Source organism: Aulonocara sp. 'chitande type north' Nkhata Bay, linkage group LG15 (genome assembly GCF_057382095.1).
Source record: "Aulonocara sp. 'chitande type north' Nkhata Bay isolate Kocher_YH1m ecotype deep benthic linkage group LG15, A_spYH_male_GT1.1, whole genome shotgun sequence".
Lineage (NCBI taxonomy): Eukaryota > Metazoa > Chordata > Actinopteri > Cichliformes > Cichlidae > Aulonocara > Aulonocara sp. 'chitande type north' Nkhata Bay.
In genome coordinates, this window is record NC_141358.1 from 9,778,997 (window position 1) to 9,850,419 (window position 71,423).

A 71,423-nucleotide genomic window follows, 5' to 3' on the forward strand; every position below is an offset into this window, starting at 1 on the left:
CTGCGGGAAGAAATGGTAAAAACTGTGTTTTATAAGGAAAACACTCGAAAGCACTCTCTGACTGTGAGCAAAAACCAAAACCCCCACCCTTTCCTATTGGTCGAAAAATGTACCATGTCGACCAATCCAAAAAATGATATGGCAACATGACATTTAGTTGTTTAGAAAGGGGGGAATTTTTAGGAGTGACAGAGATTTGCAACGTTTAGCGCAAATCTTGTGTAGTTAGTGTGTAGTGTAGTCAGTAGTTTTATTGTGTGTGTCAGAACAATGAGGCGACTGCTAAATGTTACAGGTGTTACAGGAGTGATACATCTCCTGTTGTCAGGCCTGCAGGTATCAGGCTGTTGTTCTCCTTTATCTCATAGTGGACAGAAATAATTTTTTGGAGTGGCACAAATAATTTGTGTGCCATCAAATTTGACGCAGAACAGCTGATTGTTCTGTAAATAGTTTGAAGTTTATTTTAAAAACCGCCTTGGCTGCATTTTTAGGTAAACAGCTGCAAAAAACTTTGTTGTTTGCAAAGCTCAGTTACTTTTTTGAAGAAGTAACTATATAATTAATTGCCCAACATTGGTTATTATTTACTGTATTTTGCAGACAGAGATTTACATGACTCTCTCCCAGATCACAGACTCATACTCATAATACAAGTCAGAGCTTTATTTTAAAAAAGAAGAAAAAAAAAGAAAGTTGTATTTTCAAAATTGGAGTTCAAGTTATTTTTACTTCCAATAGTGTTAACATACTACACAGGTCATGAACAAGATTTTTTTTTAATTTCATTGTAAGTGGGCTAAAGCAGTTAATTAAAAGTAGTCTAACATAAATTTGATTATTTTAATAAACCATGTGACTTGGATGGATTCGATGCTGGCGTGACCACAGTGCACACGTCTGCTGTTGCTCACAGTGGTCCAAGGGACCGCTCAGGGAGTTTGTGTGTTCGCTCAGACACATGAAAAATTAGAGGGAACATTGCTGATGACCATCCAGGTCATCTGAGAGGTGTTGTGATTGAGGCATGGTTCACCCCAGCTTCAGTCACCCAGCGCTTTCAAACCCTTTCCTTTAATTGGAACATTTTACTAACAAGTTTACTTTTTCCAGCATCAACTTAAAGTGATTACTCTAAATGCTGAACAAAGACAAAAAGACATCGCATACGATAGACAGATGTATGCTTTTTGTCCCTATTCGGTTGCCTTGATTTGATTTGTCACGTGATTCTACGTCACATTTGTCCCTGGTGTTTAGCGGTGCAGCTGGAAAAACAGTTGCCTCTTTTAGAACTAATTCGCTTGACTCAAGCAACAATAATGGAAATCGGTACAGAAATTAGTAAGAAAATAAGGGTGAGTAACAGTGCGGGTTGAAGCTGAGTGGTCTGCGTGATTAATGTTTGCGTAACAAAGGAGCTACAAGCTAACACTGACTCGCTAGCTTAAATGTGTCAGCCTAGCCTAACTTATTGTTTTATTTTCAAGGCCGAGGGATTGGTACCTCACTCCGGCAGGCATCGTCATAGACTCAATAATTTCTTTTTGATTTGAACAGTTTCCACAGCATAAACTCAGTGCTACGTTAAGTTAATCCTTGGGTTGTTGAATGATAACAGCGCAGCTAGCTACGCTACCTAGAATTTGTTGAAATAACATCTTCCGGTTGTACTTTTAATCTCTTCCAGGCTGCTATCAAAGGAAAGCTTCAGGAGCTTGGTGCATATATTGGTACGTGAATGATATTCAGTGATTACCTCTGAGACAGCAGTTACCTGGTTGTGTAGTCTTACCATACACGATGTGCGTGTTTCTTTTTCTTCACAGATGAAGAACTCCCAGATTATATTATGGTGATGGTGGCAAACAAGAAAACCTCCCAACAGATGGCCGACGACCTCTCGCTCTTCCTCGGAAACAACACGATGAAATTCACAAGCTGGTGCGATTATATTGTTTATTTGTGGACTGGTTCTTATATGGCGCTTTTCTACTCTCCTGGAGTATTCAGAGCGCTCTGAATATGTAAAATATGAAAGAAAGTTGTACCTTTTTGCCTTAACTTTGTTTTCGTTTCTTCATTTTTAGGCTTCATGGTGTTCTGGAGAAATTAAGATCTGTTGCAGCAGGTAAGCCCGGCTGCGTTGAATACATCTCTGCACTTTTTAACCAGCAATGGGAAGTTTGTCTTTTTTATGAACATGTGAGGCTCAGGAGTTTAGCATTGCTCATGTTTCTGTTTTTCTCAGAGCCCGCATCCCTCAAGCAGCTGCAGTCAGACGGCGCTACTGTGAGCGGGAAGAGCCGATCGTCTGTAGGTGAAAACGGCCGAGCGGAGGAATTAAGAGGAGATAGGACAGAAGCCCGTGTATCCAGCTCTGCACATGAGAGCAGGTACCTGACGCAGTAGTTTCTCAGGTTGCCCCCTAATTTCCAAATTATGCTTCAGCAGGAAAATCTATGTAGTAACTTAAAGCAAATTGTGAATTGATTGCTCATTGTTTGGGATAATTTTGCTCATGCTGAGGTCTCCAACCACTATTTTTCCAAGTTTAACTGTGGTAATATCCATTTCCTCTTTGGAAGGTCTCATAAATGGTGGCTCAGTTCTTCTGTGTGTTTGTATTATTTGTACTGTTTAAGGTTTTTATTATACTTTTTTATGATGTAAGTCAGTGATAATTCACACAAAACACAAAAGCATGTCCGGATTTCCCCCAGAAAGTATTATGATGTTAAAAATGACTATTTACTGGAACAAAGAAGTACTCATCAACAAAGAAAGTCTTTGGTCAGAGCAGACCAAGAAGTGTGTTTGAGTGTGGTTACATTTTTCTTGTATTTTGTTTGTTTGTTTGTTATCAGGAGGGGGACCTTGGAAAAGGGTTCCTCACAGCTCTCCTCCAGTGTTAGGCCCCTGGTGGAGCCGCTCCCATCGGAGGCAGTTCTTGACATCAAACCAGAGATGGACGACGACCTCATCGCTGACGAGCCTTTAGAAATCAGCACCAACCACAGTCGTACACACAGAGCAGCTAGCAGACACAGCGCTGATATCTATAGACCCGGTCAGGGCCAGTTCACATCAGTAAGCTCTGCGGAAGCGTCCTTTCATGCTAGACAGCAGGGCAGCAGAACCAGCAGAACCTCTAGAACTGGATCCAACAAGGTATTATCAGAGTGCTTATTTTGCTCACTTTCTGGTGACGGTGTGTTAGGTAGTTGGATATAGTAATAATGCCTTGCTTTCACCGTTCAGCAAGAAGAGTTTTCAAGGAAGCGGAAGGCACCGGTAGTGAGTTCTGTCGTAAGAGTGAACCGAGATGCAGACGAGGACAGCGACGATGTGGACGAGGACGAAAGCAGCTACAGTGGCAGAGGCCTCTCCAGTAGAGTGTCCCTCCCCTCCAAACCAGAACGGAAGTCAGTATGAACACTTGATGTCATATTAACCTCAGGGTTGGGTTTATACTGTGGAAAGAAAACGGTTAAGTAAGGTAATGTTTATCTGCCTCGTGGATGCTTTTATTTATGGGACTTTTGTAGGTCGTGTGTACCCAAACCACATGTGTGTTTTCTTGCAGTAAAGCTTAAGAAGTGAGTCACAGATGATCAATTTTGCGCTTTGCTGAGCTCTAACAGTTTTGAGGTTTGTATTGTTTCAGACCTACTCTCCCACCAGCCAAGCAAGCCAACAGAAATCTGATACTGAAAGCCATCTCTGAGGCACAGGACTCAATCACCAAAACGACTACCTACCCAACAAGTGCGTTCCCACTGTCGTACATTTAACCACAAACATCCTGTAAGTTAAGCTGATTTTCCATTCTTGTTTGTGTCATTCTCTTACGTTGACCTTTCCCCGCAGTACCACAGAAACAGACTGTTCCTGTGGCGCCTCGTACTCGTCTCGCCAGCAATGAGGAGATGAGTGCAGCCATCCAGCTAGTCCAGGAGCACCTCCACAGCCTGGCGCCCCGGGTGCAGACCTACACCGCCACAGATCTACCTCCCTCCAGAACATCTGGTATATATAATAGAGTTTCATGCGCACAGATGATCACATAGTCTCATTAGCTCACAAGTATATGTCTGTTTGCAACCTATGTCTGATGTTTTGTAGCTGAAGGAGCAGATGACCATAATTATTTATGTCTATATATATATTTTATGTATGTCACAAGCCCGGATGGTTTTTATTTGGATGATTAGTGTATAGCAGAACTATGGATCATCATAACTGAACAGCATAGTAATGAAATAGTTGTATAATTAGATGTGTGTTGACTTCGGCAGGCAAGTAACAATTTTAAAAAAGTTTGTGAGGTTCTCAAAGTGCTGTTTTGTTTGTTTTATTTATTTATTTATTTAATACATTTTATTCCAGCTCCAACAAGATCGTTAGCATCGCGGCTTCAGTTGGAGAGCAGCGGTAGAGGAGAACCAAATGAATATGGTGAGTTTTAGTTTTAGACAAGCGATTTCCGAATGATATTCCATGCAACTTTAGAAAGTTTCAAAACTATTGAGAAGTAATGAGTCTTCCCAAAAACACTTGATAGCTCCCAAAATTCTATTTACATATTTTTTTCAATCTGTCATGCCTCTAGGGGTGGAGGTCACTGCAGGCGGTGAAGTGAAGACATTTGATACGCGTTCTTTCATAATGAGTCGACCACAAGTGGGAGAATCTCCAGTTGGAAATCAGCAGCAAGTCCTGTCTGCTGTACCACGCACCGTCCAGACCAGGTTTGTATGTTTGTATTTTTACTGAGGTGGCATACACAAGGTGTCTTTCCATTATGAGTGGAATGGACTGAGTAGTGGCACAAAGTTGGTTGTCAATGCAATGAGTTCTCATAAAACAGGTGCTGTTGACATCTGATCAATCGTTGTGTCCTGGCAGCAGAGCGACTGATTTTATAAATGATGATAAATCTATAACATTACAAAAATATGAAGATCTGAAACATACATTGCAGACAAAGCAGCAGCGTGTGTGTGTGTGCACGAGAGGAAAAGCACTTATAGAAGTGTGGTACTATCCATACTGTATAGATGTGTGAAGCAGGAAAGAAAAGCAGCAAAAATTCAAAAAAAATCATTAAGTTACAGGAGAATTTGGTGGATTATAATCAAGTATCTCATTGAATTAATGTTTAAAGGGCAGTTTTATTTTCTGTTCTTTCACCTGCAGTCTTGGTGGTGTTTAATGGTCTGAGAGTAATGAATGATAAATGAAAACAGAATTCAAATGTAGGCTCATGTAAGTGCGATGTAAGGTGAGCAGGAAGTGCAAATAAGTTTACTATTTAAGGATCACTTATTACAGTGTTATTTAATGGTGATGCTATTGATTGGCCAGTAGGTGGTGCCATTGTTTCTGTTGACGATGTTACGAGGATGTACCTCGAAAAGAAGTGAACCACCTTTGTAGTACAGAAAACCCAGAGTTAACCACGAAGATAAGACCATATCCTGTTTCATAGTACAGGCCTGTGTCTTTGTATAAATAAAGAGACATTTGTGCTATTACTGGATTGTCATTTCATCTGTTCTGCTTTTCTGACTTACCCTAGCAAGGAGAGAGGCGACTCTGCCAGCCCGAAGTTCATAGTGACATTAGATGGGGTACCGAGCCCGCTTGGTAACCTTGCAGACTGTGAAACTGACCTGGAAGATGTGAGACCACCTGCGAACGTACCTGACGCAGCGAGCCATGCCCACAGAGAGCCCAAAGTCAGCGTCCTTCAGAGGTTACAGGGAGGCATCACATCAGAAGGTGTGTGTGTGTGCTCTCAGCGGAGTTATTAAAGTGATATGATAATCAGCTATTTTATTTTTGTTTTGCATTTTAAAGCCAAGTTTTAGCCTCTTTAGTCCTGTCCTTTTACCTGTTGACAGATGAGATGATGGACATTGACATGGCAGAGGAGAATGCGGTCCCTTTGAAAAAACAAAAGGTCATGGAGCGATGCAAGTTCTGGCCGGTGTGCAAAAGTGGGGATGAGTGTCTGTATCATCACCCAACAACACAGTGCAAGTAAGTAGCTATGTTAAATGCAATAAGAATGATTGTTTAGGGTATTTTTTTTCACTTTCAGTCATAAGTCCTGATTACATGTGTTTTGCTTTTTTCCTTAAGGACTTTTCCAAACTGCAAATTTGGGGATAAATGCCTTTTTGTGCATCCAAATTGTAAATATGACGCCAGGTGTACAAAGCCAGACTGTCCCTTCACTCATGTGAGCCGCAGGAGCACGGCTGCACCTCCTCCACCCAGACCAGGTACTCTCTCGCCAGCTTGACCTATGCTGGGTTTTCTTCTAGCCTCCTGTTCACTGATGGGATTCTGGCTAAATTCTGTGAGAGCGATTAGTAGTTTAAACATTTTCAGCTATTGTGGATCCACTAAAAGTTTCCCTAAATTACCTCAAGCAAGTTCACATACGGTTACTTGATGAAAAACAAAACACAAAAAACTGGTGGTGTGCAGATAGAAAGTGAAGCTAATCTGTTTAAAGTTAGCAGAGGAAGAATGCGTTCCTACTATTACCTTTTACTCATGTAAAACACTTGAATCTTCAGCCAGTTTTGTTGCATCATTCTGAATAAAGTAGACCTAACCTAAATGATACAGATCTGAAGTCTTTGCCGGGCTAATCTACACCTGTGATATAGATTATCTATTCATCAGGTCAGTCTGTTGGTAAGGTTTAAAATAATCACGCAGAGTAGATCTTTGTCAAGTGCATTGACCCGACTCTCTATCAGGCATCTTGTGCTTGCGTCTGTGGAAACCCCCAGTGCTTTTATAAAAAAAAAAAATCTGATTAGAGAAGATAAGACAGGACCTTGCTGTTCCCTTTTAGACTAAAGGTGAAAGCGTGTGTTGGGCTTAGAAAGAGGGCAGAGAATTTAAATGCTCCTCCCTGTGGGAGGACGGCCCTGAGAACTGGGTGACAGTACATTCACTTCTGTTGTCCTTGGTGTTGAGCTGACTTGGCATCTGCTGAAGTTGTATTCCCGTGTGAATTTAAAACTGTCTCACAAAAACTGAACAGTGGCCCACGTCAGTATTCGAATGAATCATTGTTGATTTCCTCCCCAAAAAATTGTTTTTAATGATGTCAGTGTTACAACAAAGAAGTCCTTATTGTTTTCCCTCAAAGACATTTAATGTGACACTGTTTTTACGTATCCATAGCACTTCCATGTTTCTAAACTATCATAATCATCCTGATAGCTTATCCTTGACCCTTATGTTTGCAGCAGTGCAGCAGACCCAGCCTACCAGCATCTGTCGCTTCTTCCCAGAGTGCAAGAAGATGGACTGTCCATTTTATCATCCCAAGGTAAAAACGCTGCACAAGAGCTGTTTTTGTACAACGCAGACAGATCGCTTTCAGATTCACAGCGAATCTGATTTTTTTTTCTTTTCTCTCCTTCTTAACTACAGCCGTGTCGCTTTGCTGCGATGTGTAAACGAGCCGGGTGTACCTTCTACCACCCGACCACAACCGTGCCTCCAAGGCACGCCCTGAAGTGGACAAAAGCACAGAGCAGGTGAACAGATAATGCAACTCAGATAAAGACCATCATTTAATATTTAATTCAGCATTATGTGTTTAATTTGATGATGCACCTAATAAATACGGTCTTTCTCCCCTCGCAGCTAAAGTACAGAGACTACGGCAGAAGCCCGACGGTCAGCGTTTGAAGCTGTGGAAAGTCCTTGTGTCTGTGGGCTGTCAATATTTCATTTACCGAATGTTTCAGTTTATTTTAATGTATTGTTTGGAGTGATTTTAAAGGAAATAGTTTTTTAAGTTGAGGAGTCAAGTTTTTTTGTGGGTCATGCTGTCAAAATAATAAATACAGTTATATAAAAATCTGTTTCACATCATCATTTTGCTCATGCTATTCGTGTACTTTGGTGGGACACCGACCTTGATCGGTTTAACTGAAGGTAAGTAACATACACTGAAAAAGCATAAAACGCGAACATGTTTGACCTTTTTTTGCTTATCAAAATTCTGCTGGAGTGACTTTATAAAGTCTGCAGTTGTTTTTATTAAATACACACGGATCCAACCAGACTGTAAAATCTATACATGCAGTCAGTGAGCTAAAGACGCCTTCAGCACTGCAGCTGTGTGCAATAACACCTGCATCCTTCTAAAGTGTGAAAGCCACTTATTACCAATCATTTAAATATAGAAATAGTCCCAAACCTGCTCTCATTCACCTGGTGACTATAGACCAATGATTGTGTCTTTTGGCCTGTGTTATAGCAGGATGGTGGAGGATATCCTGTGCAATTGGTTTATTTCTAAAGTTAAGTGTGTTTCTAGAGTTCTTTCCAAAACTTGCATTACAGGTGCCACTGAGCAATCTTAGTTGTGCACATTCATATGCAGATACAATTACTAACAGATTACCCTGTTAGTAATTGTGCTTTGGGTGTTTCTTAAGGTTTAAACTAAATTTGGCAATGTCTCAAATTCAAAACGTCTGTATAGATGTACTGGTTGATTTATGATTGTGGAAAACAAGCTGACTAACCAGTAATAATGAGACATAATTTTTGTGACTCTGAAAAGTATAAACATCAATGTTTTTGATCATGATTCTCGATCAGAGATGTGGCACTCATGTGAATGACTTGTTGAATTATAATCTGTGAAACATACATCAAACATATCAATAAGGAATAATATGGCGTCACATTGAGCCTAAGACAACATTCCTTGCAGAAGGTATAACCTGGAATCAGTTTTTGGCTTTTGTGGCTTTGTTTCCTTTATTTATCAGCTAGAATGTGTCGTTGACATTAATGGGCAGCTGAAGTTGCATTAAAGTGACCAAAAAAGCGCTGGATTGAGTATAATGTAGGTTCCGTAACACAGTCATAAAGGAACTTGCAGAACAGGGATTTCTTCATTTTATGTGCAATCCCTTTATAAATACTATTGAATACAGTATAGTGACAATATAAACAAAGACATTCCACATATACATCTCTCTCTCTATATATAGAGAGAGAGAGAGATGAAAGAGACAGAGAGACACCGGAAATCACTTTATGGCAGACGATCACGTTTTGGTACAACACCGGCTCTGTCGCGGCTTCGTGATGACGTCACATGACTCACAGTTAAAAGCTCAGTGAGCGTGCGTATTTCTCGCCGGGTGCGGTGGCGCGTGCCTGTAATCCAAGCTACCGGGAGGCTGAGGTTGGAGGATCGTTTGAGGTCAGGAGCTCTGAGCTGCAGCGGACTAGGCCGATCGGGTGTCCACACTAAGTTTGGCATCGATATGGTGATCCTGGGGGAGCCCGGGACCACCAGGTCGTCTAAAGAGGGGTGCACCGGCCCAGGTCGGAGACGGAGCAGGTCAAAGCCCCCGTGTCGCTCAGTAGTGGGATGGTGCCTGTGAATAGACGCTGCAGTTCAGCCTGAGCAATACAGCGAGACCCAATCTTTATACACATCATTATACCTGTCTCTACCTCACACAGCAGCCTCATCAGCACTTCTTTGTCTTTTTCATTTACGTCAAAAACATTCACAAACCTGCTGCTCTGCTCGTCCTATACCACCTCCACCTGCAGCACAGCGGCAACTACAGCCTCCACCCTAAATACTCCTGCTGGCCCACAGGTGGAGACAAACTCAAAGTAGAAAATTTATTCTCACAACTTTTTGTCTGGAACATCTGTTCAATTGAGGAAACATAAAATGGGTCCGCTAGAAATGAAATTACTTGTACACAATTCTGCGATTTGCAGCCTTTAATCACAAGTTCAAAAGAAAGTCTTGAAATCAGGTGTAAAACCTAAGAAAGATCTCAGATGCTTGAGTTACCAAATCACAATCAAACAGTCGCATCAAAGCACTTGCTACTGTAAGGTGTAGATCCCACCTTATTGTGGAGAAAAAGCCAAATAATTTTTAAATGACCTTTTAGCAAGGACTTGGCGACAGTGGGAAGGAAAAACTTTCTTTGAACAGGAAGAAACCTCCAGCAGAACCCGGGTCAGGGACCCACAGCCATCTGTTGTGACCAGCTGGAGGGTGAGAGGAAAGAGCAAAGAAAGCATAGAGAGACAGACTAAATCAGAGAGAAGACAAAACTTTAAGTCCTGCAGTAGCATGAGCCTACAGCAGCATAAGTAATGGATGATTCAGGATCACTTGAAAAGTTCTTAGATGACACCTTACAGTTGTTCTTAGCTGGGCTTGGTGACTTCCCTCATAAACTACCAGATAACATTAGTGCTGAGTCTCATCAGTGCTCTGGGGTCATTATTAATTAAGCAATCATTTTCTATAAACGCCTTCATTGTGTTTTATTCTGTTTCTGTCAGCGCACAAACATTTTTTTTTTTCAGAACAAAAAACCCTCACTGTCTGGTGAACTGCACTTTACTTACCCTTTAGGGTTTAACCCACTCATTGAACATTCAACATTTCAACTCCACTAAATAACAGTTACTTATAAATAACATTTAAACACCACTGACAGAGAAGATTTGGCATAATCTTCATGGGCACAACCCACATACCTTGGCATAACACACACATACACGCACGCAAGTAAGTTCCCTGACTTTTACCTGACCAGAAATCTTCCCATGAGGGACAAACAGCTTGTTTGACATTTATGTCAACTTCCAGTTGTGCTCGTTTGTTAGGAGAGGGACACTTTAAACCTTTAACACATCAAAAGCCCAGCGAGCCTCTGAAATCTCCTATGCGGGCGCGGTGTGGCCTTTGAGCTTCATTTTAAATATTTCGTTTTCAGCTGTATTTGTTGTATTTGAATAAAACATGGACTCTCAATGAGATCAGCACACAAACAAATTAATGACTTGGATGTTGCGACTGTTTTACCCTTTTGTTTTTTCTTCTCTGCGGGGTGCCGATGACATCACACAAGCAGCGTCAGCCTGAGCAAGATAGCAAAACCCGGTCTTTTTAAACCACTCACACGACAAAAACCATCATTACACATCATTTTCCATCATTCATGAGTTTCATCAGCCTTTCTTTTATCTCACAAACAAGCTGCTCTGCCTGTCCTACACCACCTCCACCTGGAGGTTAGCCGCAAATATCAGTACTGCAACAAATCCATGTGAGACGATTCCAGTTAAAGAACTGTTCAACAAATTAAGTTAATTAAAAATAACGATGAGTGACAGTGATGGAAATAGAAGAACAAATTGTTATTTTTTTCTTCTTCTTTTTTTAATACCTACCTTAACTGACAGTATTGTTGTCCACACGTCTTTCATTTAAAACAACAGCGACTGACAGTCCTTGGTGTCAGTTCCCAGCAGGAGGAAGTGATCGCCTCATTTTATGATTTCACTTGTATTGCACAGTAGTTATGACAGATGGAAAATTACAATATTTGGGCATCAACTTTTAGGCAGTTCTTGATTTATAAGACTGACTCATGTCTCGAATGACCTAAAACAACTGCCCTACCCTTCCACCCCTTCAAAAAAATACAATATTACATAGTTCAGTCTTTTCGAAACAAAGAACAGCCTCAAGTATATGCAGTATTATCGCCATGTTTTTTTTATTTTTTCATGGCAAACAGGTGGAATATGTTTGAAACTCAAATCCTTGTAACATAACAGAAATCCAGTACAAAACTCACTTGTTTTTAGCCCTTTACTTTTCAAATGTCGAAAAAGTTACTAAGTAAGTAAACAACGAGTGGCTGATACAATTCACGCCTGCATAACAGTAAAACTCAGAAAGAGTGGGCCAAAGAACAAGAAAATAAGAGCAATATTTCTCTCAAACTGGACTTGACACATTCACTGAAATGACTCATAATCGGCCTTTATTCTGAATTAAATATTTAACCGTTATTTGTCACGTTTGTTGTTTGCCTAATTATCCCTTACATGTATTTCGTGATTATTAGAAACCTCCCACGGTCATTTCCAAGGAAGGTAGACCACAAATGAGGGTATCGCAGTTTGCATTTGAAATAAATGGCCTGTCTGGGGTTTTTCCAAGTAAGGGAGTCCCGATGAAGAGGAGGGAGTATTGTTTAGAGCAGTAATTAAAATTCATCAAAACTGTCCTTACGAGCTGTCACTTTTCTTTCTTTCTTTTTCTTTTTTACGAACTCTTACTCACACTGGATGTTATGTGATCAAGTGCAAAGCTTGAGTTTAATACAGGCGCCATCAAGCCTTCTGCTACTTCTGTGAGCCTCACCGAGCAGCAGAATTAGTGCAAGACATACAAACAACAGTTATAAAGATATTTCAAAAGCTTTTACACATTTTTTAAATCATTCACTCAATGTTTAAAAATTGATACGGCGGGATTTGGGGGTGGTTCTGAGCATCCCTACACTCCCAGCAACAGTGGGTCTTTGAGGGTTCGGGCTGTGAAAAACGATCTTTAAACTAATATGTGTTCACCCTGGTTTAAGCCTAATTTGACAAAGCAGCTTTCCTCCTTTCTCTCTTTCTCTCTCTCTCTTTTGCAGCCTCAACTCTTTTGGACAGCGTTAAATGCCAAGTATTAGAAATGTCTGCCCTTGCCCAAGCTCTTCAAAATTCCTGTGATGGTGGAACATGTTTTTGTGTGGGAGGACTGTTCTGCCAAGCAAAGCTGTTTTAGTCCTGATTCTCTTTTTTTTCCTCCTTTTTTTTTTTCCTTCTTCTCACAAGAAAATCTTGTTCTTGCACGACCAAATGCTGTCTCGTGATGGGGGCAAACAAGAAAAGGACTAACGAGTAAAGGGCACCGCATGCCTTAAATGAGCCAAAAGCTCAGTTTTAAATGGATTGCGTTGGACACTTAAACAAAAGCGTGTGTGATTTTTTTTTCTTTTCTATTACAGTAATAGTGTGAGTAAAAAAACATTACTTCCAGTATGTTCCCCCTCCTCAAATTGTACATTTTCTCAAAGATCCCCCACTCTTTGCACATAAACATCTTGGTTTAGAGTAAAAGGCTGTGAGAGAATTCTGAGTGGGGCATTGGGGAGCCCCTTGGGCATTTCTCATTGCCAGTACACTTGACATCACCTTACCTATTTCGCAGCTGGTGAGCCGCAAGCCAGCAAGTGCTGCACAGTTCTGGAAATTACCATGAAGCATGTGTAAATACTCACAGCCCAGTCATCCATGTGGAGTTTTGGGATGCAGTCTCTTGAGGACTAAGTCGAAACTTCATATCTGTGACAGCTAAACAAAAAGAAATAAGAAGAAAAAAGAAAGAAAAAAAGAGGAAGCCCATAATGCCAGCTTAACACACATGTGCGCCCCCCCCCCCCCCTCACACACACACACACACACACACACACACACACACACACACACACACACACACACACACACACACATCCCCACTACCCAGACATAATCACACTTGTGTAAAGATTAATGTGTTATTTTTGTGATAACCTGACAATTGTGCTGCTTCCAAACAAACAAGTTTTTAGTTCTGTCAAACTGGGTAATTCATTTGTGAGGCTGTGAGCATCCACTGATAATGTATTCAAGGAGTGAGTTAAGCTCTGGTTGTGTTATTTTTTTGGACTTTACACAATTGCCTTGCTCGCCTTAACTTTCCAACAGACATGTGACTTCCAGTCTAGTGCAACTTACCAGAAACTACATCAGTACGTCTAATTAGGTAGACAGCTAGTATCAGAGAGAGAGAGAGAGAGAGAGAGAGAGTAAGAGAGTAAGAGAGTAAGAGAGAGAGAGAGAAAGAGAGAGCGAGGGAGGAGGGACAGAGAAGAAAAGAAAAGAGGGAAGAAAGCGACTCAGTGCTCGTGGTAAGCCAAGTTCTTCTTAGCGCTCGTACGGCTACAAAGGCTCTCACTCTCTCGTTCTGTCTCTCTCTCTTTCACACACACACAGACAGACACACACTTCACCAGATCACACACACTCAAAAACACAAAGCAGAAGTGGACAAAGACACAAAGTTTCAGTCGCTACAGTCGGCTATGGCGCAGGGCTCTGACAGCAATGACACAAGTTACAAGTCCCCATCACCTGGAAGCAGACAGGTAAGTGTGCATGGTTCGTTTACTTTTACGAGGATGTGCCCGGTTTTGTCGGAGCGATTTTAGTTTAACATCTCTGGATGTACTCGTGTGGGTATGTTTTAAACACGCACCTTTGATTGGCTGCATTCTTTCATGCATATTTTTGTGGGCAGCAACCAAGGCCACCACTAGAGACACCCATCCTGTCTCTGCTGGCTCTTTTCACAGTTTCTCAGAGTGTCTCACATGCACACATGGGCTGGAAGCATGACTCGCTGCAAGTGTAGGCTTTTGTGAATTGCAAAAAAAAGAAAAAAACTCAGCACCACTTTGCCCAAGTAGTGGGACTCCATTGTTTTTGCAAGTCCTCAAACTGCGAATGAGAGCTGAGAGCTGTTGGGAACAGACATCGTGTTAAATACAGTATGTACTGTGCATTTCTGTGCATGGGAGAAGCTGTCCATTACCCTCGGTGCTGGCTGGTTTCACATGTGTCAGTCTCTAGTGTTCACTATTGCTCAAACCTGTTCTGGAAATAGAGCGCTCAAGCGACGTATTAACGCTACAAGGCATGGAAATAACTTTGATCATCTAAATTCAGTTATTTCTGTGAGCAACGCTGGTTGTCTGGGGGATTTTCAGAGAGGTGCTAACAGACGTTCAGACGAGGTTAGATACTACATTTCTTATCTCTTTGATGTCCAACCGACTCAGCATTTTGAAATTGATTAGTTATTATGATACCAAGAAAATCGAGTGTTCAGGACATGAAACAGGGTGTGCGTTATAGCTAACCGATGACTCAGCCACTCCCCGACCCTGCCCTTGCACATTAGGTGTGATGTTAGGCAAGTCTTCCCTGAACTATCATTTTCACACCCCGGCTAGAGCGTCCAGCACAAACTATTCACCGAGCTTCTCGCAGATTCACTCTTTCAGGCTCAGGAGACGTCTGGTGGCCTCTGTGTCATTTGCACAAACACACTAACTGAGGGCCTGCTGTTTTGTTTCAGAGCTCAGACGACCCAAAGAAGGTGATGCGCCGCGAGAAGAATCGAATCGCTGCCCAGAAGAGCAGGTTGAGGCAAACTCAAAAAGCTGACAGCCTTCACTTGGTAAGGACACCTTCCACCACACTTAACACCCTCAAAGCAACACAACGCGAACAGATGTCTCAGCAGGACATGCTGAAAACAAGTCTGCCATGCTGGTTTCAAATCAATAACTGCAGATTGACTGGATAAACTTAACACTCCTTGTATGTCAGAGCTGCTAATTCAGCCTATCTCTGTGAATAATGATGAAAGCATCAGGGGTGTTTTTTGCTATGCAATGCCCTGCCAACTGTTCAACCTCCAGTGTAACTCCATAGCACAAATGGAAAGAAATTTTGAGTACTGCAACAGACTGCAGCGCTTTCTAAGTGTCCGTGCAGCTCTTTGAAGCCTCTGGGAGTGGATTTGTACTATATTTACAAAATGCTACCTGACCATGTGGCGATGTGTCATGGCTTCTGTTGGGCTGCACACTTGGACGCTGTTCGGTGTGTTTTCAGAAGCTTAAGGAATAAATTAGCACGTGTGGGCAATCACTCCCTTTTCACAGCAGAAACGAGCATCAGAGACTGCAGCACAGTGTATGACGACAGGAGTGCGTTCACGCTCGACTCCTTTTGTTCACCGCTTTATTTGTTTGATCTTTTATAGTTCTTTTTCTTTTTAACGTTAGAGTGGGTAGTCAGCACATTTCTGCTGGATGCGCAGCTGGATGCTCTGTTATGTTAAAAGCAACCAGTGACCCATTGAACACTTCCACTAGCTCAACAAGGTGTCATTTCTTACATCAACCTATATTTCAAAACACTGATCACGTAACCACTCGCCATGTGACTTCCTCGTTCAAGAAAAGAAGATGCGTGCGGCACTGAGCTCTTTCACAGTAATGTGTCAAGAGCAGCTGTTTCAGTGAACTTTATCAGACGAGCAGAAGAGATTTTTGACCTTCAAAAAAAGCCACACCGTAGGCTGTAGTAGATCCAGTGTAGCTGATTTGAATATGTGAGAATCCTTCCTGTGAAGTACGGTACACATTATCAATCTCTTTAAACCCGTCAGTCACACAGAATATAGCCTGTGGTTTTACTTTCATCGTCTCGCTAGATAAACAGGAAGGTGAATTTTCCCTCTCTTTGACACTGTGGCTTATTTCCTGTTTCTTCAGTAGTATTTTTTTCTTCTTTGTAAATGAGCTCGAGTGCTACATGTCGTGGGCAGGAGGGGAGAAAAAGGCAGTCACTTCTTGTAAAACACTGATAGCAGTGGGCCGTATTTGGCTAAGTGACGCAAGTACAGGGGTTTGCCCAAGGGTTCTGTGACAGTAAGGACTCACAGCTCAGCTTTGTGATCTTTTGGCCATGGTGAGATGACCTTTTAATTAACCAAGTGGAAGATTTCTCTCCTACAATTCCCACACAAAGGTGAAAAAAAAGAACGAATGAAAAGAAAGAGAGAAAAAAGTATCAAGCAGTGACGTACCTTTTGCTCTACTTGCTAAAAACTGATCATCGGTTAGAAAGACACCTTCTTTCCACTTGTTTTGGAAAATGTGGCACCCAAAAATGTCAGAAATGTACCTTTTCACACTGTGGTGCAAGTTGCACACAGTTTCAATCAATAGTTGCAGGGCAATGTAACAGGGTAATGTGTAGTTTTGTCTATTTTCCTTCTCCTTTTTGCAGTGTTGCCACCAATATTTCTACTTTTAGAACAAAGCAATGTAGATGTTGTAGATATTTCATGTTTTACTAACTCCTAAGTAACCAAAGCTATTCATTTCAGTACTGAAACAGAGACAACTTTATCTCAAGTGGCAACAACATGCTTTTACTTTTACACTTTTACTGACTGGCCCATTACAAATGATCACTGAAACAGGCAGGGATGCCACAGTTTTAGCATTTTTTATAATATAAAATTGTTTTCCTACTTGAACTGTGGACTCGTTGCTTCACTGTGCTCGCAGTCTTTGTGTTGAAAGGTTGAAATAGTTTAATGATTCAACTACTCACCATATTTAATCCAGGCATCATTTCTTAACATAAAAGTTGATCATAAAGAAAAGAATTAAACAAATTCCAACTCTGACCTGATGATGGCATAAGGCATCACTGTGATCTTAACCCTCTCTGTTAGTGGGAAGACATTTAACTACACATTTAATCCCTGAGATATCTTAAATATAGATAAAGAAGTGTAATTTTAACAGCACACTATGTGATAAATGTGTAAAGTTACAGAAATAGTTCTGGGCTCACTGCCCAGACTATCCAATATTTATATTTGTGTTTGTGACTGGATTTTCAAAAACATTTTTTTAAGAACTGTAATTTCTACAATAAACAGTGACAAACAGGAACTTTTCTACCATTTATTTATTTATTATTTAACTACTTTGGTGTAATTTGAGTCGCAGTGGGGAGGTCTTTGTAAGCAGAAAAAGGTGTAAAACCTATTAAAAAAAGGATTAAAAGTTTAAAAATGTATGCCCTCCTTAACATTTTCCAAAGCTGTCCAGTGGGCCGGATTGCAGTCTTTGCTGGGCCGATTCTGGCCCTTGGGCCTTGGGTTTGACACCCTTGGCCTAAGGGAATCAATAAGCTTATTCAATTTCCCTAAACTGAGCATGTATGAAAGTATGTCAGTTTAATGACAATCTAATCGTGGCTTAGATTTAAAGTCAGGCCATCCACTGTGGACAATGATTCTGCAAAGCTGTTGCGCTCTTCTGTTCTACATCGAATGGTAGACAAACCATCCAGCACATTCATACATGGACTATTAAAAATGGCCTGCATTATCCTTTTGAAATGTTTGGGGTTAAAATATACCGTGCACTAAAACATGCAAAAACACCAGCGCGGAAGCAGGATATGTGGTTGTGGCTTTTTCATGAACAAGTAGTAAAGACCATCACCTTTATGCTGTCCAACTTAACCTCACACAAAAAGCACGCACTTTTATAGTAAATAAAGCAGCTCTGCTCTAACATCCCCTCCCTTCGTGTTTCCAGGAGAGTGAGAACCTGGAGAAGGAAAATGCCGCCCTGAGGAAGGAGGTGAAGCAGCTGACAGAGGAGGCCAAGTATCTGTCGTCTGTGCTGAGCAGCCACGAACCTCTGTGCACCGGCCTGGCTCCTCAGACCCCGGACCTCCTCTATCCTCCTCATCACAGCAGCTACAGCACCAGCCAAAAGTTTGGGGTGTATCCAAACTTTTGACTGGCACTGCACCACCGCCAGCAAATCGCTGTACCACACTACCAGCGCTAACCCCCTCCCCCTCCCAACTGACTACTGAAGATGTACTGCGAAACAGACGACTGACCTCAATGGAGAGAGACTGACTGGAGATATTTCAATCAGTGTTAAAAACCTGATCACAGAGTAACATGACAGACCAACGTGTCTGCCACACACGGCAGCCAAACTGTAATTATTTATTTCGCTTCTGCTCGTCTCTCTGCTTTTCTGATTTATTATCAGTAATCTATCTGTGAACTTAAATGGCTCATTGAGTAGAATTATCAGCCAGTCCATGTTTACACAGAGTGAAGAACCAACCTAGTATATAAATGTTGAAGTGACTCAGGCGATATTTTTGTAAATTGCATACTTTTAGTGTGAAGGAGAGCCACCTTTATCATCTCACCCACCTTGTTTTGTTTTTGTTTTTTCGTTTTGTTTTTTGTGTTGTTCACTGTTTTAGTGTGTTACTGTTGATTGCTAATTCTCAGGACCTTTTGACAGATTTGATTGTGGACAAAGAGAATGTAAAGTCAAGATCCTAAGAAAAGAGGTTTTTCAGACTGTGTACCAAAAAAAAGAAGCAATTGTTGATGATGAAGAATTGGAACCTGGCGTTCAAAAGGTCTTGACTTCTGTTGATAAAGCTGATATGTGAGAAGAGCCAGCTGATCTATTTATTAAATGTAATGCCTTTTAGGGTGATCACTGTGACCTCTTTTTTCTTTAAGACAGCAGAGTGTGTGACACCACCAGTGGTGCTGTGGTGTCACAGGAGCTTGTGACAGCATCCTGGAGGTCCCTAGATGGCACTGTTTACCAGAATGAGATGCACGATTAAAGTAGCTTATATTAAGGAGAACATAGTATTTTGAAACCTTCCCTGTATAACTTTACTTTTTAAAAACTTTGTGAGTGTGTGTGTGTGAGTGTGTGTCCTGGAGCACAGCTGAGCCTCTCGTGTCACCTCTCAGCCAGTTATTTCATAACTGCCTGCCCAAAATAAATGATGTTATCTGCAATGCTTTTAGAGTAAACAACTGCAATAAAAGTGATGATTACCAGCATGTTTTATAGTTCACACACTACTAAGATACCAGAGAACAAATGACGCGCAATTATGCGCGTTAGTGTCTATAATCTCGATGTTACAGCGTGTTCAGATACCACGGAGAGAGAGAAGAGTTTTATCTAAAACTCCGCCCTTGTGCATGAGCTTACCGAGTTCGTTTCAAGATCCCAACGCGGTCTTTTAAGTCCGGGTGGAGGGTTATAGTAGCCGGCTCTCCGACACGTGGTACCGATCGGGAAACTAAACTTCAGATAACTATTAAACTGGCATTAAATCATCTGCAGCTCAAAGTTTGTTAACTTTCCCAGGATCTGGGTGAAAGTTCGGGTACCAAAAATATCTTCAGTGCTCAGCCGGGAGGAAATGAACCGATAGATTTTGGAGACAGCCGCAAAAACATTGGAAGCTCGCCTCTTTTAAAAACTTTTTCTCTTTCTAAGCATATATATTTATGTAAAACAGAGTGGAAAGGGAGCTTCTGCTGCTGAATACATATCGTGTTAGGCCTGACTTTCTTTTACGGTAGGTTAGACTTTCCTAAAGCGCTGAATGTTCCTCAATGAAAAAAGAGCGAATTCAGGTTCTTTCACTTTTGTTGAGTGTGGGTTAACAAAACCACAGCAGCTGAGTGCCAAGTTTATTCCCGATGAGTATTACTGAGGAGACCTAGAGGAACATGAGTGAGAAACAAGCGCTGGAAGACACTAAACCAAACGAGGATCAGAGTGTGTGGAAGGCGGACTCTGACAACCATGTTAAGCTGGAGGGGGGCGACGCTGCGAAGCCCAGCGACGTCTCAAGTGAAGGGAACGGCAGCGAAGGACTGCAAGCTACCCGTCTTTACCACCGACGATGGGTGATCGTCTTCTTGTTCAGCTTATATTCGCTGAGCAACTCTTACCAATGGATACAGTACAGCATTATCAGCAACATTTTCACCAAGTTCTACAGCGTCGATGATTTCACCATAGACTGGATGTCTATGATCTACATGCTCACATACATTCCCTTCATCTTCCCGGTAACCTGGCTGCTGGACAAAAAAGGGCTCCGGGTCATCGCCCTCGTCGCCACGGCGCTCAACTGCGCGGGGACGTGGATCAAAGTGGCCAGCGTCAGACCCAACCTGTTCTACGTGACATTCCTGGGACAGTTTTGCTGCTCTTTCGCGCAGGTCTTCATCCTCGGGATGCCATCTAGAATCGCGTCGGTGTGGTTTGGTTCAGAGGAAGTGTCCACTGCATGCTCCATCGGCGTCTTCGGGAATCAGGTAGGGTGTTCGATGCAAAGGCCGTCCTATAGTTGGAAAGTAGGTTAAATTAACGTTTAACCTACTTGAGAATGTATGGATCCTATGTTTAGGCTAATAATGCTAATAACTTGGACCCTGCCATATCTCCAAGCACGTTTGCGTAATTACGCACGTTTAAGTGACCATAGTGCATCACCAAGCAACAGTACTGGATGCTGGGGATGTGGGACAGCAACAATGCACACAGCGTAGACTGACATGCAAGACAAAACAAAGAGCTACAACAACAAAAACTATGTGTCCTAATTTATATGTAACTTTTTAATGAGCGACAAAAAGTTTCCCAGACTCCTCCACTTTCAGGAGAGTAATAGTAATAGTAATCCCCATCCCAAAAGACAACAACTATATATATATATATATATATATATATATATATATATATATATATACACCTTTATCTGCCTTTATGTGTCCAATGGCATGACTTAGGGGAGACATGAATTACAAGCTCCGTTGAATCTACTATTACCCTCAGACAGCAGTGCATTATGTAATAGATAAACCTAGGGCAAAAGTCTGGTCAGAAAGTACTGTACTCAGCGGCATGAACGCATGCATAGATAGATAGCACTGCATTGGACTAAAGATGAGCTAAAAATCCATTAGTGTAGAAAACAAATTCAGAGGTGTAGAAGCATTCACGAGGAGACTGTTTTGAATGTGAATGTACATATGAAATAATAAATATTGAGCACTTCATGTAAGCAAGAGTTAACCAACTATATATATTTTTTCCATTTTGTTTTAATGTTGTTTTGCTTTTTTACAAAAAATATACCCCCTCATAAAAGAGTTCATGAGCTGCCGATGTACCGCTATAAATTAGGAGCAACAGGGCAGTTGAAAATCACGTGAGCTGTCAAATCAGCACAAAGGAGTGCAAAGATCAGCAGTGTGCCTTTGGTATCATGAAATACCAAAGTATCAGACTTAACACTAAAAGTTTCTGAACAAGCAACGCTTGAGTCACATTAACATCAACTCCAAGCAAATATCACTGAAATGTCATCATTTCTTACTGGGAAACAGTTGGATACAGTCTGAATAACTAAGAACAAACTGTTGTTCGCAATCTGGGAATCTGCAAACACCTCCCAAATAAACTCAATTTACTTTTTTTGTCTCTTTTATAAAACACAAACATAACAGATGCTTAAAAACCTGATTAGACCACTGTCTAACCCTCCAATACTTTTAATTGGATTCATTCTAAACTGCCTGGATATCAGTGCTTTTCATCCTATCACAGTAGTATAATCATATTCATAATCATCATAATCATCATAATATCATAATATCATAATCATCTAAATGGTTTGTTACATAAGGTTACACATTTAGTGCCCGCAATGCTGGATGAGCAGTTTGTTTCTCCAAGTCTGTTCTGCAGTATAAATTTTAAACAGTTTGCATGCAAAAAAACCTGAAAGATTGGAGAATTCTTGGTATTTTCCCCAACAGAAAACAGATACTTCAGAGTGAACAATAACTAAGACTTTGAAATATTAACCGAAAAACTGAAATGGGTGAACTTTAACAAGAAAAATGGTTAAAGTTCAACAGAGGAACATGTTTTTCTCAGTTATTAGTTAGTTAATGGAAGATATTAACATCCTATATTAACATCACATGACAGGACTGGGTGTAATAAATATGTGGACATGGGGTAAAGGAGCACAGTGTCATCACATGCGAAGGGACCTGGGACACCAGTAAGGCAACACTAATTCCAGCTGCTCTCGCTCTCTGGCATCTCTCTACTGCAGGCAGTTTGAACAGAGGACAGTAAGCTGTTAGGACACAAGCTCTTGAATCTTGAGACCTCTGGTCTCGAACATTTCGGGGGGCCCGTTTCAGGACAGTTGAAATGCCGCAAAACAATACTTTGAAAGGGGACCGTGCAAATTCGGAGCTCAGCGGTGAAGAATGGCTGTGTTCAAAGGCTGCAAAGAATCTTGCTCCAGGCTTTTCATCACTGCAATGGAGTCCAGAGCCTTTTGGCAGAGCGGTCTCCACAGGGTCCTGCTTACACATGGAGACTTTGGGTGACCAGTCGGATTTGGCCCCAAAAGTTGAGACCAAGCTGTATCACCGTCGTTGGTTCATGCTGTTTCTCTTCAGTTTTGTCTCAGCAAGCAATGCCTTCATGTGGCTGCAGTATGGCATTATTAGCAACATATTCATGCGTTTCTACAACATTGATGCTCTGGCTATTGATTGGTTGGCCATGATTTATCTGCTCACTTACATTCCACTTATTCTGCCCATCCTCTGGTTCTTGGACAACAGGGGCATCCGGGATGTTGTCCTCGTCGGGTCAGCCTTTAACTGCATTGGCGCTTGGATAAAAATCGGTAGTGCCAGTCCAGATACTTTCCCAGTGACCTTTTTTGGCCAGTTTGTGTGCTCAGTAGCCACAGTGTTTATCCTCGGTATTCCTTCATACCTTGCCTCTGTGTGGTTTGGAGAGAAAGAAGTTTCCACCGCTTGCTCCATAGGAGTTCTGGGAAACCAGGTTTGTGTGAACTCTGTCAGTATTCAGCATCTCTTTTTTTTTTTTGCCACAGGAGGGTCTGTATAGTGAGGTCAGAGCTGTCTGACAGCTGCCTGTAAATTATGCAGGGCAGACTGGATGTCAGGGTCACATACGACTGCTAATCGCTGCACCAATTCACTTTTAAAGGTCGTCCAAATCTTCAAGTTGTGTGCTCTAAATCTGATTTTAAACTAAGTTATAATGTAACTAGTTAAATAAAATTCTAGGCTCAAATGTCTTCTTCGGATTTATTGGAGCTTTGATATCAATGTCATAAGTGATGTCATCCAGCTCTGTGTACAATTACTTCAGTCTACTTTTGCTTCTCAAGAAGGCGACTGAAACTCTTTCGCCTTCGGTCTAAAATGAAACAGCGAGGCCTTATCTTATTTTCCTAAATCACACAAAAAGAAAACCCAAGAAGTCCTCTACAGACACAAATAGAAAACATCTGAGCAGGAGGTCTGAGGTCAGTTGCAGACTCAGGTCATCAGGTTCAGCAAAGCGGGGTATACCATATGTGACATTTTGCAAACTCAGCAAAAAACCTCCCTGGAATAGAGGAGCCTGTTCTAAATAGAATCATTCAAGGCAAATAACAAGACATGGAAATAATGGGCTAAAAAAGCTAAGATTTTCAGTGTTTTAATTTAGTGAAAACTGTTTGTGGCACTTGTTTTCTTCTAATTCTGTTAAATTCTTCCATCGTCCTGCAGCTGGGTATTGCAATCGGATTCCTTGTGCCTCCTATCCTGGTGCCTAATGTGGACGACATGGATGAGCTGGCTCACCACATCCGAATCATGTTCTACATAACGGCAGGAGTGGCTACTTTACTCTTCGTCCTTGTTGTCTTCGGTAAGGTAATCACGAAAAAATAACAAAAATCACAAAGATGGTACTTTCTTATTTCGTTCCGGTGGTTTCTAGCTACACAGACAGCTTGGGTTATATGTGTAATCTCTTGGTGTCTTCACAGCAAAACCAAATTATTGGGTATATTATGTTGGTTGCACTGAAACCCTTAATACTCATCTTCCGATGGGGGTCAGGGTTTTTGATACAATGCATTTTCAAAGAAAAGAGTTCAAGCCTGTGGTTCATTATTATTTCAAACACGATTTCTAGCTGCTTTGTGCAGCACGAAAGAAACTCTACACAACCTCCACCGTAGTAAAAACTGTGTCCTCAACGCCTCTGCATATAAAATGAAACTTTCCGCATGGCTAGACATCATGAAGCACAGAAGCGTTTTTTTCCCGTCAGGTTTTCGAATTTACATAAAATTGCATGAAAATGATGTTACTGTACCGTGTAACCGAGGATTTTTTGTGAATGGTTAAAGAGTGACATTCGGTGGTGCTTTCGCTCCTGTCTGCTATAAAAGGCTCGGGCATTTTGACATGTATTGTATGAGGTTTTTTCCTACTTCATGCCCGTGGGAATTTCTTATTGAGTAGGCTGACCTCATGAAGGTTTTAATTTACACTAAACTTACACTCTTGACAAGAAGCACCATTCAGTGGACCAAAAAAAGTGCTGACATGGATGCACGTACAACACAAAACCTTAGTTAAAAGGGGACTTTCATAAAAAAAGATATTATTGTAGCACAAGTAAGGTCGTCAGAAGTGTACTGAAATCCATCATAAGTCATTTGAGCTATGGACATAAGAAAAAGAGAACTCAGCACTTTGTGGCAGAAGGAAGTGACATGACAAACAGCATGTGATTGATGAGGGAAAAATGCTTTGCTGTGTCTTTATATATGATTCCCCTTCAAATGTGGCATTTGTTGTGAAACCCAGAATCATGTGCTGTGCCATTTATGGATAAGATAAAATAACAGTACGAGTGTTTAATCAAAATGCAATAAATATCTTTTACTTTTAAAAACACTGACTTGCTATAAGGAGAATGTATGAATATGCTGTTTTCCTGCAGCGGGGTAGGGAGGGGCGGGGGGCAACGACGGAGGCTGGCGTTCCTCATAAGCATTCTGCATTCCTAAACACAAAAGGATGCTTGTGAAGGAATTTCCTAGTAGTACCATGCACAGCATTTAGACTGACTATACAGTCAGTGTTAGTGCTTTGGCTATAGTCTGCTGTTGTTAATGAAGCACTATGAAATGCAAACCTCAGCTTATTCAGTGCTTATGTGACTGTTCGGTCAGTCACATGGTGTTTGTGTTCATAAGTACGCTACATAATTGACTCTCGCTGTGTCAAATTTGCCTGTGACCCACTAAACAGTTATTTATGGTTCCTAGAGTAAGGTAGGAGGACTCACAATGCCTCTGTTTATGGTAAATACGAGGCTGGAGGTAGATAGTTTAGGTTAATCACTGGGTGAATGTGTAGCTGCAAGATGGCTGCAAGTTGAGTAAATTCCCCTACCAGCACTTTTGTTAATTTATACATTATTATTTGCCCAAATAATGTCATCTGACGTTTCAGAGGGATTTTTGTGTTTAATGTGCTTGAACTGGCTCAGTTGAGGTCAGTAATTGCAGTTTTATTTATTTTTTTTAACATTTCTTACAGGTACTTGTGTTTGGTTGTTTTCTTGCTTCAGCTACATACAGACACAAGTGACACTGATCATCTCATCTTCTCAAAGTGTATTCTCAAAATATCCAACCATTATTAGTGTAGCTTATTAAGTTTTCCAGTCACATGACTGCAAACTACGTGACATGTGCAACAGTGTAGGGTCAAGTGAATTAGACACTAGTCACACAGGCCTAGGAACTGGCCTGTGACCACCTGACAAACTCTGATCGCTAGGGAGAAATATGTATTTCCTGACTGGCTGAAGAAAACCTTCTTGCAATTGCTTTGGTCACTAGAAAAATGCTTCAGTGGGCCGTAGTTTGCACGAAACACATCAACTTGTCTGTAAACACTCTCCAGCTACTCTCCAAGGAAAGAAAACGGTGCAAGACAAACTGAAAAGAGAGACTGCTTCCCTTCAAAGGACAAGTTACTCCTTTTAAAACATAAAGCCCAGAGGCACAACTTCTGCATATAAAGCAAAGATTTCCTATTTCTTGTTTGTGTTGCACTTTGTAAAATAGTGCTACTGCTTAACTAGTAGTTAGCGTGTAATTTGTCAGACAAGTTGACATCTTCCTTGTAACTAATGGAACCCAAATCACTGCCAAGGAGGATTTGTTGCAGCACTGTCTTTGTGATCGATTTCATCCACCATGAACCAGCAACCTTAAGGAACCAGTCACCAACCACATGCAATTTATTCTTTGTGACCAGTGGTTGTATCACATTCAATATAGCACACAGCCCTCAAGCAATGTGGGCACATTCCTCATGACCAGTGGTTAAATCATTTTCAATATGAAGACAACTGTCAAGTATTATGTGTATGATAACACACAATAAATCTCTTATATATAAAAAAAAAAAAATAGCTTGTTTGCGGGCTAGCATTTACATTTTTTTAAAGCGAGCTATTGTGAAAAACTTTATATTTGCAGCTTTTTTATTTTGGCATTATTACTGTGACATTGTAGTTTTGTTTTTGGTTCTGAAGATGAATATGGCCATATTTGGATAAGAGGACATGCATATTTTTGAGCTAGCACTAGCTAGCTTGCAAGCTTGCTTCATAAGGTGTTGATGAAAATTTTGACTTACTGTCTACCTATCTAGAAAATTTGACTCAATAACCCAAAGTTACATATCTCAAAAAGTTCCACTTGCGTACCTTGAAATTTAAACGTACTTAGAAATAACTTTTTTCTGTGGCAGAAGTAAGCTAACTTTAAAAGTTATTATGATATAATAATGGATTGGATTTATATAGCCCTTTTTCAAGGCACCCAAAGCACTTTACAATGCCACTATTCATTCACACACTGGTGTAGGCAAGCTATGATTGTAGCCACAGCTGCCCTGCGGCAGACTTACAGAAGCGAGGCTGCCATACCGTGCCATCAGCCCCTCTGGCCAACACCAGTAGGCGGTAGGGTAAAGTGTCTTGCCCAAGGACACAATGCCCAGGACAGAGAGCCCAGGGATTGAACCGGCGACCTTCCGGTTACAGATACGCTTCCCAACCCCCTGAGCCCCTACCTTTGGCTATCAAAAAACAGACTTAAAACAAATATTCTTCCCGGAAAAACTCAGCTAAGCTCCATGCAGTGCCTTTTAGTTTCAAAGGCCTAGACACAAGCAGTACAGCTTGGCAGACATGTTGCCTCAAATCCAGACTTATCTACTTGAATGTGGAAAGTGCCATAATTCTAATTTCAGTGGCCACCAGAACATAAAAACTGCATACTTTGAATAACTGTTAATATTTAATAAAAATGCTTCAAAAGTTTGGCAACTTTACACCCAAATGGGGTCATTTTTTTCTGCTACAAGTTACCCATTACCCACAATTTCACAACATTATAACTTGTGAAGTGCTTGTGATTTGGCACTTCTGTACTGGCTCAATTTTTGAGTCACAAATGTTGCTATGTGATTTCAACACATATAACTCATCCCAGGGTGGCAGAGGAGGGGTTTTTTTCCCCATTATATATATATTTTTGGAGGCCTGAAGTGGCAACACTGTGCACAGTTATAAAAAAGGAAAATGTTTTATTGTAGGGCCTTGATTTTTGGATCTGCTGACATTTTAGCAAGCAAGGGATGTGACTTATGCTGTTCCTGGTTACTCTAGTGTGAAACTTGACACCAGGTGGCTGCAGTAGTTTAATGACACATATATACTAGCTCACCCTCATGCATACATGCAAGATGCCATGTGTGAGGGTTGTCCTGCTGGCAGGACCATCTGTAGTCCTGCAAAAGGGCTGTGAGTCAGCAGGGCAGACAGAGTCCCAGGATTGAGAAATTTGCATAAACTGTGAGGTGAGAGAAGATGCTTAGCTTCTGCCTTTCTTTAAAACAATCGTATAAGTTAAACTTGGAGACCGTCTGCTTTGACATATGACTACTTACTGTTCACTGAAAAAGGAGAATTACCATGACGATGAAATCCAAGCCATATAGGAAATTTTACCTGTGATCAGTCTGAGAACTCCAAAGGTTATTTGAATAGAAATTTGCATTCTTCCATGTGCAGTGATGACTACGCATACAGCAGTTGAGATCACGGTATAATTTCAGTCTCATCACCACCATTGGCAGATCAACTGTGTAAGAGTAGGACACTTTTGGAGGATTAGTGAAAACAGCTTACTGTACACAGACCCTCATGTGAGATTTGCCAGAAGGAAAAAAGGTGTCCCTGGTTCAGTTACAAGAAATACAAAAACACACATCTGTTTATCCCTACAAGGCCGGGGGCACGTAGCTCCACCAAGATGTCTTCAACACCAGACAGTAGCTGATTTTCACTGGAGCAAATGAGAGTATAGTGGGTTACATAGAGGCGTTAGAGCCTGTCCAGTCTTGCCTGAATGTGTCACTGGCTCCTTCCAGGAAGAAGCCTGTGGCCCTAGGGAGGAAATATAACCCTGAACTTATTTCTACCACTTAGCATTGATTGATCCTTTGAATATTACAGGTGGACGTATCCACCAGTAGAGTTGCTTCTTATTGCTTTCCAGTTTTCATTGTAAGTGTGCAGACTGCTGCTGTTTACTGTGTTTCACACTGTTGTCGATCTTTCCACATGTCAGTTTTCCAGGAGCGTCCTAAAATTCCACCGACTCAGGCCCAGGCCACAGCTCGCAGCATTCCACCAGAGCAGTACTCCTACATAGCCTCCATCCGAAACCTGCTGCGCAACAAGCCCTTCATGCTCCTCGTCGTCACCTATGGTTTGTCATTACTGTTCTCCAAATTTTTGTTAAATTATGTTGTCATTAACCTTTTAGAACGGGCTAAAAGACATTAAATCGTACGTTGCATAATTCAACATTAGAAATTCATGAAAATATGTTAAATGTTTTTAGAAGGCGGATTTTTACTAAGGTAGTATAAATTCCCATAACCATGGTTGAACAAGCCATCCCAAGTGAAAATGATGTCATCTGTGGTGATTCCTCCACAGATATCGGGTAGAATCACACCTGAAAATTCCCTTCGTAGTGCAATGGTGTTTATCTTATCGCAGATTACGTAGTCCTCAGTCATCAGCTATGACAGTATTCCTCGAGAAGATAAATTGGATTTACCCTAAGAGCTCCAAAGTTCATTTATAACCTGACAATGTTTAACACGTGCGTTCGGTCAATGTGACCTTAAGATCCCGAAGATCAAAGATTTGATGAAGTGGAAGGAGTCTGAGATAGGAATTCATTTATTTTTGGGAGCTCTTGGTTACTTGAGCAAACAAAAAACGGAATGATAAAGTGTATTTTTGAAGAGATAAAGAAAAAAAATATAATCTAGGTTTTATGTTGCTGGAAATTGAATGTAGTTGCATTTTGGCACACAGTTTAACCAGTAACTCAGTAATCTTGAGATTGGATAAACTGGGAGGGATATGTTTCATTATTTTATACTAGTAACAAAAATAATACAAAAAAAAAAAAAAAAAAAAAGTACAAATATTATCCCAAGGTGCATTCTTTGTTGGGGTTTTCTTGTCATGTGTCTAATCTTTCTACTAATATGTTTCTGACTCTCTGATTATCACACCTGTCCCTGTCACTTTAACTGAGCTGTAGCTGTAGTGCAGGGGTGGGGAACTCCAGGCCTCAAGGGCCGGTGTCCTGCAGGTTTTAGATATCACCTCGGGTCAACACACCTAATCAGATGATTAGTTCATTACCAGGCCTCTGGAGAATGAATCATGTTGATGAGGTCATTTAGACATTTAAATCAGCTGTGTTGGATCAAGGACACGTCTAAAATCTGCAGGACACCGGCCCTTGAGGCCTGGAGTTCCCCCAAGCCTGCTGTAGTGTTTTATTTTTTAGGTGGGGACGCATTCAGTACACATTTATCCTCGTTTTAGAAACTACTCCGATCAGGTTTATTAGAAACAACTACTAAACTTTTTCATCATTCAGTTAATGATGTTAGTTTCATGATTCCTGAAAAGTGGGAAGGTGAAAGATATTTTTGTCCTGTGTTTTTTTCTGATTTCAGATTTTATTTGATGTTATTCCCTATTTTGCAGGTCTGAACGTTGGTTGTTTTTATGCTGTCGGGACCCTGCTGAACCGCATGATCATCGTGCATTACCCTGTATGTCCGTTTCCTCTGCACTCATCTCAAATCATTTCTATTGCCTGTAACTCTAGTGACTCTTCAACAAATGAATAGTTAGACTTAAATAGTCAAGTATAAGGTTTAATATTATAAACTAATGTAACTTAAGTTCAATAAACAACACTGTAATAACAGATTTATCACAGCTAAACCAAGTTTGGAAGTTTGTTCGCTTACAAGCTCAAACCAATGCTATATTTAAGGCATAGGTGCCATTTCTCTTAAATCATTTTATAAGTTAAACAACAGGAAAAGGGAGCGATCTTCTCTGTTTGTAGTACTAAAAAGGTGTGTGCAACCTCCTTGTGTGGATCTCTAGTTAATGCTTGTAGATATACAGTTTTTGGGCGCTGCTCATTGTTCTCGGCTTTTTTAGGGAGAAGAAGTGAACGCCGGGAGGATTGGCCTCACCATCGTCATCGCAGGGATGGTCGGCTCCCTCATCTGCGGCGTTTGGTTGGACAGAACGAAAACGTACAAGTAAGGCGAACATCGAAAAGGGAAAGTACATTAGCAGCAGTTCTTCCACAGGGGGTGTTGTGTTTTGGGAAAAAGAAGACAAAGGGACGTGCAGAGCAGGAGATAAAAATCAAACGTTATTTGTAACGAAACTGAAAAAAAAAAACAAAGCGATGGGCTGATAATCTAAAAACTTACCACTTTTTCCGTGCCACCAGAAAGCAGCCAAATGAGTGCTGTTTTTTTGGGCCTTTTTCACCTTTTTTGACAGACATGGTGAAGAAAGGACAGGAAAGCAGAGGGAGAGAGAGATGGGGGAGGACATGTGGCAAAGGGCTGCAGGTCAGATTCGAACCTGGGCTCGCCGCTCGCAGTCGTATGGAATGTGGTCGCCCGCTCAACGCACTTTGCTAAATCGGCACCTGATTGTTTATTGTCTTCTCCCTTCTGAACTTGGCGTCCTGCATATCTTGTGTTGCGTCTCTATATCTGTTTATTCAGGTGCAGCATCCTGCTACGGCAGCGACCTCTGCACTCTTCCTCCGGCCCCATGTGCTCTCAGGCTGTGTGGTGACAGCAGTGTCCACCCAGTCGACTCCCTTCTGTTGTAGCTACAACAGCTTTGTATTGCAAATGAGGGGGAAAGCAATAATGTTTAGCTTTATTGTATAATTCCCCACATTGTAATTATGCTATTACATTGTAATATTTATGAATGGTGTTCATTCATAAGTTTATGTCAGTTTATATTTGAATATTATTACCAGTTCTACAGGACTGCATTTTTCATGCTTTAGTATTTATTTGTTATGAAGCTTTGGATGTATAAAATAAGCTTTCTTTGAGACTGTGTGTTTAGGGGAAGCAAACAGAGGTGGTGTTTACCTTCAGTGTTTGTCGCCCATTGTATTGAACTGTGAGATGTGGGCTCACACGAGGTGTGGAATCCACTTCCTTCCTCTCAATACATTTACAAAGGCCTTATTTTGTGTGACAAACAGTAAGGCAAACAGAAAAGGGTACCTGCTATTGAAAAGATTACTCCACAGCACACCTAGTGGCAAAATATTGACATTGACGCCCATGCAGGCAGCAATCTTTTGCTGTCAATGGACAAAAAAAAATGATAACAGCCGTTCAGCCTTAATACAGGTTGTCTGAGGTAGGGTTGAGCTACACCCTTGCACCTCCTCTTTTCTCAGGCATTAAAAATGTTATCCCTCGACATTTGCCCGTTAGACTTTGCTCCGTTTTTCTTTGTTTGTTTGATTTATGTCAGATTTCTGATTAATAAATGTGGCATACATGAAACAGGATAGGAAGCAGTCTTGCCCACACATAAAAGATTTTGGAGACACAGATTAAATGAAATGCAGGGAAAAAGTATACCCTCGTGCTACAAACATAAGCTGAGGGATTTCCCTCCTGGAAAAGCAAGTTAGCCAGCCCACATGAAGCTAAAAGCCAAAAATGACTTGTGGTTAGCTGTGTAGGGTAGGTAGGAGCATTCGTTTTGTCTGGTGGGTGGAGCACAGAGGAAAAAGTGAAGGAGAGAGAGCTGGTTTCGAACCCTCCAGCTCTGTGTGGTGTCTTTTTTTCTTTGCATGTTCTGCGTGCAAAGGTTTCCTTCCACAGTCCAAAGACATGCATGTTTGTTAATTGGTGACTGTACACTGGTTGCCTGTCTCTTATGTAATAGGCTGGTGCCTCTCGCCAGATGACACCTGGGATACACTCTAGCCCCCATCCCCCCCACCCCCAGAGACCCGAAATTCTCTAAATTTCTGGCAAATACTTGCTGCAGCTTTACGTTTTGTTTCTTTTACTTGCAAAACTGCCGCACTACGTACTGTTACATATGTGTGTGCAGTCATAATGATCACTGCTGTGCTCACAGTGACATGTATTACTCATGCTCTTCTTTTCCCCAGGCAGACGACCCTTGCAGTCTACCTCTTGTCTCTGGTGGGGATGATCGTTTATGCTGCTACACTCAGCCTGGGACACCTCTGGGTGGTTTTCATCACTGCTGGAGTACTTGGGTATTCTTTTATTGTTTCTTCTAACATTTTGGTTTTTTGTTGTTGTTTTTTTACACAAGTAATGTCATTAAAGGACTTTATTTCTACTCATTTACTACTTTGATTCTACTTCAGAACACCTTTATTTCTGTGAATCGAGAGAGAACAAACCGCCCCTCATGAATATAAAAATTTTGATAGATACTGTGGATCTGTAAAAAAAACAAAAAACCCAAAAATAACAAAATATGGAATGTATCCGTAGTAGACAAGTGAGTGGGCTATTGTATTTGTACATTTTAAAAGTATGTATAAAAGTATGTGTGCACACTTTCGATTCAGCCGTTAAACCATGCAGAAATCTTCCGTCATGTCCTAAATTCTGCTTCTGGTCATTTCCCTTGGCCCGGTACCTCTGTTGACATTTGCAATAATAATTTACAGCCCTGGTTGTTTCAGCTTCTACAAACATGTAGACCCTACAAAGTTTAGACAAAGGCCTGCATTTGCACCTAAACTCATGAGAAAAGGAAAAATGTCCTTATGTAAATACATAAATATGTGCATATATGTGCATTAGTTTAACTTAACTGAAATGTGTTTTATCAAGAAAACCCCCTCGCAGTGATGTTTTCCTGGAAGCCCATGCTGCAGAGCAAAACAAAGCAAAACAAAAAAAATAGAGACAGCGAGAGTATGTCATATAGTAATAATGTTGCAGGATTATTTCAGATCACAAAAATAAAAATACATAACCTCTATGAACTGGGAAAACCAAACCATTTAAATGTTTATGGGGGAAATCATCTACTAGGTTTCCTCTGGGTTGCCTCTCTCTTCTTGGAATTAAAAAACAATCTTGTTCATCCAGTTTAACCTTTATGTGGCTGTGAAATGATTACACCCTCAGCAGCACACAGTGATCTTCCAAATTGGAATTCCTTTCCTCTGGAAGTACATCTGCATGATCTATGGCAGACATAACTTTAGCCTTGTTTTTTTTAAACAGGATTTTTTTAAAGAAATGTGTTTGACATTAAAGGTCAGCGCGTCTGCTGCTTTGTAGTCTCCGTATCATATTGACAGAAGAGAAGAAATGTGTCTGTCTACTGACTCAGACTGATGTGTTTTGCTATTGCAGCCATGTCAGAGGCTTTTGATTTGAGTTTCACTTGCTGTCACTTTAGTGGAAGAACAACACCCTGCTGTTGAATGAGAAAAAGAATCTGATGTGACTGGACTGCTTTGAAAAACCTGCTGTTCCTGTATAAATTCTCCAGTGTTATTAACTTGAGGCAACATGAGTGTTGATTTCCTGGAAGAACAATCAAATGTTGTAGGTACAAAGTGTCCATGCACTTGTCAGCTAACATGATAAGGGGCATTTTATTGAACGGAGCAGGTGTCCTGTTTACGCATTTACACGTATAAAACTGTAGCAAAAAAGCGAGCAGCAATTAAATAAACTCACAAATTCTTTTTTATCCCTTTTGTGGATCCTTGTGTCCAGGTTCTTCATGACGGGCTACCTGCCACTGGGCTTTGAATTTGCAGTCGAACTGACATACCCAGAGTCAGAGGGAACGTCTTCTGGCCTCCTCAACTGCTCAGCACAGGTACAGATCAATGTTTTCAGTGTGATAGCAAAAAAGAAGAAAAGAACCAATGAAATGATGGATGTAAGCTGTGTTCCCTCCATGGAAAAAGTGAGTCATTCAGCCTGTTGCTCTGGAGGAATTGACTCACTATACTGTAAATGCAGGTTTTCACGGGAATTTTGGATATAAACAATAAAATGGGATTTTGTTGACGGCTGGCGTTGCTTTGGAATAACGTGCTTTTGTGGGGGGGTTTGGCATTATGAGGCAATTTTGACTTCCTTGTTTATATATTTATTTCGTAGTTTTGTTTATGCATTTGTAATGCCTGTTCATAAGCAGGCAAGACAGATTCTCTCAACATCACGGCAACTGTGCGTGATATATTTGCAAAAACTCAGTGTGTAGTTGAGCTTCCTTCATCTGGTGCATAAACATATTCGCCAGCTGCAGAAGATCCAAGATGCATGAAAATAAAAACCGAGTTCAAGGACGGGGTTTGCTCTTTATCCTTCCCGGGTGCGTGCAAGCGCTAGCTTTAATCCTAACTACCCCATGTTCTGCACCCACACACAGGTGTTCGGAATTATATTCACCATTTGCCAAGGCAAGATCATTGACAATTACGGCACGCTGGCAGGAAACATCTTCTTGTGTGTCTTTCTTCTGATAGGCACAATAATGACAGGTAAGACCTCTGTGACTGTGAAAAATACACAGTTTTGAGTCATAATAGAGTACTGATTTAATGTCACACATACAGAAATGCACAAGAATTGTCTTTGCTGTCACTTTATCCTGTTACGAGTTTACTAATACTCCTATGTAAGAATGTCACGTTCCTAGAAAGCAGGACTTAGTTATGGTGTAATTTGGAGGAATACTTGAGAACATAATGCTATTTTTTATTGCACTTTACACATAACAGACAAATTTGTCACCTCTTTACAAGAAGGCTGTCTGCAGCTCAGATAAAACAGAGTCTGCGGCTTGAGGTGGCATTCTGCGTCATTCTTCATCATCGCTAGGAAGAGATTTTCTTTGAAATTAGAGAACAACAAAGCTGTATACAACTAAACTGTTCAGAGGGAGGAGTGGTGAACATTTTCTTAAGCCCTGGAACCATTTAGTAAAGACAGTGCATAGCTCTACAGACACGCACTCGGCAGGGGTGTGTTTTCAGGTAATAAAGGTGATTTCAAAACCACTTAGGAGATTTTTCATGACCCATCGATGGGTTTAGCAGCAATGTTTAACTTTTTAAAAATGCCTTAACCTTTAATGACACTTCTTAAAGGTCAACAGACTGACTCACTAACTGCTTTTTGTTCATATGAGTAAACTTCTTGTTGTGGTCATGAAGTTTTAAAAGAAAAACAAAATGTTTGTAAAAAAACAAACAAACAAAAAAAAATCCGCCCTGCTCTCCGATTGGTGATAAACTGTCGTATGAACGTACATGAAGGCACCATTAGAAGGCAAGGCTGTGATTGTTTTTGTGAAATAGTCTCCTCCTTCCATGAAAATTGAAGTTAATTATTAAATTACAATCACGCTGTTTTTTTTAATAATTGCTTTTGACCGGAGTTTCTCAGCAGGCTTAGTTGTTTTTAGATTTGCATTGGTAGCCACACACTCTTTGAAAATAGTTAACAAGGTGTCTTAACTTGAATGCCACTATTAAGACTTGAACGTGTCTGTGCATAGGAGCCACCTACTGGATAGTCACTGTTATTACTTTGTTTCAATAAACTGTTTAACTTGTGTGAAGTAATACGATCCTGTTTTGCTTGTGTTCGTCTCTGTGTTTGCAGTGGAGGATCCATCAGCTAATGCAGACTTACCCTCTCTCTGTCTTTCTTTTTTTACAGCTTTAATCAAGTCTGATCTCAGGAGGCAAAATGCTAACCTGCAGGCCAAAGCAGCCGTAAGTTTTGAAGCAAGCCAAGGGTGTAGCGCTTTGTTTGTTTGTTGGGGATATGAAACAAATGCGGTGGTACTATGAAGTCAAATAGGCCTTTTCACGGAAGACATTTTGACATGTCAGTGTAGGAAAAGCATTTTATTCTTCATCCTTTGGCTAGTACCATGTACTGCAACAGATGCCATAAATAAAATATTTTAATAGTGTGTCAAAATGTCTACTGTGAAAATGATCCATGTGTTAAGTGTTTGTCTGTCGTGAGCGATAAGTCACCTGTGCATCCCGGGCTCCACAGAGGAGGACTGTTTTTTGCCTTTGTCTTCTGTGATCCTGCATGTCTGCATCAGTTTAGCTAAAAGACGCTGTTGAATATTCACTGACTCTGTTGGCACTCTGCACATTTAAATATTCTTATGTAAACTTTTATGGAACTTGTCAGCCGTTATGACTTTATGGTTGCGATTTTCTTCTGTTCTTAAGTCATTCTGTCACCATACATTTCTTTCTCTTTCTGGGTGGGTCTCCAAGATCTGTGGTGAAGTTGCTGATAAGTGCTTAAAGTTTAATTCCTCACATATATATAAATGTGTTTCAGTCTCTCAAGCCATCTTAAAAGGAGTCAAATTAAACTAATTTTTAGCTCAAGATTTTTATACTTGGACTCTACTAAGACTTCTTCTGATTGGCTGCCCCTCACAAATGGAGCATTTAAATAGCAGGTGTCTGTTTAAGATGACTATGTTATTATTAATATGAACACAGAGCCAAGCTTTGTGAAAACTGAGCACTTAGAACACAGTGAAGCCTGAGCTTTTTGTGTACATACTCCGGCCTCACTATTTGAAGCTGATTAGCACGAGCAACCACTAAACATATATGTGTGATCAGATTCTGGTGAACTTCACTCCAGACTGGAGCCCCACTCCTCTATAAACACTGAATGAGAAGTGATCAAAAGCATTTGTTTTAGGCGGAGAGGCACAAGTCAGGACAAGACTACGGAGCCACATCGCTAATCTCCGAGCAGCAGACTTCTTCTCAAGCCTGATCAATAAAACTTTTCTGCTTCCACAAAAAAAATAAAAAATGAAAAAAAATCTCAAATCTTAGCTCATCATAAAGGTGCACAAAGGTAGGAGCACAAAGCAATCACCACACACTGCCACTGATCAAGAGCACCTGCTGTACACCCTTTTCACTGTTACACCTGTTTTACTGTCTCTATGTGTTTCTGAGGATCGTGCAAAAGAAATCATAATTACACAATCATGAAAATCATGTGATTTTTGATTCTTCCCCATGAAGCCCTGCTACTGATTTTCTCAGTAGCAGTTCTACTAAAATCAGCTAAAGTCACTTAAGGACAATTAAGTCAGCTGGGGGTAATCATTAACCCCTGCATGAACCTGTTGATTCCAAAACACTTCCTCACATTGGATTACAGCTACTTCTAACTATCCTATTTTTGAACAGCTGACTGGCTTAAACTTTCCTCATAAATGCGAATGGCACTTCCATATAGAAATAAAACAGCGCGGCTTATCACAGTAGGAAATCAAGAACGAGATCATACAGCTCATCATGCTGTGTGATTCACTTTAGTGTTCTTGTGTTTTAGGAGGCCAGTGTGTGAAGTTGCTGCCCGCGGCATGGCTTTGATTGGATTTGAATCACAGCGTAGTGTTTGTGATTTTTCAGATGAAGTCAGCGCGGTACTGCTAATTTTCCTGTTCTTGCCTGTTGTTGCCTTTGCTTGCTTACAGCGCTGTCCTATATCCTACTAATACCACCAGAGATTTCATCTAGTTAAAAGTATGGACGCTCAACATGAATGGAATAAAGTCCTTGCTAGTTGGATCTTTACTTAATCCTTTTTTTCACTCCATCTTTGCTTTAGTTATTTAAAACGATGAACATGTAATGTATGTGAAAAGAAATTAAAAATGACATTATAGCAATAACCAACATTAAGCTGATTACAGTCTTTAACAATAAGAAAATGTTGTTAACTACTACAGGGAGTGCAGAATTATTAGGCAAGTTGTATTTTTGAGGAATAATTTTATTATTGAACAACAACCATGTTCTCAATGAACCCAAAAAACTCATTAATATCAAAGCTGAATGTTTTTGGAAGTAGTTTTTAGTTTGTTTTTAGTTTTAGCTATTTTAGGGGGATATCTGTGTGTGCAGGTGACTATTACTGTGCATAATTATTAGGCAACGTAACAAAAAACAAATATATACCCATTTCAATTATTTATTTTTACCAGTGAAACCAATATAACATCTCCACATTCACAAATATACATTTCTGACATTCAAAAACAAAACAAAAACAAATCAGCGACCAATATAGCCACCTTTCTTTGCAAGGACACTCAAAAGCCTGCCATCCATGGATTCTGGCAGTGTTTTGATCTGTTCACCATCAACATTGCGTGCAGCAGCAACCACAGCCTCCCAGACACTGTTCAGAGAGGTGTACTGTTTTCCCTCCTTGTAAATCTCACATTTGATGATGGACCACAGGTTCTCAATGGGGTTCAGATCAGGTGAACAAGGTGGCCATGTCATTAGTTTTTCTTCTTTTATACCCTTTCTTGCCAGCCACGCTGTGGAGTACTTGGACGCGTGTGATGGAGCATTGTCCTGCATGAAAATCATGTTTTTCTTGAAGGATGCAGACTTCTTCCTGTACCACTGCTTGAAGAAGGTGTCTTCCAGAAACTGGCAGTAGGACTGGGAGTTGAGCTTGACTCCATCCTCAACCCGAAAAGGCCCCACAAGCTCATCTTTGATGATACCAGCCCAAACCAGTACTCTACCTCCACCTTGCTGGCGTCTGAGTCGGACTGGAGCTCTCTGCCCTTTACCAATCCAGCCACGGGCCCATCCATCTGGCCCATCAAGACTCACTCTCATTTCATCAGTCCATAAAGCCTTAGAAAAACCAGTCTTGAGATATTTCTTGGCCCAGTCTTGACGTTTCAGCTTGTGTGTCTTGTTCAGTGGTGGTCGTCTTTCAGCCTTTCTTACCTTGGCCATGTCTCTGAGTATTGCACACCTTGTGCTTTTGGGCACTCCAGTGATGTTGCAGCTCTGAAATATGGCCAAACTGGTGGCAAGTGGCATCTTGGCAGCTGCACGCTTGACTTTTCTCAGTTCATGGGCAGTTATTTTGCGCCTTGGTTTTTCCACACGCTTCTGGCGACCTTGTTGACTATTTTGAATGAAACGCTTGATTGTTCGATGATCACGCTTCAGAAGCTTTGCACTCACTATTTTTGACTTTTCTGAGCCTGTCAAGTCCTTCTTTTGACCCATTTTGTCAAAGGAAAGGACGTGGCCTAATAATTATGCACACCTGATATAGGGTGTTGATGTCATTAGACCACACCCCTTCTCATTACAGAGATGCACATCACCTAATATGCTTAATTGGTAGTAGGCTTTCGAGCCTATACAGCTTGGAGTAAGACAACATGCATGAAGAGGATGATGTGGACAAAATACTCATTTGCCTAATAATTCTGCACTCCCTGTATCTTTCATCTTCATAACTGATCTTCTGCCTTTCTTTAAGAGAAAATCAAACCTGTGAAGGTTTTTTTTTTTGTATTAAATCTTTTCTACTGATTTAACAGTTGCATCGTTTTTGCCTCCCAGTACGTTGTGATTGTGGCGAAAAACTTTCAGACATTGATTTTTGCAGTTGCATGTAAAGTGTACACTGGATTGAGGCGCACTTTCTGCTGCTGTTTGTGCAGTGCCATGAGGATTTTCTTTCCCTTTTTTGCCCTGCAGACACATAATTTTATCTTTAAGTTTTCTTGATCTTTGAGAGTATTTCTTGATTTCCACAGCTGGTTTTTTACTGTTGGTTTCCAGTGAAATTTGCTCTCATTTATGATAATAGTGTTCAGTCAGCTTCATCTTTGACTCGAGTGTCACAAAGGTTTTGAAGAGTCAGATGGTTTACGGCTCTTGAACCTATCTTATCTGTTAATTAAGGTTCATTTTACAAGTAAGGAATGTGATAAAACCTTTGCACGTGGCCCAATCATAGATTGTTTTCTACAGTACATATAAGGGTAAACAAAAAAGAAAATTAACACTTGAAGCGTCTCATCTTTTGCCTTTCTGTCCTTTGTTGTGTATTAACACAACAAAGGACAGAAAGGTGAAACATTTATATTTATTTATATTCACTGACATTTTTGCAGTGCTTAGATATGCTCTAACACATAGCACAACTCTTTTCTTTCACATTTAACAAATTCAGCTATATATAGGCTAATTTATCTGGCTTAGGGTGTTTCTTTACATAGTGTGTATGAATATGCGCATAAGCTATCATTACGTTTAGCTGAGCTTCAAGACACTACCGTGACCTGGATGACTGAGAATGTACACAGATGTGTCAGGCTAAAGTTTGTCATGACTCCAGAGACTCTTTTGGTGGAAGCTAGCCCAAACAGACTAAAGTCTACAGAGACAAACTGTGTTTTTTGTGTTGAAGGCATTAAAAAAAACCTACTGATCTGACCCATCTCTTTTGATTTCCAGGATTCTTCCGAGTGGCACAATGGAAGCCTGAGTGCATCTTCTGTTATCATCGAAGCCAAGCTTTAGACACAAACACACTAACAAGCCTCAAAAATGACCGTGATCTCATCCCTGTTATAGTGCAAAGGAAGCCTTTAGATCAACTTGATGGCTAAAAAAAGCTCTTTGATCTGTATAATTACATGAATGAAAATAATGTCACTAATCAGAAATATTTTTGTAATATTTAAATATAAATGTTATGAATGAATCTGCGAGACAAATCTGAGAAACTTTTGTGCATCAACAGTTTTATTGGTATAGTGCACTGCTGATTATGTATACGATGAAAAATCTTTTTTTCACTGTATGCAATATGTAAATACAGTGTAGGATTTCTAGAAATTTTAGGGAGAGATTTTTTTTTATGAAATTAGGGAACTATTTATTTAGAATTCAGGGAAAGATTTAGAAAGGTTCTCTAATCCATAGCTTCTACTGTGAGGGAAGAACAGGAAAAATATGATGAATTAAGGTTGTGTAGTATTTTTGTAACAATCTTGTTTTACTTTAACATGAAATAAAAGCATTGCATAAACATTTTGATTCATTTGTTTTTTCCTCATGCTTGTTGCATGCAGAAACACAGTGTGCTCACCGTTACAGCATAACTCAAACACAAATGCACCACACCCATCACAGGCCTGAGAGTAGAGACATGCAGTATTGTTACTGTTACACAGTTTTAGTGTTTAAATCATTTTTAAATGGAGGCATCTGACTAGACCCAAATTCGTTCTGCAGTTTCACAAAGATCTCATCAAAATACAGCCGGAGCCAGAAGTAAAGTACTCGTCTAAATGACAAGAATGACCCAAGAAGACTTTTTGTCGTAGCCTTTATCTCCACATTGTGACATCAGTCTGGCATTACAATAACGGGAATAAGACACGGAGATAGCCTAAGTTGATAGAGGAGCTGGTGCCATTCATGTGAAACTAACTGCCACGTAAAAACTGATAGTAATGAATCTGCTATTGAAATGTGTCATTCTGCTATCTGGATCCTGTGAACTGATAACACGGTACTGAGTTGTGTTTAAAGATAAACACATTACTGTCTTACAGTACACAAATCTACACGCACACGCTGGGACTATGGTTCCCCAGGAACTATAGTCTAAGTTGCTGACGAGAAGATGAAGTCATATGTGGGTTTTAACTTATCTTGGATAAATCAAACAGCACATGGCAGAGCCCAGCATTCTTCCTGGTCTGATCTAAACCGAGACACTGTTTGAAAATTGCAATTCAAACGTAAAAGGCTGCTATGATAAAAGGTGGCAGGTACAAATGATTCCAAATGCAAAATGTCTGTGAAGGTTCTCAGTCATCCAGGTCATCGTAGTCAAAGGAGCTTGCAAAGAAAAGCGTCTGGACTTCTTTAAGTTACTTGAAGACGTTTCACCTCTCATCCGAGAAGCTTCTTCAGTTCTAAGGTCAAATGGTGGGGAGTCCCAGATTTAAATTCCTTTTGCATTTAAATTCCAAATGCAAAAGCATGATGTTTTTCTGTCCTTCAGTGAAACAGGGAAGCACATCATACCCATCTGTTTGCTCTGATGAATATAGGATTCAACTGGATCACAGATTGCCATTGTTTATCCAAATTCCACTTTACAAATATACATGCAAGGCTTTGTGTACCTCATTCGACCACACGGTGGTAGCAGTGTTACATAAAGACAGGCACAGGATCGTCTGGGGGGGAGCAAAAAGAGAATTCATTTACATTTTGGGGGCTTACTGATTGCAATGAAATTAACTTTAAAAGTGTCTGGTGCAGATTAACCTGACAATATTTATCTTATGCATAAAGCAAGATGACAATGGTGAACTTCTCATTGGCATGAAGAGATAACTGGCCTCTGAGCAGTTTTGTTATGAGATCATCCTGACTTAAGGCCAGTACTGAGAGAGCCGTTCTTGGATGATCTCATTGTTCTCTAGTTAGCCTGTGACTGATCCTTTGGCACAGACATGTTTCTAGATTTTGAGTCATGGGTTTTTCATGGTGCTACAGGTTCATCAGCTTATAAATATGTGGAAATACTACTGAGCAGTAGTATATCAGTTCTGCTGTCACTCACTCCCCAGCAAGGCTGCTTTTAAGATTTTATCAAATTTGTCAAGAAGAGAAGCTGTAGAGAGAATTTTTGCCATGTACCACACAGTAGACACACAACTAGGAGTTTTATTAATGTGGAATACATGAACCGCATGCAGAAAGGTCACAAAAGCATGAGGACAGGCAGGGTGTGACCTCTGTCTCACTAGGGAAACTCCTGCCCACCCACGTGTAGAAATGGATGTTTGAATAAGGCCCCTTGTACCAGTATGACATTTCAGAGCTGCTTGGAAGAACTTACTGTACATGCAGGAGGAAGGTTGGGTCACTTGTTTCTTACCGAGTGCTTCTGCTTGTCTTTTGTCACTTCTTTAGTTGCTTTAGTTTTCTCCTCTAAATACCAACAAGTGTGTGTCTCAGTGGATTGAAGTTGCATGGAGGTAGAAACATTTTTTCTTCTTACCAGTTCATAAAACAGGGCCTGTCACAGTTGGAAAACCGCAACACTGTATTGGGTGAGCTAAGATATGTAATTTTATACTGGGTTATAAATAACAGGTGTGACATTGCGGAGCTGAAATAAACCAGGTGAACATTTTTTAGGTTCCTGGGGCTCAGTATCATAGAGACGGTTGTTAGACATCTCCACTCTGGCACAGAAAACTTCTGAAAGAATCTATACAAGGCTGAATTTCCAGGCCTTTCTGACTGGTAAATAGGTGCAACAGACAAATATCTGAAGAGTCTGTAGTGGGAGATTAAAACCACCCTGATCACCATTGGCACCCATCTACCAAGCAGTGTAGATGCAGTTTATATGTATTTGCGTAAATGCATTTTTGTTATACAACAGTATATTGCATAGTGGTAAATGCTCTCCTGGATCTCTCTAAATGTTATTTAAAAATAAGCCTGAAAAAAGAAGCCAACTGGACTTTTTTAAGTTTGTAAAGACATTTCACCTCTCATCCATGAGGCTATTTCAATTCTAAAAACAAACGGTGGAGAGTCTCAGATACCTTGACCTGGATGAATGAGAATGTAGGAAATTGCTCAGAACAACCCAACAGACCAACACTTTTGTGCAGCACCCATCCAGCCTCTTATCCAGTTCAGGACCACTGGAGGCTAGAGTGCTGGAGCCTATTCCAGCTGTCACAAGGTCTGAACAGGGTGCACCTTGGACAGGTCACCATCTATGAAAGGGCACAGAGAGAAAGACAACCGTTCAAACTCATGGCCAATTTAGAATCAAACATTAACTAAACACGCCTGTGAGGGGATGCCAAAGTACTCGGAGAGAACCCACGCAGGCATACGGAGAATTTGCAATAACTCCATACAGAAAGGACCCAGCCAGCCATTGGCTTCAAACCCAAAGACCTTCTTTGCCGTGGGGCAACCATGGCAACGAGCGACCAAATTTAGAAGTCACAATCACAGTCGACATTCCTTTTTTTCTAACAACAGATATCTTGTAATCTTATAGCTTTTAGAGATGCCAGCAGGCATTTCTCTTTTCAATAGAACTCATGCTAAACTAAGCTTACCGCTTTAGCTAGGCCTATACTTAAAACACACACACACATAAACACACACACACACACAGAGCATGGGCCAGGTTAGTGCTGGCCTCACACACGAGTGCTAGATCATGCTATCAAAGTCTCAACAAGGAAGTAAATCCTATCATCCAACAGCAATACTCATTTAAAACAGAGCCAACTCAAGATAAATGGCACCTTCCTGTTTTTCCCCCCTTGAGCCGTTGTTGTAACACACCTCATGGTGCATACCGTCATATGGCCCGCTCCTAGACATGCTGAAGTATGGCCTTGTGGAACTACAAAACTGCCAGTATTACCAGCATTACCACAGGATGGGTGATGGTGTACCTCACTCTGTGGCAAGATGATTTGTTTTGCAGTGCATGATGGTAAAGTGCGTCATTACCCCGAGAGTGCTAGCTCACAGATATTATCAGCTATCCACACCATGATCCATCCTGCACCCACAAAACCAAAAATACACAGTTTAAATTCTACACTATATTTAGCTTGTGCAGGAGAGGTAGCTGGAGGCAAGCATTCTGTAAGCAGTTGTTTATTTCAAATGAGGTTTAGGGACTAGATTGTAGGCCTGATCACAGCCGGTTAGAAACTTGAAATAAGCCATCAGTTTGCCAGTAACACGGCCGGTTAGCGTAAGAGTGCAGATAACCATCAGACTCACAAAGCATGGATCGGACAGAGAGATGTGGAGAGAGGAGGCCGCGGCGATCACGGCATGACACAGTGCCTCCTATTTGTCTTACCTTTTCAAACAGCAGCGGAGATTGATGTTGCTGGCCACATTTGACACACAGTAGTAAAGAGGGAGCGGTGTGGAGCCGAGCGCTGACACACGGGTGGAAAAAAGAAGGATAGACAAAAGTCAGAAAAAGAGAAATGAGAAAAACAGAGACAGGCCACTAAAACACAAGAAGGTCTAGCTGACAACAGGGATATCAAAACAATGGCAACAAAAAGACCTTGAGGAATCTTGAAACTTGGGAGATGAAAGTATTACCAGTACTGAAAGTGAAATTCAAGCAAGTGTGCTAAAGACTTTGTCATTCACAGATGGCCACTCTGCGTGTTTTGGAGAGGCTGCTCAGCGAGCACCTCATCCCTGCACATTCTGGAGAAATGTAACTCGCTCGCAGATGGACTGCAGAGAAGGGAGGTGCTGCTGTGAAGTCAAACTGTAAACTGAGTCCTGATATTTAACACTGGCCTGGCGCCAGCAAAGCAGCGCTTGGTACCACTGTTTTCTTCTTCTTCACTCCACAGAGAAGATAAAAAACAGTCTTGTTTGTCTTTGTTCAGTCATTTTTTTTACCCAATGTGAGCGTGTATGTGTGTGGCCTCCTCTAGTTGTTTAAAAACATGAGTGAGATTTTGTCTGTTTGAATGCTAATGAGTGTTGCTCACAGTAATATCCAAAACGTCTTGAGTGACTCAGACTTTCTTACAATTTTTTAAAGTGGTCTTGAGCAATAGTTCTGGTCTCCAGCCATGAGTGCAACACGGTGGAGGCTCTGTTGTGGTTTAGAGCTGCATTTCAGCCAGTGATTTTAGAGATCTTGTCAAAACTGATAAAATTATGAACACACAAAAGCATCACTGGATTTTGATTAAACACGCAGTACCACGTGGAAAGAGTCTGATTGCCAACAACTTCATTTTTCAGTGTGACAATGATGCCAATGCAGTAAAAGCACACCTGAACAGAAAAAGACAAAGCGAAACACAATCAGTCATGGATTGGCCTCCCCAGAACCCAGACCCCAGCCAAAATCCAAAGAAGACCTTTAAATGCCCATCAAGAAGCCTGAAGAACTATTCCTGAAGTCTATTTAAAAAAAGGGCAAGGAAATCTGCCAAAGATAGTTCAGGCCACATAGAAGAATTAAGCCAGTCCTATCAAATACGAAAGTCTGTTTTTGCCTTAAGTACAATATTTCCATTCATTTCAATAAATGAACCTAAATCTAGTGAAGTAGTTTATGCTCAGAAGTTGCCTCTGAAGGTATTCAGACTGGTATAGATGATTATTTTAGATGAAGACGACTTAAATTTCAGGCATACAGCCTTTATCAACACGGTCATTTTTTCCAGTAGACCTAGAACATTTACACAATCTTATTAAACATCCCTACTCTATAATTATCTGCAATTTTTCAATAACATCACATCATGGCGAGTTTTGTGTGGTCTGCTAAAGCACAAAAAACACTTGCCTTAAAAATTTCTGTCATGCAAAAAAGAAAAAAAATGGGCGTTTACACAGTGTGTTGTGGCTGTGTTGATTAGCTACTGCAGTTGGGGACTAATTTCTTCCAGTATTCCCCAAGGCTTATGTGTTGTTTTAATTTTATTGTACATGGGAGAAATGGCTCAGTGGATATAAAAATGGAAAAATCACTTAATTTTCCTCCACAACTCAGCTACTGTTTTGGCTTTTAGAGCTCACCCCTCCGCCTACACAGTCGTTCGCAGACTTGGTCGCCATTAAACGCTTTATGTTTGTGGGCATGTAGAGGTGACGGTCCCACCAAATCCTGTCACTGACACATTGACAAACAGTCTTGTTAGACACGTGGAACATTTTCTACTGTAAAGCACACATTTTGTGACAAGCGGGGTATTCATGCAAAGGCTTGCAGCAAACGCTCTTTGATTTACCTTTAACGTTTCCTCTAAGGGGCCTGGGTCATAACTCTGAGAAGAGGTTGCTCTGGCGCTTCAGGTTTCAAAGCTGGCAGGCTGATTAGAGCGTGCAAGGTTTGTGAGCATTGGCACTAACGCACAGCACCAGGCTTTGAGGCTCAAGATTAACCTGCACAGTAGTTAAATAAACACACATCCACGCATGGCCGCATGAATGGACGTTTCATCACCGCTCGCTACGTTTCCGTGATAGTACTGGACTCGACTGTACTCCATGATGCAATTAAAAATAACAGTCAAGCGCAAAACCATATGTGAAATGCTGACCTGCAGGGAGGTATATGGGTGCAATGTACCTTCACTTTTTCACTTTTGGAGGGTTTCCATACCTTTTTTCAACCGTGTGATTTGGTTTAGATGGTGAGGTTGTTTGCTGCTTCCTCTGATCAAGTCCAGGATTGAGAACCATGGTCCAAGTAAAATTACCTCAAGACCAAAATGGCTTGACCCCAGCATGTCTGTGTGTGTGTGTGTGTGTGTGTGTGTGTGTGTGTGTGTGTGTGTGTGTGTGTGTGTGTGTATGAGAGAGAGAGTTAGAAAATCAGGGATAGAGTGGGGGTTGGCTTTCAGACAACTGCAGGACAGGGGCTTAGTGGGGGTGTAAGGTAAACCCCTGTGGCAGCAGGTCATGTTAAAACAGCATAGACAAGGGGGGTGGAGGGGCAGGGGACTTGTGTTTGTATACAGGGAACCCCGGGCAGCTCAGTAAAAAGAGCTTTATTATTTAGGCCTCTGCCAAGCAGAGATCAGGGTGGAAAATGCACAGGATCCCCGGCGCCAAGTCCCTTGCTCTCGGAAAATCCGCCCCAGAAGCGTCTAAGCGTAGGGCCTGGATTTAATCACCCAATGCAGCATTTGTCCTCAGTCTGGAGGGAAAAAAAGTTACAATCAGTCTACATCTATATGACCCTCAACCTTTTCTCTTAAAAGACACATTTTCTGCCATGTGTAGTTTTAATTTGGGGTCCAAAGAGGGAAATAAACTGCTGAAATAACTTAATGTAACATGTTCTGCAACTCCATGCTTGTTGATAAGGTATATAGCTTGATAAGGCACTTTTTAAAGTGGCAAATAATATTATTTTCCTGACATCTGTAATTATACTTTCCAGAAACAACAGCACTGCAAAAAACAGAGTTATTAGTTAGGTCTGAATTCAACAGATAAGCCTCAAGCTAAACATTCTGGTTGTTGCTGTCTTTGCACTGGGAGTGAGATCTGACTGTAAATTGTGCACACTCATACCCACAAATCCTCTCCTGCTTATCATTTTATTCATTCTAAATGGGACCATGATTTATGAATTGAAATTAATGTTTGTACTGAAGAAAAATTCAATTAAGCAAATAAGTCCATATCGTCATTAGGTAGGTGTTTTCTGAGGTCATAAATTGAGTGAAAACTCAGTCATAAACTTCTATTCAAGTAGCCTCCTTTCCAGCCATACAGGTTTAAGGCATTTCGTTTAATATGCAGGCTAGGGTTTGAATCCAGTAAATCAGAAGGTAGTGCAATACTGGAAATGGGCAAAAAGCTCTGTCATAATGAAACAGTCACTGTTCCCGTTTACTCGTGGGCAAATCCAATAGTGCAGAGCTCCAGAGCCAAAGTGCTCATCACTGCAGAGATCCTGGACAGTTCACGCCATAAAATTCAATAAAAGCGATAAAACACACTGATAACACAGTCGGCAAATGGCTTTAGGTCTTAGCTCTTGTGGCTTGTTTGTCGATGGAAACTTCTGCACCCGTAATTTGGAGCTGTTATCAGAAAAACACAGTCTTTGGTTTATTATCTGGCATGTTTTTATAATTTTTTCCACATCTAAGTAGTTCGATTTTAAAGCTGAAAAAGTGTGGAAAAATAATATCTAAAAGCTCATTAAAGCCATTTCAAAGGTAGCAGTCAAGCACTGCGTCTGATTTCTGTGCTTGCTTCATAACACCACCATTTATTAGTGTTTTTAGCAGAAAAACCATCAGGACAAATGTGAGGATTGTTGAAGGAAATATTTTTCACCCACCCTGCCTACAGGCAAAGTTCTATCTGCTTCGAATCACCCACCTTGCATTTTCTGCCCAGAAAGGACAAGCTTGCTTGCTTTCCTTCCTATAAGCCAGCGGCAATGACCTCAGTTTTAATGAAGACCAGCAGGTGCCTGTTTTCTTCCCCTTCACCAAACAGTGCCACACACCCATAATTACTTCACTTTGCCTGCATGAAAACTGAAATTATCAGAACTGGACCAGTAATGCCTGAATATGTCCGAGGTGAATGTTGAAGATTCTGTGACAAACTCATTCAAGTTTACCTTTGCTCTGATTTGTAAGGTACGTGGATTGTATTACATCACATTTTTAGAGAGAATGGACTGTTGGAAAAGTTTGACATATTGTCCAGTCCTTGTTTCAACCTGTTGTATGCAACACATTGGATTTAATCACTGACATGTACAAGAAAGCAACAAGATAGTGATGGCCATGAAGCTCAAGAGGAGGTGGAATCCCCGGGGGGTTACAGTGGGTGACCCACCGTGGTGTTCTGGTATCTTTAGTTAATGTGTAATTAAGTGACAGTTTAATACAACACAAGCAGTTTAACACAAAATGATATCAAGTGAATTCATTTGTCATGCGCCCCAGTGTTTTTGAGTTTCATGTTATTTTGTTATTTCATCTGTATTCCAGTTTCTTTTCAGTTATCTAGTTATTCGGTCAGGCCTAGTTTGCAGCTTAGTTCATGGTTTATCAGGTTCCCCTTGTGTCATGTCTAGTTTCCTGTTTTATTTTGTAAAAGGTCTTGTGTTCTGTGTTCATGTTCTTAGTTGTACTCTCCCCTGTCCTGCCATTAGGTTCATGTATGTCAGCTGTTTGCCCTCGTGTGTTTCCTCTTCCCCTAATCACCTCCTGTGTACTTAAGTCCTCTGTTTTCAGTGTGTCATTGTCAGGTCGTCTGTTTTCCTCGCCACAGTCACGGTTACTGTCATAGTTAGCTTTCATAGTTTGTTCCCAGTTTAGGTTTCTGTTTAGTTATTGCTCTTGTGCTGCTCTCGTTCTCGTTTGTTTTATTCATGTTCATCAGCAACAATAAAAGGCTCGCTTTTTGTTTAAGTTCCCTCCCGTCTCCTCACTTGTGTTCGCACCTGGGTCCACCACACACACACCTCCGCACGGTCTGTCTCCACAAACCGTGACACAACTTTGAAGACGAATGTTGGCTATTTATAGTCTGCATCGCACTTTTTCCAAGTTTAGTAATTAGCAAGCGTCTGCATATAGGTCTGCATCTTCTATGCATACTATGGGCAATCATGTTAATTTGCTTGCTACCAAAGCAATCACAGATAAAGTTTTTGTATTTTTCAGTCTCTAATAACTTCAGTCTCAGATATAAGAAAGAGGACAGGAGAGGAAGACAAGATAATATCTTAAGCTATGATATGGAATGTAAATATGGTAAAATGCAATGTCCTAATCTCTGTTTACTATTTGGATCTGCACATGAAGTACACTTGATATTATCTTGTTTTAAAATCTCTGACAATAAAATGAAATAAGAATTTTTCCACTGGTGCAAACTCAGTCACCATTAGGAAAGGTCCTGAGTAGCAGCAGAAACATGAGGGAGACACCATTAAGTAATATATACATCTCTATATAAATATTCATATTAATATACACAATAGGAATATATACTAACTACCTCCATGATGTGAAAAAGTGCTTGTACCGAATGCAGTTTTTATCTTTTGCCCTCTATTGAAATTAAAGGTTGTTTTTGGTTTTTTTATAATGCTTCAAAATAACTCTACAAATACACGCCCAGATCAGGTGTCAATACTGCTTCTGTGAAACAGGCTTCTAGAAGAAGTTCAATTTGTAAAACGTGCCAATTCCACCTTTACACTAGCCTTATACTGGTTACCGGTTTGGACTGAAGTCATGATGGCTCATGTAACATCTGCTTATATATTGTAGTGTGCAGCTGTCCAAATCCACAAAGAGCGGTAAGGCTCTGAACCAGCAGCAGCACAGGTCAGCCGACCACAGCTTGTCCACAAGGAAAACAAATCTACTGGAGCTCACAATAGACAATATTATCCGACTTATTTCTAAGTGAGTCATTTAACCTCACTGCACTGCTGCAGCAAAACTTAGGGTTCCCCCACTTGCCAAATCCCACTCCCATCTTTTACATACAGTCTTTGGTTCCATAGTGTCTTTATATCTATAAGACCTGCTTCACAGCTCTCATTCTCCTCACAACCCATTGAGCTGAAGCATTTAACATTTAATCAGCTGCATGCACTTATATCTCCCGTTCCTTAAAAACCTGAATGTTTTCATAGGTATAAACAAAAAATAATCAATTGTGCTTTGGCATTTTTGTTTCTGATGAGTGAATGAAACCCTCAATTAAGAGTTCAGCTTTGGAGAAAGGTTTTAACCTGTCTACACTGGTGAATTTAGTGGGAGGTCACCTGCCAGGACCTTTGCTTTAAAATGCAATCATAAAAATCTTGCTTTCGCTCTCTTCCTCTGACTCCCGCACTAGCCTGAGAAAACACAGAGCCAAACACATTGTAGGTCTCTTTTTATACAACTACATCATGCTTCGCTGTTCCAATGCACTGCTGGCCACCACCGCCCATCGGCACGTGTTCAAAGAGAACATCTTACGCAAATATCACCTGCCATTAAAAAGAAATATATCGCCTCCACGTTAACTTTGATCCATCAAACAGATTGTGAGATCCCACGCAAACTCATTGTCATTGAACTGACAGTCGTCATCGTGGATGAAGATGTTCAAAAGTTAAGGCACAGAGAGTTATATTCCCAACACACCCTGTTTGTGATTCACCAAACAAACACAGCTGCTGTTGGCTGATCGCATACAGGCACCGATCCAGCCTTTACACTCTTGCACAGTACAGTAAGTACACAACTGAAAAAGCTCAGGGTAGCATTTTAGGATCTTTCAGGCCACTTTGCTTTGCTGTTTTACTGTCACAGATATCACTGAGCATCAATTGGCAGTGTTACTCTGAGTCTGCTGGATCTAAAAAATGCATTCATGGCAAAGAGAAAGTAGATCCTCAGGACATAATAAAAAATAATGTGGTCTTTAAAATTAGATCTTAAAATTGGGTAAATGCAACCTCAGATGAGTAACAACACATGTGATATTATACTGTGTCATTATTTATCAACAAAAATTAAGCCAAAATGTGGAAAATTTCTTACTGTATCCACAGGAATTGGGAAGAAGGAAAGAAGCAGCAAAGTCATACGAGTACACGTAGACACAATGTACTCGATTCATTGATAAACAGCAAGTGCTTGCACCTCTATACAAGCAGATCTTTTGGAAGTTTGCTGGTTTGGAGCGTTCAGGTGTGTGTTAATCCAGTGCCAAGCAGGAAAGACACCAGCAATGACCTTAATGAGAAAGAACATTCAAGACAGCTGCCGATCTTCACATGAATGGACACAGCACAGCAAATTCACCCCAAAGGTCAAAAAATGCAATTCTCAGAGAAACTGCAACGTGTAGCTAAAAGCTAACGTAAATGTGTCTTTAAGCTATGTGTCTGTGCACAGTGTAGTAAGAATGTGAGAATCTGCTCCAAATTTATTCTGCCTTTGGATAACATGTATGTAAATCAACTAAAAAAAAAACAGAAGATTTATTCATATGTCTTTAAGGAACCTGTTATTCTGCTGCTCCACGGTGCACACTCTTTCTAGTCTTTGATTTACTCCGTGTCAAAATCCTGCTGTTCAGTCATTCTCTGCCTCCCTCGGATCCTCTGTCTGCTTCTCATTTGTCCAGCTCACTACTGGACGAAACAGGTGTGTGAATCAGCATGCAGATCCCTGATTTGCTGGATCAGCTGTCTGTCTGTTTCCCTTATTGCCCTGCTGGCTGCACATTATGTAAACCCCTCATGTTTGAATTTTAATATGTTTGAAGAAGAAAATAAGTCATTTCTCTGGAAACAATTCCTTGGCAAGAAAAGGTCAACTGCAAATGTGATCATTGAGCGTGAAAAGGGAAGTTACATCACTGCTACAAAAAGCCAGCTGGGTGAATTATGAATTATGATCAATCATACTCAAAGACTTCCACAAAGCCTAGTGAATATGTAGCAGCAGCAGCAAGAGCTGGCTTCAGCAAAGTTAAGTCAACTACTGAACCCAGCACCTCTAAAGCTTCTGATTTGCTCAAAAGAAATATTCCCAGCAACCTTGTGTCTGGCTAGCATGCAAGGGGACCAAGTGTATTTCGGTTTGCTGCATTATATTTTTGGAAAGTGGGGGATGCATGTGTGCCTTCTTCTATCACTAAACACAACATAGGAGCTTAAAGGGTCAAACAAGCCCCTGGCAGCTCAGGTTTTATGGATAGACATACACTTTCCCTCAGTGCCAGTGAAGCTTTTATTCCCATCCCACACAGAAAATAGTCTTTGCTTGTGTCTGAGCCTTTTGTATTCCTTTCAAAACAGAAGTCATCATGCAAAAATGTGAAGTGATGCAACAAATGTTGTTCTTGGGGCAATACAAGCTGATAATGCATTGCATGCAGTTGGCTGCCCCCCCTTTGTGTTGCTGAGTTTGCTACAAGCGAAACTTAATCACAAGCTAAACGTGAGACTTTGTTAGTCCACGAGGGGAAGTTTGGTTACTTCATTAGTAAGAATCAAGAAGTGTGGTAGATAAAACATTTAGATAATGTGCACGGGCTACACGACATAGGTTTTCTAGCAGGCCAAAGGTCTCTCAGAGCCACTCTTTCACACACGAGCTGTGGTAAGCCATGCAGTGAGGAATTAGATGCTGAATGTCTTACTCAGGGAGACTTTGACATGTGGTGGCCAAGCTTTCAACCCTGCAATCAACAAATCAACAGCTGAGGTGATTTTTCAAAGTGCACCAAAAATTAAAAAGAAAGAAAGAAAAACAACAACAACAAAATAAAACAAAACAAAAAAGGAACTAAGTTGAAAGTAAAAAAGTTGTTCAGTTTTTATATTATAATTATTATTTCCACTCTTATTGGATAGCCCACCAACTGTACAAGGGCTCCTGGGCACATGCCCAGAATACCCATTGGATAATCGTAATAGGAAGCAGGTGATCTGTTGAAGGAAACAGCCACAAGAAGAAGTTAAATCCCTCTGTAGCTATTTTTTTACACTTTTGGACACCATCAGTCTCGAGATAAATAAAAAACGCCTTGCTAGTTTAAAGCTAATATTGGTGAAGAGATTTGCAAGGAAATAAGGGTTTTGCTTGAAACCTGTGAGACCTTTTGGTATAGGCTCTTCCAATTCCAGCTGTCCCAGTGAAAGGTAGTCTGAGAGAGACTCCGATCATCTTTAAGGTCTTTGTAATGACAAACCATTATAAAGACAAGGTTGCTAGTTTATAAAACACATAACAATAGCTTCCTTATAAGCATCATAATTAGCACATGATTTAAAACTCCAGTTCTTCATCAAATACTTCGACACGTTCCCGTTGTGCTGATTGTTGTATTTAGTTCTAATACACTGTGTCTGCATTCACACTCAAAACTGGTTATAAAAACCACACATTATGAAGTGGCTGCTACTTGCACTGAATCCTTGTGTCTGTTTTCGCAACAGCCCTAGAAAAACACTGCGCTGCCATCATCTCTCACTCTCCTCTCCACATCAAGCCCTAATGTGGACTGCTGGTGGCTTTTTCTCGCCATATGACTCTTATTAGTCTGATATGAAAACCTAGCTTCATCTCTATTCTCACAGTCGAGAGCTTTTCTCACCGTGTGATATTTCCAGCCTCCCGTTTGCAGCCTGCCTCAAATCAGCCACTGCCTACCACGCCACAAAAAGATTTATTTTGGATTTACAGTAGGGTGGGTTTCCACAACCCCAAAGTTCAGATAACAGCCGTTTGATAGTTTTAGCGTGACAACTGCATCTCATTTTTGTCTATAATTTAAACAGTAAACTGAGATTTTGGATCTCACTACACTCGAGCCGTTGCCCTTCTTTTCCAGATCACAATTACAATAACAACAGACCGAATGATCAATGACGGAATTGCATCATATCAGTATTTCCCATCGTGCTGCCATTAAACTGAATGACCTGCAGTTATTTTGAAGTCTTCGCTGCATTGGGTGCTGCTCAAGGAGCCATTGGGAGGGAGGTTTTTGGATAAGGTGTCCTTGCACTGTTAACACTTGAAGAAATCAAAGCCTCCTTTCCCCTTCCTGTGTGAAAACGCCCTGATGTTTTCAATTTCCTGGTGAGTGGTGGACTTTTGACTCCTTTTCACAATAGCTTTCTCTCTCACACACACACAAACACAAAGCCCTCCTCTAATGAAGGAATCTTGTGCACTAAGTTAAAGCATGTGGTGCTGCTAACATCTGTACAGTGTAAGAGTTCAAGATTAAGATCACCACATCATAGCTAGCAAATGACCAGTATGGTGAGTTACTATTTTCTACAATTCTAAGAATAATACTAAAAGAATAAAACAATAACAATAAAAATATGCTGTATCACTCTCAAAAGAACTATCTGAAAAGTGGGTAGACTTGGGGAGCTAACTTGTTAGTTTTAGCTAGCTAGCTTGGTTAGCAAGTTCCAGTGATATCGTAGTTTGTTAAATGAATGCTAATTCTGCATTCCAGATACTGGAGTTTGTTTTGCTTCTTACCAAGGTAGATAAAGCCAGGTATCACTGGCAGTACAGCATAATCCATGTTTTTTGTGCTTAAAAACACCGCAACAGCACATTCACGGATAGCATCGGGTCTGCGTAGAAGTATGAGTAACACCAAGGTGCCATGGCTTTTTTAGTGAGTCACAAATATAAAACAATGACAGTACAGATTAAAAGTTTTATTGTTGTTTATGTTCTCTGCCACCATCTTGGATTGTTGACTCGAGGTTTGTGGCGTTTCTCTGACGTTGCTTTTTAAAAAATCTAAATTGAGGGAGAGTTCCAGATTTGATTTGCGACTGCAACCTCACAAATTCCGACTTCTACTTTTTGTGGAATGCACCATAAATCTTTGTAGTAAAAAAAATCCCCCAGGATTTAAAACAAAAAACAAAAAAAAATATACCTGCTAGAAAAACTGTCAGCCATTTTCCTTGGTTACACCTTTGTTTGATTCAGTTTAACCTTTGTTTAACTCAATTCTACTACCTGTTTGGATTATAATAGCAAGTTTTACATTAAAACAAACAAACAAAGCAAAACGAAACAAAAAAACATCCGGTATAGATGCCACAGAAATTAGGTATCTCCTTTGGCACCTTGGTGTTACTTCTACTTTTCACTTTCTCTTTTTACCTGTCTAAATCACCACGGTGACTAAGGGTTTATAACTTTTTTGTTTCGTCCTTTTAAATGGGACTTTTGGGTGTTTGCCTCTTTGGTGTGGTTCATTTGTGCACATTTGAACATGGTATTCACACTCGAGTATAGACCCTCTTACCGAGTCAAAAATAGATTTTGAAAATAGAAATTTGTCACTCAAATTACTGTCATAACAATCATTCTTCAGGGTGTAGTGATACAGCGTGCCTCGTACTGTGTGTTCTTTTGTGCATGCAGACTGTTTTTACATTCACATAGAGCCAATAAAACATCATCTTCTTGTGGTTTTGCCTCATCCAGAACTTTAAATTATTAGCAGCAGGTTTTATCCCTCCTTTGCAGATTTTTATGTGCTTGACGCTGAGTTGAATTTTCTGTACCACAAGCTGTGCAGTCCACCCACGTCAGCTATACACTTTAATATCTAATCTGCATGGCTTTACAAGGACCATGTGGCTTTGTGGCTGCAGTTTCATATTTGTTAAGGTTGAAGCTGACCATTTGAAGTTGCCTATATATCTGGACCAGATGGGCTAGTGCCAGGCGTAGCAGTTGGACTTACTTAACTTATGTGCAATGTACAAGTGAGACATTTTAGAATGAAAATGATGGATGTGGTTTTTTTTCCTGCTGATGCTTTATGTGACAAGACTTCAAAGAAATAGGCGAGTACAGCTCGACAGCATCAGTCACAGTCACCCGAGGGAAAGTAACCTTTCTTTTCGCCTAGAGGTTGACATCTTCTCCTCTTACCTTGATTAAGATCAGAGGAAAATTCATTCTGATTCTGACAACAAAAGCATGTTTGGAGTATAAATGTGGGGGAAAAAGTGACTGCGGGGAGAAAAGTGATACTGAAAGGCGACCCCATGTGTGTGGTCTCCCCGTATCAGATGCCCTATAGAGAGACATGCACGCACCATGTTGATATTTAAAAGCCTTGGATGTTTGTTTAAAGTGAGTAATTGATATTTGCCACTGGAGGAATTTTCTCCAATTTGGCACAGAGTGTGAGAACAAGAAGAGTCCAGTTTGCCATGTCTGCCTGCTGTCGGCATGTGTTATGCTACGGGAAATATGCTGGCCCTGCTCCTCTCACTTCTTCGGAGTTCACTGCAACGGCAGCACCAGACCACACATACTGCCACTTTTATGGTTTTCGGCTGAGGATTCCTTCTGTTGCTGCCAAATTGCCTATTACTGAAACTTTCAATAAACAAGCAAAGAAATTTAATGCCTTTGTTTGGCTTGGAACTACAGCCGAACCACTTTAAGATCAGTTTAAGGACCCCAAAGAATGAACTATTTGAGAACTCAGAGATCTTAAATTGAAAATGAGGTCTTACTGGAAGACCCTGGAAGATTAGATTCCCATGAAACATTGCCTTCCTGAATTAATTTCTGAATACATCTTGTGGATGACTTGCTGCTTCAAAAACAATGCGCCTTTCCCGCCTGTTGAGAATCTGTTGATCACTGCTCCATTAAAAAGAACCGCCGGCGTTATTATGGCTTCTTTGATCTCAGCCTGTTTGACACCTTAAAACATGACATGAAAAAGTGCATCAAAGAGGCTTAGCCTCAGCAGGATTCCACCTCCGTTGTTGTTTTTGCCAGCATGGCGCTGCCTCAGAAAAGGGAGGATCTTTGCACTTTGTTTTGATTGTCGCTACTTACACCGCCAGCATCTCCCGTCATGCGCAAAATGGTGCTTGAATATCATTTTGATCATTTCATTCTTCTCCTTTCAGTGGCCCTCATTCATGCGTCAGTACAAAGTGTGGGCCTTAATCCTTTAATGAATGTCTTCTTCTGGGGCTTCACATGGCAGCACATTCCAACCCCGGGACAGTGAACATCTGGATGACTGCTGCAAAGGGTGTTTTATTTTATCCTGCATTGTCAAATGTTCATGTTTGAAAAGAACCGCTTTTTTTTCTTTTTCTTTTTCTTTGTGCATATCAGGGATGACATGAACTTGAAATGGAATGAATGGAGACACAAACGGAAGCCTGACAGGCGAGCAAAAGAGAGAAAATAAATCACCTGACGGACATCAGTTTAGCAAATCACTAAATTTCTGATCGTAAAAAAGCCACTCTGGAAACTTCCTTTTACTGCTGTTCTGGTTCTGAACTTACAAGACGTCTGACAGTTTCATTTGAGAGATTTGGTTTGATTAATGCAAACAGAGATGGAAAAAAAATATCAACATATTTTTCTCATGAATAATTGCTTTATGGACACAAGTGAGGCTAAAAGTGAAGGGTAAAAGTAATTTTTTTTTCCCATTGGAAACCAATTTACTCTCCAGCAGCTATAAATCAAGTTGGGGTCAGCCAGTCAATTTTTGCACATTTTTCTATTTTAGAAAATAATTTCATGCATTGCTAACAGCTCGAGGTTTGGGAATGTTTCATTTATTACTCATATCAAAAATACTCTTATTGGGAAAAGATCAATAAAAGTGTATAGTTTGTAATTCGGCACAGGACATTGGTACCTACTCTGTGTCCTGATGTGATCTTCTCTCATCGTGACACCCATTCAGGATTTTTATGTTCTCTTCCTAAACTCACAAGTGCAAAGCAAACAATGGTTGCCATAATCATCAGAGAGAGTGTATTTTCTTCATTCTTCTCATTCTTCCCAACACAGCAACCCTGAAATTAGTGGTCCTCCAAGTCATCGAATCTGTGAAAAACAGCTATTGCATCTCTATTTTTAAGCTCCCTTTACGATCCAGTTTACGATGCAGTTTGTGTCCATGACCTAAATTGCTGCTGCTGTTGCTGCTACTTGACCGTACAGAATTCTCTAGGGCTGAACATGAGAATAAAACTGCAATTAATTACATCATCCTCATGGGCTGAAAAGACCAGATAATTGTCCCCATCAGTGCAAAATTTCAGCCCAATAATAGCTCACCGGGAGGTGTTAGTAATGCCAAATAACACAATCACAGGCTTGCAAAGTCCACAGGGGCACTCATTTTTGTATTTGTTCAGTTTTATTTGAAGATAAGACTGTGGGAAATTCAGCATTCATGGAAAAAGGTTAGTAATAAAGCAATTAGCTGATGGCTTCTCCCATTGCCTGATCTCTGTCCTTTGTATATTTGCATATTTTCTTTTGGACAGATAAAGATTTATGTAATGAACTGTGGCTTTATTAAATGATGCTCTTCCATCATTGAGTAAAACTGTTTACAACTTAATAAAGACCTGTCCAGGGGCACCCCAACTCTTGCCCAGAAAATGAATGGATAAATGGAAGAACTTCATAAAGTCTGTATGTATATGAACTTTACAGTTCTTGTCTAATTTGACATAATTTTTCTCCCATTCCCATTCCTTAAGAATGGCTCTTTGAGAGTCACTCTTTCACTGAGACCATTTCTGATGACATTTGACGAAAAGTCAATGGATCAACCGAAAAGCTAGATAGATCTCCAAGGCTTTCCCTGGATTTATTTCTATTTCTTAAGGGCATGACTTTCAGATACTGTTCACTGCTGCAGACAGTTTTTTCTGGCCTTCCACTTTGATTTTTGTGCTCCACTTGTCCAGTGTTTTCATATTTCTTAAGGACAGACTGGACTCCGTGCTGAGATAGTTTTCAGCTAATAATTCTTTGGGAATCACCTGACACATAAGTAATATTTTATTCCTGTCAAACTCTGTTATTTTGGGCATTTTTGTAATTTCAGCTAAAAAAAATTGTAACAATGTGTTCATCCCAAAAAGTTGATTCAGTTCATCTGGACATTGTGTGTTCAGTGGAAGAAACATTTCGTCAATCCTCCAAGTGACTTCTTCAGTCTCAGCTGACTGCAGGTTTCCCCAACCTTATAAAAAGTATATGTGCATAATGTCTGTAACTAGCACCTCTGTTTAACAATGGGCAATAAGGTCAGTTTCATGATCATTAATGCAAATTAATTGATGATCATGAAACTGAAGTTACTGCCCATGATTAGTCAAAAATGCTATGTCCAGATGAGCAGAAACAAGTTTTAGGAATTACCTAAGTTAGGTACCTTTTTAAATGCTTGAAATATTAATAGGTCAGCCTTTGCACCATACTATAAAATCACAGATTCTAATTTTAAAGAAAAGATGCTAATGTTAAACAGAGTTAAACACTGTTCACGTTCAACCTGAACAGTTGGATCTATAAAAACATAAATAATGGCCATGAGAGTAGTGAATGCCTTTAATCTGAACTATTCGTTCTCAGGTGCACAGTGAATCCAAACCGGGCCAGACACTAAACTCCTACAGCTTCTGTAAAAGTCAGCGGTTTGAATTTGCTCTATCAAAATACTGTTTGGCTTCAGGCGTACCGCAGCGTGTATTTGCAGTCAAACAATAATGGCTCCAACAGAAGTACGTGCTCCATCTCTTCCGTTATCAATCTGTCATCCGCCTCTCATTGTCCTCCAGTCCAACCATGCCTTTACCAGTTAGCCATGCAGTCATTTTTTCCCCCTGTGAATTATTGCTTTACATTTACTATGTGGTATCTTAGAGGCTCTTGAGAGAGGAAGGCATCACTGGCTCATGGAAACTCACTGCAGAAGCCAAAAAGAAAGAAAGGGTTAGAGAAAGCAAGAGAGAGAGATACAAAGACAATTTTATGACAGACCAGGGAAGATTGCCTGTAGTTAGACATTTTAAGAACCATGTCTCCTAATCTTATAACAGCAGGTTTACAATCACTAGCTTTTACCCAGAGTGTTGCATATCCTCCCTAGGTTAGTTCATGAGCTATACAAATATGGAATAAGGAGCATATATTGGAAATGCAAACCTTTAGCTGCAGCAGAATTGTAAGGCTATGTTTTATGAGCACTAGAGGTAAAGGTAGCCCTTTGGCACTACGCTATGAAGTGAAAAAGTTCTTCGAGTTGACATCCACTAACATATGATTCAACACACTGGCACTGCACACTTACTGATGTCATGTTACTGAAAATATATCTTCCCTGCTTCTTCAGCCAAGCTGGGATCATCACTTGGGCCAATGTTTTCTTTGCCTTTTAGGCTTACAGCCAACATAATGCAGTCTGATGCCATTGAGTTGCTAGGCAGGAATCTTAATGACCTTCTATAATGGTATTCATTCTTGAGAAAAGACAGACAGAGCATCAAAGCAAAAAGGCCGTCTCTCTTGTATCTTACGGAATAAAGTTAAACCGCTGTCTTTTGTTTGTGTTATGTGTGTATTTTTTTGGTCTGTGTGTTAACAGCTACAGCCGTAACCCTGCTGCCTCCTGGACTGAAACCATATACAGCCTGAGCCACGAGAATGACCTCTGCTGATGAGTTTTGGGGTTTTTTGTTTTTTTTGTTCCTCCTGCATTCTCTATACTCCCACAGGGATGGCAACATTTAACTGGAAAATTAACAATGGGAAGATCAGCTTTCCTTATAATTAATTTCTGTGGCATTTTTATGTGCATGTACTTTGGGGACACTGGGTCACAGTTAGTAAAACTTAAAGGTAAGTGTAATAGTTTCAAGGTGCTCTGAAGTTTAAGGTTTTAAAAAAAAAGGCTGATCTAATCTTTGGAAATGTGATTTTTTTTTTTGGAAAATATTCTTTTAAAAGAGAAAGAGGGGGGAAAAAAGCTTTTCTAAATCTGAACTCATATTTACTTTTGCCTTCAGTTATCTGGGGATTTTATCTCCCACAAGCTTGAAATTGTAGATCTAAAACATTATGTGGAACAAATGGCATCCAGTGAAACATTTCAAGCCTGTGTGCCTATTATAGATGCAAAAAAAAAATAAAACAATTTCCCCAAAATCAGAGGAAAAATACAGGAGAATTTAAAATGTGGGATGTGGGCTTGATGGGTATTTGGAAGAAAAAATACAAGAAATAATGCAGTAAATCAAATATGAGATTTTAGATAAAGCATATCCAAGAAATGGGTCCAGTAAAAAAATGAATTTTTGGCTACCCGCTATGCTCCCTTTGTGATATCTGGCTGTAAACTCCTTTTTGTTTTTCATCTTTTAAAACTGCTGTTTAATGAATTTAATTTTTTATATGCTATGCTGTTCTGCTGTGCATCACAGGACCATATGCAGTAGTAAGTAATAAATGTGTTTACAGGTTTTTATCTGTAGATACAGCTTCACCTTTGCTGTTACCTAATCCTTATCTCAGGGGTTTTTATACAACTGCACTCCCTGCATTATTTCAGATAGCTGACATTTTGTTGTCTGTTTCTCCACAAGTTTCCATCACAGGATAAATATTTGTACATGATTTGTACACTACGAGTGAAATATAAGAAGCATGCTGATGGGACTTATGAGCCTCAAGAAAATATTTATAGCGCTGCAGAGAACGGTTAATGCTAATGGAGTTTGACACCCCTGTTATTATTGGTTCTTACTTCTGTTTGGGGGTTATTCAAACTCTCCCAAAGTGTAAAACTGATGTTCCTGTAAATGGGATATGTACAGTCATGTGAAAAAGAAGGTTTTCATATGACTTCATAGAGCCTGGTAAAACCCATTATTCAGCTCATTGTAGAGCCATCTTTAGAAGCAATAAACGAAAGTAATTATTTGCTGTATGATCCTATCAGTTTCTCACATTGCTGAGGAATTTGAATCCACTCTTGCTTCATTCCATTGAATTTTGTTGGCATTTATGCACAGCTGTGGTCCTGCCACTTCATTTTAGTCAGGTTGAGGTCTGGACTTTGACTGGGTCATTGCCACACCTTGATTCTGTTCTTTTTCAGTTAGTCTGTTGTAGATTTGCTGGTATCATGGTCACTTTTACACTAAAACAAACCCATGCACACACACACACACACAGACATGATAGAGGAGAGAGAGACCGCTAAGTAGGGATGGGAATTATCAATTATCCATATCACTTATCAGTTTGATTGCTAAATGATTCCAATTGGATTCTCATTGCCTCTGTTTTGGGAGTCATCACCATCGCTAAGAAGCATTTCAATGATATTACATTGATGCTAATTAATTGCATGCTGTGTGGTCAAATGCTTGTGCATGTTGGCGGTATTTCCCCTCTTTGTTGTGATCAGTGTTGGGGTCATTACTCCCACAAAAGTGATTCTACTGTAGCAACATGAACAGGTAGAAACTGAGGCTGCAGCCTGACTCATCCATTTGTTACCTATTGGAAGTTCAGGGTCTGGCTGCTGGGCTGAGGTTAGCATTCACTCAGCTTTATCATCACTCTGGGTTCTTGGCTAACTTAGCATGCTATCTGTGCAGGTGTTTACAAAGAACCGAAGTTCATGTTAGCAGCATAATGCAGTTGTTTCTGTTGTGGATGCAGTTTCCACTTCATATGCCATCATATTCTTGTCTTTTTGTGAAATAAGTATAAATAAAATATCCATATTCACACTGTAGACTGCACCAGTAATTTTCTCCTCTGGTACACAAACTGAAATCAGTGCAAGTGGAACCGATCCACAGGCATCTAGACTACAAATTCAAAGGAACTGAACCGCAGGAAACCAGTTATTGATTCCTATCCCTACTACTAAGTGGAGAGATACAGGCAGAAAATGGTGAGCCATAACAGCGAGGACAGAAGGACCATGACACAGTTGTTGTGAATTGGCACTATATAAACAAAAATCCTTTTACTGCAGTACACTAACTGAGGCCTGTAGAATCTGAAAATTTTTAGGGTTGTTTTTTTGCAGTATCTCAGATTACTGCATGGTCTGAACTTGGGGTGAATTTGCTGGAAAGTTCACTCCTAGGAAGATTAAATCATCTTATGACACACCTGAATGCTCCAGACCAGCAAACTGTCAAAGTTGTTGCTTTTATAAAGTTTACTTATATCATTGATGATCAGTTAATCAAGTGCAGTAAGAGTCTACTTCTGTTTTTCACTACTGACATAGCTAGACAGTAAAACCTTTGTTTTTCAAATGACTATAAGCCATGGAGCCAGTTAGTTGCAGTTACATTAGATACACTTTGGCATACCTAAAGTATACTGAATATCTCTGATAATGAAGAGCACTTTAAAGCACTGATTCTCATTAGAGTTCCAAAGTGAGAGCCAAATTTCCGCCACTCCACCCATAAAAAAAGGAGAAAAGAAACCATACCTGATTAAAATCTGATTAAAATAACCCCTTCAAAGTCTGCTGCACCACTTTCAGCCATGTACTATTTTTAGATTGCTCCCTGCAAGTCCCCTACTGAACATTTATATGTGCCCATTCCCAGGATTAACCTGGACTTTAAATTTCCACAGAGAGCAAACGTCAGCTTCTGTGTCAAACTGACCCAACGTTAATGTTCAAGATCGTCACTGGTGATCTAAGCCGTATCTCTAACCAGCAACCAAACCCAACTAAACAGCAGTTTTCAATTGAAGAGCCCTCAGTGTCCAAGCCCAAAGGTGACGTATTAGGTCAAGTACAAGTCCAGGAGTATAATCTGCTCACCTAGCTTGAGCCAATTTAAAATTCCACTTTCTTTAGTTTGTTTATCCAAATCAAAGAGTTGGCATTTAGTGAGCTTTAGACCTGCTGCTAGACATTTTTAATCTTTAAAGGACCAGCTGTATTCCTCTGCTTGACTCACGAATGGAATTTGTTGTATATCTTCCTATTTAATTTCTGGCAAGGAAGTGAAAATGCTCCCTCATAATATTCTAATATTTTGCACTTAATGATTGTTTAGAAGTGAAATAAGTTCTCAGTCTAAGTCTGTCTGTGTACGTGTGCGTGTGTGCGTGCGTGTGTGTGTGTGTGTGTGTGTGCATACTGTACAAAAGCCTTTACATAACCACCTGGAATGCATCCTGTACTTTCAGACTTGGCTTCATGTGACTAATAAGTGTGTGTGTGTGTGTGGGGGGGGGGGTCACAATAATATTTTTTTAATGTACCCCACGTTTTTCCAGGTAATGGCTATGAGCTTAAGATTAACATTTGATCTGATTTCAGCCAAAGAATCCTAACACAATTCAGATATAAATCTGTTCTCCAACCACATCTGTAGCTATACTTGATCATAATAGAGAGTCTTCAATTGATCTACCATATGAAGCTAACCAACAACATACCTGAACAACCTCCAAATTTCCCTAGTGTCTATTTTTAACTCAAAGTCCTGCTGGATGTACTTTTGCAAAAAGTGATTTTTGGGAACATATGGTACAATTTAGAGTTGGGCTCATAAAACAAGTGGAGGGCAACCAAGTGTCTCTCCAAAAGAATAAAAAAAAAAGTTGTAGTTAAGAACTCTCCTTGTAGCAAGGCCTGTTTGTCCATATGACGACAAAAAGAAAGAGCACGCTAAAATTTCAGATATCATGTGAGGGGGTTTAGACTATAGTGAGTAGAGAAAATGGGTAATTTCTCACAGGGTTATTCTCAAAGCAATGCATTAATCATGTGTCCTGTCACATAATCCTGTGCAGTTGACTTTTGTATACAGTAATAGATCTTTTCAGAAGATGAAAGCTGGAAGTGAAATTGTATTCCTCTTACTTTTCTTTGTTGTAAATTCTTGGCCTTGAGCTGTGATTAAATTGACAATTGCATGCTTGAGTTCATGTAAAATGCTTCAAGAGAAAGCATCCAAAAGGCTGACAATCCAAGAAAGCTAATTGAGAAGCCGAAATCAGAAGCAGTGCAGAAACAAAAAGATTTCGCTCTCCTTAAAAGAAAAAAAAGAGGGAAGAGAAAAAAAGTCCCCTCCACCTTTATTCTCGTAAATAAGAACCAGATGAGGGGCTATGCACCCCTGATCCCTCGAGGTAAACCAACTGCGCTCACGGGGAACAGCTACATGCTAATAAGCGCCCAGTGACACAGCTAGACAGCGAGGGGCCGTTACTGGGAGAAGAGACAAACCTGCTCTGCCACATTCACTATTTCTCAAGAAAAAGCTGGAGAGCAGTATTGCCAGATTACGCTCTTCCCAGCAGCTCTGGCACCGTGGAGCTGCAATTGTTAGTGTCTGAGGCTGAAGCTGCAACCTAATCTGGGATCTACTCCCAGATGCATTTGAATAGCTGTGATTGATCAACACGATTATGTAAGGCTGGCTTCATATTCTTTGATATCTTAACTCGTATTAACAAGATGACACATTTTTGACTCAAATGCATCGGTAAAACCACAGCATGTTTGCAGTCGATTGCCTCCAAGCACAGCAGGCTTCGTGTGAGGCCTAGCACTTGGAAGACAAGTTCAGACTTGGGATTAATTCGTGAAATAAATATGATGAATGTTGTTTGATGGTATTATTAAGCAAACTATCAGCAAAACCGCTAGACGCCTGACTGTCACAGATATCCAGGGTGTGTGGGACACCTTCCCGTGTTGGGAAATTTAGCACAGATACAGATTTTTATTTCTGACTCATGCTTTGGAGTTTGTGTGTTGGGGTGTGGTGAAAAGACTGAATTTCATGGCACTGGTTGGTTGGTTGCCTCTAGCTATAGTTTAAAAAGTTAAAATAAATCATTACTGCTTTTTTTCAGTCTGGGTTTATCTTATGTAAAATAACAGAGTGAAGCTCACTAATCAGCTCAGAAAACCCATTTTAAAATGAGGCACCGCTCTCCATTACTGTAGAGTTAGCCTGTAATTTTCTTTGTGTTTGATGGTTGACCTGTTGGCTAAATTGTTCATTAAAAAATGCTCGTGATTCAGCTCACTGTGCACTGCTCCCCCCTCCAGTGGGTGAAGGCTGAACCCCACATTAAAACATTATGTCATTAAAAGTAAAAAATGATAACAGATGTTGTTGCGACCCTGCCAAGAGAGCATATATTCAACTTAAAGCAATTTAGGCTGGTGAAACAGTTCAAACACTGAATTTTGCTCAATGAAAAGATGTGAAGACATTATCTCAAAAACATGTCTTGGACAAACCAAACTATTGTACAATAAACTAAAGATTAGGGGACTCTTTTCTGGAAATTCCCTAATACGCAGCATCATAAAGTCTTTTTTTAGGCATCTCTGGACTGAAAAGAAGATCTTCATTCTTTCTGTAGCAGCACTGATTTCTTATCAGATTGCTACGAATGAAGTAAAATATTAGCTAGAAGTAGACATTGCAGCTGTCAAGGGACCATAAACGAGTCAGATCCCAGGGTGTTTGCCTACATTTAAAGAACTGTTGAAAGACTATCTGAACAATCTGATGTAATCAAGGGAGACAAAGTGAAACTGTCCAGCCTAAAAAGCATATCAAACCCTGATCCAGATTAAGGAATTTTACTTTTACTAATCTTGCTGGAGGATGATAAATAGTAGTATCTTTAAAGTGCAATGGAAATGTTTCCTGGTGGCAGTCATAAATATCCAGACTGTCAACAACAACACATAACAGCTTTGGGACGTGAACAGTAAATCACGTAAAATGATGTAAAGTAAATGAATAGAAACGGAAAGTTTGATGGCTAATAGCACGTTCTGTGCTGTGAGGATACAGAAGTTAAAGCAACATTCTGGGCTACCACAAGCATCCGCTGACGTCAAAATGCACATGTTTATTTGAATATGCACCATGATTTAAACAAAAAACTTGAAAAACTGTCTTTCTCAGTAGTAGGCTGTAATAGGCTGTAATTTTATTTTATTTTTCTAAATCTAACAATAAATGTACCAAGTGCACAAACCAGGAATATAAATGGCCTCTGAATATTATAGTAGTTATAAAGGAGTCTTTGAGCTCACTTAATTACAAACTTACTCTGATGGTTGACAAAATAGGACTAAATACAGCTTTACTGCTTCCATAGAAATTTAAAAGGGTAAGTAGCACCCAGGTAATGCTAATTAAATGTACCTGATCAAACGATTATCAGTGTGTGAGCACATATATAAGAGCAGAAATACTGGCAGTTTGCAGGTCTGGAGAATTTATATGTGAACCATAGGGGGAAGGAGAAAAGACATCAGCAAACTTCCTTGAAAAAAAAAAAGGAGTTGTTACTGCCCTTCAGACTGGGAAGGGTTAAAGAGGTCATGAAACACTAAACATATAAAGGCTCATTTACACCATGTAACCCTGCTCTCAAAAACGGACATAGCTGGAACACCGTCTGTGAAGTTGGATTCAAGAAATAAGTTCTTGGTGTCCGGGGCTGGGCGCTCAGGTATGTGGCTACTGGGTGACCCCTCATCTGGGGCTCTCCTCAGCTCTTCCCAGGAGGGTGGCACGGATGCCCCTCTGGTGGTCCTCCTTGGGCTCTCGCACTCTGGGGCCTCTGGATATCTGGAGCCTGGATCTCCTCCATGCCTGCTTCATGCCCTGGGGGACAGGGCTATGGCTCTCTACATCCTCTAGCAGACCGTTACATGGGGAAACCTTTTGAATACAAGCGCGCTGATCCACACAGGTGTGCATACAGGTGTTCACTGTTCATAGACATAAACTACACCTTTACTGGCTGCTATTTCCAAGCACATTGTGCGCTGTCGGTCCTGCTTGCTGCACAACAACATTCAATATTTAGTATTTACTGCTGTTTACACTTAGCTAGATAAACGCGATGGTGTTTAGTATGTTGCTCTGGGTTTTTTTGCTTGTTTTCTCTTCTTTTTCTCTCAACAGGTGATCCAGGAGATTTTTTTTCTCTTCTCTTTTTAAGTGCCCCTTCTCACTGTCCCTCTTCCCTTCTGTTTTTCTTTTCCTTCATCTTTCTTTCTCCCTTTCCTATCCCTCAGTCATGTCTGTCCTGTCTGTAGCAACTGAAAATAAAATAAAATAAATAATAACAACAAAGGTCGATCAAATGGACCAATACGGCAAGGCTGTGATGATCCATTTGGGTATCCTTGTTGGTCTTCAGACAACAATTCTGACGGCTAAAGAACAAAATGGGACAGGCACAAGAAAAAGAAATAAGTGCTTAAAGTTAGTTTTAAAAACACGTTTAGTGCCATCCTCTGTCAGTACAGAACATGACGTCATGTGGTTGGTTGGTTGCGTCTAATAGCCTTACTGTAATTTATGTTAGCTAACTAGTGACAGAAGTGCTAACTCTGGGCTCCCCCTGTCTGCAACAATGATTTTTACATTAAGAAACTCTTAAGTTCAGCTAGCCAAACAACGTAGAGCCACTTACTGCTCAAGAGATTGACAGTGAAATTCAACAATATACCCTTGGTTTCTTAACTCTGGTTGTACCCTCTAAGACTGGGTATTAGTTTTAGTCTTGTTATTTTCCTGTTGAGTTCCTCTGAATTTTGTCACTAGTTAGCTAACATAAATTAATGTAAGTTTGTTAGCCACAACCAATACACCAAGCGCATGATGTCGCGTTCCCTACTGCAGAAGATGGCACTAAACACGTTTTTAAACTTATTTCCTAAATCCAACACCACTAATGGTTTTCCAGCTATGTCCGTTTTTGAGAGCAGGGCTCCATGATGTAAATGAGCCTTTATATTTTTTGTGTTTCATGTCCTCTTTAACACCATTTTCACATTCTTTGAAGTCTATCATTCTGCAGAGAAAAAGTGGGAAACATTCGCCACTCATGCCAATCTTTGCAGTGGATGTCTCAACTAATGCAAACCCAAGGTCTGACTCTGTAATGCTCAGAGAAACTGCAAAAACCCCAAGAGCTACATCTTAGACTCTGCGGGCCTCAGTTAGCATGTTAAATTTTCATGACAGCACAATTAGACAAAGACTGAACAAGTATGGCTTGTTTGGAAGTTTTGCCAGGGGAAAACCTCTTTCCTCTCAAAATAATATGACAGCACAGTTTATGTTTGCAAAGCTGCATCTGAACAAACCACAAGCCTTCCGGAACAATGTCCTTTGGACAGATTAGACCAAAACGGAGATGTTTGACTATAACACAGCACCACATTTTGTAAAAACCAAACACAGCATGTCAGCACAAACACCTCATAGCTGTCAATCACTGTGATGGAGGGAGGAGTGATGATTGAGGCTTATTATGGAGCCACAGGACCTGGGCACCTAGCAGTCATTGAGTCGACCACAAACTCCTCTGTACCCTAAAGTATTCTAAATGTGAGGTCATCTGTCTGACAACTAAAACAATAATTCGAGGCACATCAGCAAATATGAAAAAGACAAGAATCGAGACCTGAAATGCTGCCGTGGGACCTTAAGAGACCTGTGTATAAACCAGTGCTTAGAAATCTTAATTAACAGAAGCAATGCGGTAAAGAAGAGTGGGCCAAAATTCATTCAAAATGATGGGAGAAAATTAGAAATTCATTTAATTACTTAAAATACTTGCTGCTAAAGATGGTTAAACAAACTACTGAATTATATGGTGTACATAGAAACTTTCTTTTTCGCATGAATGTGTGTTTAGAAGTATTACATAAAGTATTTTCTCTTCTCTGAAAAACTGAAATTAGCTGTGCTAAGACCACAAACAAAACACCACACAGAGAAACTCAAAGCAGCGTGGAAAACTGGTTTAGAGCAGCATATCATTAATTATTCTGGTTAAGATCTGGCATGCACTTTTTTCAAAACAGATATTTATCTACAAAGTGAGCTGTTGCTTGACAGCTGGCAAGCTGGTTTACATTGTCTCGTTAAACAGTGAAGCTATTTGAGCGTGATACTGCAAAACATCACCACGTTAATATGTTTA

General features: G+C 40.4%; 3 protein-coding genes and 1 non-coding gene across 6 annotated transcripts; all 4 read left to right on the top strand.

The window, feature by feature from the left end:
* The first annotated feature begins 1,173 nt into the window (after nucleotides 1-1,173).
* zc3h14 (zinc finger CCCH-type containing 14) lies at nucleotides 1,174-7,894 on the top strand. 2 transcript variants are annotated; one of them, XM_086264529.1, is made up of 17 exons: nucleotides 1,174-1,358; nucleotides 1,691-1,733; nucleotides 1,830-1,944; nucleotides 2,091-2,131; nucleotides 2,252-2,396; nucleotides 2,868-3,171; nucleotides 3,262-3,425; nucleotides 3,668-3,768; nucleotides 3,871-4,029; nucleotides 4,390-4,458; nucleotides 4,613-4,751; nucleotides 5,582-5,784; nucleotides 5,907-6,045; nucleotides 6,148-6,290; nucleotides 7,278-7,357; nucleotides 7,462-7,568; nucleotides 7,678-7,894. In XM_086264529.1, the coding sequence occupies exons 1-17, from the start codon at nucleotides 1,323-1,325 to the stop codon at nucleotides 7,679-7,681; spliced, it is 1,992 nt and encodes a 663-aa protein (XP_086120655.1). In that variant the 5' UTR covers nucleotides 1,174-1,322; the 3' UTR covers nucleotides 7,682-7,894. The 2 variants fall into 2 exon arrangements, with proteins under 2 accessions (XP_086120655.1, XP_086120654.1); XM_086264528.1 differs by having other exon boundaries at nucleotides 1,191-1,358; nucleotides 7,275-7,357.
* Nucleotides 7,895-9,189: 1,295 nt separating this feature from the next.
* Nucleotides 9,190-9,488, top strand: LOC147312502 (signal recognition particle RNA). The gene has a single exon (XR_015125220.1).
* Nucleotides 9,489-13,779: 4,291 nt separating this feature from the next.
* batf (basic leucine zipper transcription factor, ATF-like) lies at nucleotides 13,780-19,352 on the top strand. The gene is made up of 3 exons (XM_086263759.1): nucleotides 13,780-14,060; nucleotides 15,053-15,154; nucleotides 18,108-19,352. The coding sequence occupies exons 1-3, from the start codon at nucleotides 13,998-14,000 to the stop codon at nucleotides 18,312-18,314; spliced, it is 372 nt and encodes a 123-aa protein (XP_086119885.1). The 5' UTR covers nucleotides 13,780-13,997; the 3' UTR covers nucleotides 18,315-19,352.
* Nucleotides 19,353-19,558: 206 nt separating this feature from the next.
* flvcr2b (FLVCR choline and putative heme transporter 2b) lies at nucleotides 19,559-41,607 on the top strand. Of its 2 annotated transcripts, XM_086263929.1 has the most exons (11): nucleotides 19,561-20,680; nucleotides 23,978-24,119; nucleotides 28,918-29,058; nucleotides 30,366-30,433; nucleotides 30,834-30,937; nucleotides 32,848-32,958; nucleotides 34,448-34,553; nucleotides 35,112-35,223; nucleotides 36,407-36,462; nucleotides 37,430-37,591; nucleotides 41,029-41,607. In XM_086263929.1, exons 1-10 carry the CDS (start codon nucleotides 20,087-20,089, stop codon nucleotides 37,505-37,507), a joined length of 1,512 nt encoding a protein of 503 aa, XP_086120055.1. In that variant the 5' UTR covers nucleotides 19,561-20,086; the 3' UTR covers nucleotides 37,508-37,591; nucleotides 41,029-41,607. The 2 variants fall into 2 exon arrangements, with proteins under 2 accessions (XP_086120056.1, XP_086120055.1); XM_086263930.1 differs by lacking the exon at nucleotides 37,430-37,591 and having other exon boundaries at nucleotides 19,559-20,680.
* The last annotated feature ends 29,816 nt before the right edge of the window (nucleotides 41,608-71,423 follow it).

Coding starts and splice junctions, on each gene's coding strand:
- zc3h14 (XM_086264528.1), top strand. CDS start 1,323: ATGGAAATCGGTACAGAAATTAGTAAGAAAATAAGG. Junction 2,132..2,251: donor ATTAAGATCTGTTGCAGCAG/GTAAGCCCGGCT, acceptor TGTTTTTCTCAG/AGCCCGCATCCCTCAAGCAG. Junction 2,397..2,867: donor AGCTCTGCACATGAGAGCAG/GTACCTGACGCA, acceptor GTTTGTTATCAG/GAGGGGGACCTTGGAAAAGG.
- batf (XM_086263759.1), top strand. CDS start 13,998: ATGGCGCAGGGCTCTGACAGCAATGACACAAGTTACAAGTCCCCATCA. Junction 14,061..15,052: donor CATCACCTGGAAGCAGACAG/GTAAGTGTGCAT, acceptor GTTTTGTTTCAG/AGCTCAGACGACCCAAAGAA. Junction 15,155..18,107: donor AAGCTGACAGCCTTCACTTG/GTAAGGACACCT, acceptor TCGTGTTTCCAG/GAGAGTGAGAACCTGGAGAA.
- flvcr2b (XM_086263929.1), top strand. CDS start 20,087: ATGAGTGAGAAACAAGCGCTGGAAGACACTAAACCAAACGAGGATCAG. Junction 30,434..30,833: donor TGATCATCGTGCATTACCCT/GTATGTCCGTTT, acceptor CGGCTTTTTTAG/GGAGAAGAAGTGAACGCCGG. Junction 35,224..36,406: donor GATAGGCACAATAATGACAG/GTAAGACCTCTG, acceptor CTTTTTTTACAG/CTTTAATCAAGTCTGATCTC.